At 37.1% G+C, this 72,089-nt stretch overlaps 2 protein-coding genes across 5 annotated transcripts; both read left to right on the top strand.

Moving 5' to 3' along the window:
- Positions 1-27,418: 27,418 nt before the first annotated feature.
- On the top strand, positions 27,419-36,489 carry LOC128864540 (protein dimmed). Its single transcript, XM_054104246.1, has 3 exons — positions 27,419-27,607; positions 30,781-31,029; positions 35,683-36,489. Exons 1-3 carry the CDS (start codon positions 27,419-27,421, stop codon positions 36,259-36,261), a joined length of 1,017 nt encoding a protein of 338 aa, XP_053960221.1. The 3' UTR covers positions 36,262-36,489.
- Positions 36,490-57,675: 21,186 nt separating this feature from the next.
- LOC128863073 (CD63 antigen) lies at positions 57,676-71,444 on the top strand. Of its 4 annotated transcripts, none has more exons than XM_054101988.1 (5): positions 57,676-57,783; positions 67,608-67,712; positions 67,801-68,160; positions 70,645-70,863; positions 70,924-71,444. In XM_054101988.1, exons 2-5 carry the CDS (start codon positions 67,650-67,652, stop codon positions 70,987-70,989), a joined length of 708 nt encoding a protein of 235 aa, XP_053957963.1. In that variant the 5' UTR covers positions 57,676-57,783; positions 67,608-67,649; the 3' UTR covers positions 70,990-71,444. The 4 variants fall into 4 exon arrangements, with proteins under 4 accessions (XP_053957963.1, XP_053957966.1, XP_053957965.1 ...); XM_054101991.1 differs by lacking the exon at positions 57,676-57,783 and adding an exon at positions 57,838-58,034; XM_054101990.1 differs by lacking the exon at positions 57,676-57,783 and adding an exon at positions 58,652-58,797.
- The last annotated feature ends 645 nt before the right edge of the window (positions 71,445-72,089 follow it).

The raw sequence follows: 72,089 nt of genomic DNA, 5'->3' as shown, positions 1-72,089 counted from the left end.
GCTTTTAGTAACTTTATTTTTTTAATGATGTGTATAATTTAAGGTGTTTTCAGTGGTGCAAGTTATGAATTTTCATCAAAATTGAATGCTATCGAACAACGTGCATGGAAAGGCACAGTTGCCGTTATTGAGCAGTTTCTTGGCAACAAACGAGCTGACAATTATAAAAATATTGTTGCAGAAATGATTTCGGCATATGGCGAAATGGGCATATTAATGTCGCTAAAGATCCATTTCCTTCACAATCATTTAGATTATTTCCCTGGTGATTTAGGAGCTTGTAGCGATGAACATGGCGAAAGGTTCCATCAGGACATTGCGGCTATTGAAAAGCGCTTTAAAGGACAAGACATTACGCATATGCTTGGCAAATACTGTTGGTCTATTTGTCCCGATATTGACACAAATGCTTACAAACGCAAAAATAAAAGGCCTAAGTTTCTTTAAAAGCATTAAAATTTTTAATGTACCAATTTTTAATTTTAATATAATAAAATTAATAAAAAAATCGGGGTTTTATATCTCTATTGTAATACGGAGTGCAATGCAATTTTTTTTTTTAATTTCGAACAGATGGCAACCCTGTGAAACATTGTCAGTGGCAACACCTAGGTGAAAAGTCTAGAAATGTGATACACTATCTGTGTGCCCAATTTCATTTAAATCCGTTAAGCTAATCCTGAGATCGTGTGGCTATACAGATATGCATACAAGAATTGCTCGCTTAAAGTTATAAAATACAAAAAAAAAATTGTGACGTATGCATGAAAATCGCCGATACACGTGTATTTTTATTTTTTATCCCCTTTCCGAAAAAGTATATTTGGTTCATAGGACAGAATATGTGTAACGCGGTGTAATCGTAGTATGGAACTCTCAGCTTTTTAGCATGGATACCTATTAGACAATCACAGGGCAATACACCCATCAAAGTTCTTATATCCTCTTTGTTGAGTTTTAGCAGTCAATTTGAAAGACCACTGTTGAGTGGCTTTATCCAATTGAATAGTATGGGCTGTACCCCTTTCTGGCAATCTCATCTGCTTTACAGTTTCCTGCTATATTCCTATGAACTGGCACTCAAATAAGGTTTTCATCATAGTTAGGAGTTTATAACATTCTATGAATGCTTTCCACGAGAGTATTTTGGATTATAGTGCTGAATAAATTACGGTGTTTCTGGTGGATAATACTCTTGTATTTATCGCTGAAACCATTCCTTAATAGCAGTGACTTCCGCTTGAAATACACTACAGTGATCGGGTAGGTGGAATGATTGCTTTGTCTCCAGTTTTTCGGAGTAGACCCCTCCACCTACTTTGTTATCAAATTTTGAGCCATCTGTATAGATAGTTATTTAATTTTTATTTTCAATAAGACCATTATTGCAATCTTCTTTCGAACGAAACTTTGTGATAAAGGATTTATTCAAATGAACGCCCTTAATATTACAATACGGTCGAATGACCCTTTTGGATCATTCTGAATGAGTTTATTTCCCTTAATCTAAGAACTGGCAGCTACTTGCTTACCGAATAGCTCGATTGGTTTAGCATAATATTTAATGCATCTATAGGTGTAGTTCTAAGGGCTCAACAATTAGAAAGACTGGCCACACTTTGTACATGATCCATGGTATTTTTGATGTACCCCTATCTAAGGCTGGCTACCGCACCTACCCACCGCACTATTGCTGTGTAAAGCCAATGAACGATGTAAAGGAAAAGTAGGGTGGGGACTACGATTCTTTAATAACAGAAACAATTTATCGCAAATTTCGCAAACGAATGATTAAATAATAAATAATCGCATTTAAGATTTAAAAAGCCACCATAGGCTTTAATTGCATTTAATTTTAATTCGGAAAAGCGTATTTTCGCATGGTAATTATGGAAATCTATTAAAAACGGTTTAAACTAAAGTAGTATATATATCAAATATTTGTTACAAAAACTGAATGTATTGTAAAACTGGTATACAACGAAAAAAAATAAAAATTTGTAAAAAGGCAAATTTTCTTTTAAAACTATGCTGGCAAGAAGTATTCTCCGACTTATGCTCTTTTCTAAGCAGAATTAAGATACATTAGTTACATATGTTAAATGTTATTATCAGTTTAGGAGTCGTGGCTACTGCTAATTATCCGAAAGGTAATCTGTTGGCGAATGGGTTGGTGTGTGACTACTATTCGAGTCTCCTGGCACGAAACTCCGAATGAAAGAAACACGTTTTCTAATAGCGGTCGGCCCTCGGCAGACAATGACAAACCTCCGTTTCCATTTCTGCCATGAAAAGGCTCCTCATAAAAACCATCAGCCCTTCAGAGGCGGCATAAAACAGTAGGTCCCTCCATTTTACTCCGCGGAGATAATGGATTTTCTCTTCACTGGCATGCCAGCCTTTTCAGATCCTTTCATAGATGCTCCTTTTGAAATGACAGTGATAGTTTGTCTATTTAAAAAGGGTGATCCCGATATAAAAATTGTTTACTGGGTTTCTGTTAACACGCATTAATGTTTGGATTGATTTGAACAAAATCATTACTGAATTTCAAGCTGGTTTTCGGTTTCTTTGTTGAATTTTCATGTCCTTTTCTATATGATACCAAAAATTATGCTTTTTTACAAATTATCATCTTATGGCCGCTCGACCCATATGAAGACACTTCAAACGATATTTGGCTCCATGACGAATTTTCTCCCGCTTTTAACGCACATCCAGGGCTAAGACAAGGTTAAGTCTAACTTTGCCCTCTGTACTTAAATGATTTAAACAATTTCCTATCTGGTGGAGTAGGAAAGTGGCTCATCTTCGTATTAAACTGTTAATATATGCCGACGACTTAGTGCTTTTTGTCGAATCTCTGAGGGAATCGCAGGGTTTGATCGATGCAATCAGCGATTATAGCATGCAATAGCGCCTTAAAGTAAATTTTGCCAAGTCGAAATATATGGAGTTTATAGAGTGTAGTAGAATTCCTTTGTCTTATAATAAGAAGTTTGGCGACGAGAATATCGAGATTGTTAACGAATATAAATATCTGGACGTGTTGTTTACATACAGCTCGCTCCTCTCTTATATGATACACTCAACTTACTAAAAATGTATGATGCGTGCTCAAGGTCGACCATGTTTTATGGGGCGCATGTTTTCGGTGTCGATGAATACGATTCAGTTGAGAGACTTCTACGTTTATTAAAAAAAAAAGAATTTTTTTGCCACCAAATACTTCGAATTATATGATTCACATCGAAACAGATTTGCTTCCGCAATACCTACATATACTCCGAGCACACATATACTTTGTCTTGCGTTGTTTTATCACAGGCTTCCGCGCATCCTGGTCGAGGAGACTATACGCCTCGGCGCTCATTGGCCGAAAAATCGAAAAAATATCTCGTTAATGTTAAATATGGAGCCTCTTAATGCTTTTACTTTTGAGTCCTTGACTGTATTCATACCTTCGTTTATAGACAATCTTAAGAAGAAAAAACTTTCGACTTTTCTGGGCTCTGCTATTAAATCAGAATTGCACGAATTGTATGCTAACTTAGCACTTAGAGATATTAAATATTTCAGTTATGATTTTAAGAATGTAATTTATACCGCTTGTTAAGTTTGTAACTTGGGTGTCTCTGACAACTCCAATACGTCATAGGCATTTGCACAATTTATAAAAAATTTCGTTTGGTGTTTTTTTGTGAAAAGGCTATAGATTTATCTAATATTATAAATACCTTAAAGGACTTCGATTATAGAGCTTTGTATAACTATTTATCCTGCTGTCTCAAATATTTGGAAATGATTTTAAATGAATTTTCAGAAGCACTCTTTTGAGTTTAAATAATAATACTTTATACGTACTGAAGTTTTATTTATTTCTGCATTTTACAATATAATACAAGTTTTGAACCTGAGTCCTTTGAATTGAATATAAGGAAATATGTACCATCGTATTTTAAATTATTCCGACTGACAACATATCAATGTTATATTCGTACATTCTACTCGTTATAAGCACTCAATGTATACAAAGGGTGATTTTTTAAGAACTATAGGAAAGTTTTTGAAAAAAACCAACGTAAGATTCAGAAAAATGCATGCAATTTTTATTTAAATCTATAGTACGGTCCATATAATTTAATGTTTGAAGATTATTTCATGCAAATGTTGACCGCGACTGCGCTTCAAATGGTCCATCCGCTTAGTCCAATTTTGGCATACTTTTTCCAATGTTTAGGCCGGTATTTCACACATAAATGCTTTAATGTTGTCCTCCAATGCGTTAATCGAAGCAGGCTTGCATGAATAGGCATGAGCTGTAACATAGCCCCCACAAAAAATAATCTAAAGGCGTTATATCGCACGATCTGGTCCCGAACGTGAAATAAAATGTTCACCGAACTCGCCTCTCAACAGGTCCATTGTTACGCGTGCTGTGTGGCATGTGGCAACGTCAAGCTCTTGTATTTTGGCAAAAAAAAGTTGGATATCATTTCACGGTAGCGCTCATCATTCACAGTTACGTTACGAACGGCGACGAATCGATAATTGATGGTCATCATTAACACTGGCCGATACAGCTGCGTTATTTTCTTCAGTTCGCACTCTACGTAAGCGTGCACTCTACAATAGCTCGTATAGCCGCTTCGGTGGGTCGATTAAACTGACCATAAAATGGAAGAAGCGAGCGATATACTTTCTTAACAGAACACGCATTTTTATAATAAAATTTAATGATTTGCAAGCGTTGTTCGTTTATAAGACGATTCATGGTTAAATTTTAGACCAAACTGAAGATGTTTGACAGTGAAACCACGAAACGTGCGTCAGCTGTTTAAACCAACTATTTAAAAAGGTAATAGCTAAAAAATCACCCGTTATATAACTATCTTTTTTAAATAAAGAACATAAGAAATAACTGAATTGCATGTAAAATTTTATTTCAAGTCTCTAATGACAGGAATTATATTTCATATTAATTCACATTGCATAGCAGAATCTTTGTTTTTGTAAAATCATTTGCGTTTCCAATGACAACTCGAATCAAACCAGTCAGTATTGACTGTACCCCACTACATATTATTAAATATATTTTGTTTATTGGGGTAGTTGAATTAAGAGTTTCCTTTTATCAAATGAGGTCCAGTCATCTGCTTGCGTCACCAAAAATATTCTTATCTAAAATATAATAGACAAGTAATATACAACTAAGTATTATACATATGCATATATTTACTTATGAATATACTGCATATGCATGTATTTGTGAATGTTTATCTATTCCATATCAGTTGGTTTTTGTGAGCAGAATTCCGATATTTTATCCGTACGAGTTCGATCCATTATCATTATCACTACTCGAGCAAATTTATTTGCGCATTTTTTCCATGCCTATGTACTTTTATAGGTATACACACAAGTATGAAAGTTTCCAAATATGCAAGTACACATACATTTCAGTTAGTACTGTGATAACAAGTTATGTGTGGTTATAAAAATAGATTACATTAAAATCAGGATGTGGTACTTGTTTGTGATAAAAATTGTTCCAGACAACTCTCATATTGTTTTTTTTTTTCAATTTTAGTTGTTTGTTTTTTTCTGTGTTTTAAGCAATGAGATGAGCTTTATGATGAAGTAGATTATGCACTAAGCACAGAGTAAAGATTACAGAGTAAAGGTACTCGAGCCTTGAAAATACATATTAGATCCGCTACCAGCTTGTGATGACAGCGGAAGGTCTAATCTGAGTTCGAAAGTTGACCACTGCATCAATTTGAAAGTGGAAGCATAAGAGGTTTGTTATACGATGCGATTAATGCAGAACTGTGAGTGGGCTTGTAACTGCGGTTTCCTGCTCACTATACGATTGTTCATACCCGATGAGGACACCATTATGTCTTCTAGAAACGTCATGTCAAGTAAGGTTGCAGACAGAGTGGAAGCGAAAACGAAGATGCAGACGCAAGCGGTCAGCTTGAAACTGTGACAACGAAACGCTTGCTTGCAACAGTGAAATATACGCCAGTTACTTTTAAAAATTTATTAATGACAATTTAATTAATTAAAATAAACGATTTTGATTAAAAAAATACTCTGCCTCATTTTCAAATGGATACCCAGGGGTGGCATAGACAGTGGGTGAATAAGTAAACATTTCACATTTGGATATCTATTAAAGATATTATTGAAAATTTTCCATTATTTTTTAATAAATTGTTCAATTTGTGGCAAAATGTTAAACGAAATAACTGACATTCTGGAATATTAACTGGCATTCTTGCCGCAATTCTTCATACAAGTGAAAAAATTCTCTAGACAAATTTATTTCGCAGATTGATTTTTACTTTTCATTTAGAAACAATTGCTCATCTGAAGACGAATCCTTTTTAACAGTTATTGCATCATGTTCGTCTTCTACTATGAACACTCGCCAGCTTGCCCGCAACGCAAACCATTTGTTGTTGTTGTAGCAGCAAAAACATTTCCCTTACATGTACGGGGAGTGCTGTTGGAGTGACAGTCCTTGACTGAATATATAGTAAATCCGAGTCGATCCGGTAACGTAGCACGGACTTGCCACCTTCGTTTCCACTGTGCCTGCAACCTAACTCTATTCTCCTATCTTTTGTAATAAAAGTGTGAGGAAACTAAGTTTTTACAGACTCTTTGAGGATATCAACCGAGGTCGGCGATGTCATTAACTATCATTCCCACGACAATCGGTTCTACGTTACCGGAATGACCCGGATTTATGTCTGGCCAAGGACTTGTCACTTCAGCATCCTTCCCTGTTAATGTATGGATAATGTTCATGCTGCTACAACAACCACATGTCGTTAATTATCCAAAAAGAAATATTTGAGCTCGACTTTAAATTAAATTGGATTTCTGTTGTGTAAGCATATATCGGAGAGCTCACATTGTCTTGTTGAAGGCTAATGCGTCTTCAGCAGTTGGTATTCCTTTGTGGTCCAAAAACTTCTGATAAACAAATGGTTATGTAAAGGGTTTTCCAATAACAGGTGTTATCTATCGCTGTTGAGAGATGATTAACGGCATACCTTCCTCTTTATAATGAAATAAACATCCGATCATTTATACTATATTAAAAAATAAAATTTTTCTTTGAATATCAAAATAACACCGCTTATTGGAAAACCCTTTACTACTAAGAATGGACTGTTAAGTTTCTCTAGTGCTACAGTTGAGAAATGACCAGAAAAATAGGCGACTATTTGACCATTTGACCATCGAGGAGCTTATTATACGAATAACTTTTGTTGAATTAAGTTAGTCTTGGAACGCCCACACCATTGGCTGCTATTTTATTTCCTACTCATATGCATAAATCCAAAATTCGTCCCCTATTATGATGTCTTAGACCTGCATTGAATCATCGTGGATGTATTTCTTCAACATTTCTTTACACCATTCGACACGAGTCCATTTTGGATAATTGTCAAATGATGCGGTATCCATCGAGAATAAATCTTCTTGACACCCAAATGTTCATGCAATATTGCATGTATGCTGGCCTTCTTTACGATCACCGATGCCTCTATCTCGTGATACTCGTATGTCACATGATGATCTTGCTTGCAATGCACAGAATTTCTGGTACAACAACCGTCTTTGGACGGCCTTCACGAATTTTATCCCCCAAGGATCGACGACTACATTGGAACTCGTTGTGCGCTTCACAGTGCCTAAGTGTGGTGATTTAGCGTCAGTCGAAGAATGTTATCAATGTGCTCATATACATATATATATATTATGTTTTCCCGAAGTTCCTAAGCGGAACATAGTGCCTCAGAATAATTCTTGTCAAAAGTCGTAATAAATCATTACACGGAAATTTTCACGAATTTTTCTTTTGGGTGAGATGAATTTTTCCACTCATTGGAAAAAGAACAAAAAAAGCTGGTAAGTGAGAACGATATATGGGAACTTCCATAGAAAAGTCTACCTTAACCGAAAACCTAGACTATGATTAAACAAAAAAAATTCCTTGATTTATTAAAGAAAACTATTTAAATATCATAAAAGTTATATTTTCAAAATTTTCCTTAATTGCGTTCTTGAGTAATCGGAACACAAATTTCATGTTCACTTGGTGATCAGTTTTTTATTTACAAGAGCGTTTTCTCTTTGCTGTTTAAATTTCTAAGAGTAACTCTGCAATTCAACTCTAATAGCTACAATTTGGCAATAACAACAACTAGGCGTAAAATCAATGTACGCAATACAATGGCAATACAGATGCTATTTAGCCTTATTATAACTGCGCTGGCGATTGTAGATGCAAATAATTTGGTATTTTAATAAAAGTTGATAAAGTTTACAAATCAAATTAAAAATTACGCCATTTAAGCAAGGAATTTCTTTCGTATTTAGCTTCAAAGTTTCTTAACGTCACGCCATATTGTAAGTAATTTTCTCGATAGGTGATGGCTTTTTCTGAATTATAATTCAATCATGTCTTATGTAGATGGATTCTTCGAGTAACTGTAAAAAATACTCAAAGTGCTATAGGGAAAAACTAAAAACTGACCCACTGAGGCTGGAGAGAAGCCGTTTAAAAGCAAAAGAGAGGGCATCAAAGTACAGAAAAAGGTTAGAATCCAGCAAGCATAAAAGTGATGCAATAAGAAAACAAAATTGTAAAAGACAACAAGCATTTCGCCTGAGAAAGAAAAATGAATGTGCCAAAGAATATAGCCCAGAAGCCAATCAGCCCTATAAATGCAGGCAAACAATAGGAAAGGCATTAAAAAAAGCCAAAACTGCTTTGCCGGCCGACCCACAGAAAAGAAGGTATATTGTTGATTTGTTATACAAAAGAGATGATATTAGTGTCCAAGCCGCAGGTAGAAAGGACACATTGATTGTCGATGGGGAAGTAGTGGCCAAGCGTTTTATGGTGCTATCTGTTGCTGAGTCGTACGAACTCTACAAATTGGAGAAAACTACTAACTTCGTTAGCAAGTCTGCATTTTACGAATTGCGACCAAAACATGTGCAACTATCATGCAAGAAACCACATAATATGTGTGTTTGTAAGCATCACGCCAATTTTGCATTTGTTTTGGAAAGCAGTGCAGATTTTATAAAATCTTTTTCATCCAACTTTGAAAAATTTCTCGAATCTGCTTGTTGCAACATTAAAAACGAAAAATGTATGATGAACAAGTACAAACATTGTGTTCAGGATGCAAGAAATGAATTAGTGCCCTTAAAATATTGGCCATTGATGGATGAATTAAATGGAAACATTGGCGCAAAGTTGAAGACCGCATTGCTTTGACATACACCGAAGGATCTTTGTCTGATCTTTTGTACGAACTATATGCCCAGTTACCTTTGTTTAAACGCCACTTTTTTATTAAACGTTCCCAACAAAACTATTTCGAAAGCAAAAAAAATGACATTAGCTCCGACGATCTAATTCTTCAAATTGACTTCGCAGAGAATTATAGGTTAACTTGTCAAAATGAGGTGCAAAGCGCACATTTTAGCTACCGTCAAGTTACCATTTTCACTTGCGTTGCTTGGCTGGTTGGCGAAGTAAAATCGTACTCTATAATAAGTGCTGTTTTTTAACAAAACTTGTAGACATAATCAAAAAAGACATGGGCAATTTCAAAATATTTATATTTTTTCGGATGGAAGTAGCTCTCAGTTTAAAAATAAGTATATTGCGCGAAGCCTGCCAGATTTTGTTTTTGAATTTGGTTGCAAAGTTTTAGAGTGGAATTATTTTGCAACTTCTCAAGGTAAAGGTGCGGTCGATGGCGTAGGAGCAACGATAAAACGAAAAGTTTGGCAGGTAACAAAAACGAAAAATATAATTTTGGATACTGCAGTTTCTTTTTACCAATGTGCTCGAAATCATATATTTGGAGTTAACTTAGTTTACATTCCCACACAGCAAATAGAAGAGTTTTCTGTTTTGCTAATAGAAAAGAGAATGAGTTGCCGAAAATTTCTGGAATACATAAAATTCATCATTTATCAAGCAGCGAAGACAGGCAAATAAAAGCAGCCGAGACTGCATTTTCACATAAAAGTGTTGTATAATAATGAAATTAACTTGGAATATTTAAATAAACAAAATCGTATTTTTGAAATAAAATTCATGTTTTATTTTTAAACGTCAAAAGTTATGTGCCTATTTATTTGGTGTATTTTCTCAAAACATCAAAATCACAGCGCTAACCCGAATTGAATATCTACATACACCCCTTCTATTTGAAATTTCTACAAAAAATGTAAAAATTGGTACATCAACAAAAAAAATAATTTATATAAATTTCAGTAACATAACGTCAGGTAACGTCACGCCAAAGGCTTTGTGTGGTAAAAAAAAAACCGAAACCATTTTTTTAACATAGGAAATTGGAATGTGAACCTTAAATATTTAAATATCCTAACAAAAAGTTTCACTCGAATAGTTCTACAAAATTCGAAGAATTATGCTTTTTCAAAATTCAAGATAAGGGGGACTTCCGTTTTTTGTAACGTCACGCCACCCTTATATTATTTAGTGTTGTTAATAAATTTCGGTAACTTGTTTACTAAAATAAAGTCCCCTTTATTACAATGCAACTATTCATATAAAATGTTTCGAAATGTGAAGTAAAGCATTTTTTTTTGACATTTAGTCATACAAATGTCACGTCACGCCAGTTTGGAAATACCCATATATAAGTTTATGTCAAAAAATATCAAACTTTCGATAAAAATATCGAATTACAGCTCATTGCAAGTAGTGTCGCAAAAGCGCAAAATATAAATATATATATATAAAAATATCCTCGTATTTGACAACTGAAAGTGTTTTGATTTTCTTTGTGAAAAAATTGGTATGACGAAAATGAAGAAAATGTAGAATGATATTTATTAATTTATAATAGATATATTGAACTACCCCAGTCAATACAATCTGGCTTTGTTCAGCAAAAGAAGAAGAATAACTTGCCAACTCTTCAAAATTTAAGGAGGCAGCAGCTATTGCTGGTTGCAAGATTAGAAAAAACTGCAACACAAAGGTCGTTGTGGAAGCTAGTAAATGAAATTAAAATAAATTTTGTTACTACCTATAAAGCCCAATTTATTATAGAATTTTTTAAAATTTGCTCGCCATCAATTTTGTCCACCATGGTTGTTATTTTTTGTTTTCTATTTGATTTTAATCTAATTTCGTTTGTTTGAAACTTCCAGTTCTCATTGAACAGCGTTGCTTAACCATTCAGTGGCTATTCAGTCCCTATTGATTTAAGACTTTAAACGTTTCTCCACTCCTCTGGCGCTTAGCCGTTTATTCCTCGCTGCATGGCCATAGCCTAATGGTTTGTAACTGGGAATGTCTCTATAGAATATCTAGATCACCTAAACAGCCATCAAACCGTCCAATTGAAATGATCTGCGCGCCTTCATGCTGATTTCTACTTTAGTAACTCTTTTTTCTATGTTCCTTGGCGCAATGTGCATAAAATGTATACATTCATATTTAACTCATCCTTGATCTTCCCCGGTTATCCTACTATTTTCCGAAAAATTCATGAAGAACATATACAGGGTGACAAAAAATGACTGTATAGAAACTTCTCTGAGCAATTAGATGAATGTAAATTTTTTTTAGCGAATGCTCTTATTTTGTCAGAGTTGTGTGTGTTCTGAAGTACAATAAAAAGTATTCGTTTCTGTTCCAGCTCTTTTTAAATACTTTGTGTAACGATGTCAAGTAGTCGCTCAGCTATTATAGCCCTGCATCAGCTAGGAGCACGCAACTGCGAGATAGCACGGAAGCTTGGAATTACACGTTCATTGGCTTCTCGTGTAATTAAACGATTTAAGGAGCTTGGTAATGAAGGTGACCGTCCTGGAAGAAGAAGAAAACGAACTGTTAACACTTCCAACAACCGAAAAATCATCAAAAAAGAGTGCAACGAAATTCTATGGTCTCGATGAGGAAAATTGCTTATAGCAAAAAAAGAATTTGGACTTAAGTCGTATAAACTACAAAAAATGCCAAATGCTCACGGATGAAAACAAGAAAATAAGACCCGAAAGATGTCGCTCGCTCCAACGTCGGGCCACAGGTACGGGCTGGGAAAGAATCGTCTTTACGGATGAGAAGCTGTTTACCGTTGAACAAGCTCACAATCATCAAAACGACAGAAATTGGTCTACAGAAGACCCTGGACCTTCAACAGGACTCGGCACCAGTCCACAGAGCAAAAACAACCCAAGAGTGGTGCAAAGCCAATTTCTCCTCTTTTATTATTTCTCAAGAATTGCCACCCTACTTATCGGATCTGAATCCGCTAGATTACAGCGTATGTCGATTTGGAAGCAAGGGCCTGTGCAAAACGCCACAAAACTTTGGAGTCCCTGAAGCAAGCGTTCCGTCGAGAGTGGGATCGCATAACGGTAGGTGAACTACGTCCTATAGTATAGCCCAAATTTTTTTTCCACATTTGAGCTTGTGTATCCGTGCTAAAGGTGGCCACTTCAAAACTGGCTGAATATAATGTTACTCAAACATTGTCTATTAAAATTTCACAGTTTGTTTTGAGCTACTATCAATGATAAATTTTTTTCATTAAAAAATGTTGTATACACTTATTTTTTGTCACCCTGTATAAGGGGGCGTCCATAAATTACGTGAGGTGTTTTTTTCAATTTTCTGACCCTCCCTCCCCCCCTGGTGAGATGTCGTGAGATTTTATTTAACCCCCTCCCCCATCCCCCAATCTCACGTGAGATTTTTCAAAATGTGGGTTTCTTATGTAAACGCGTTGGATTGTTATTGTAAAAAGAAAAAAAAATTGCTTCGTGCTTTTATTTACGACTAGTTAAGACTAGTAATCAATATTGCTGAGAGTTATAAGTGTAATAAAAATTTAACAATAGAAGACTTAAATCGTAACTACTGCGATTAAAAAAAGAATATCTACTCTAATTCAGTCCATGGAGAATCATGCGCGGTTTCAAGAGAGACTATTGGGACCAACATGTCCATATGATTTTCAGTAAAAACATGTGCTCCTTCAACTTCGTTCTAATCTAGCCACTCTAAGCCGTTGACGCTTGCGCACAGTAACTCATTAGCTCGTCTTATGACAATCCGTGAGGGTCGCACTTTGCGGAACATACGCGCTTGCTTAGCTGGTGCAATGTGAGCTGCTCTCCTGTGCTCTGCAGCTCTTGTGATAGATGCGAAGTAAATACCGCATGTACTGTAGCATATTTTCTCTAAATCATCACGTATACTTGGGCAATAGAGATCAATAGGCGTGCTGATGAAGGCATTCAGCGGTTGAATCGGTACGCGTATAAGAAATGGAGCAAATGATTTTCCGTCATGTTCTTTAAAGTCCGGAATTGTCAAACGTCAACCTGAGTGATAGGGCGTTCGGCTCATAGTTGCGCGAAAACAACCGACGGGCTACACTGTACCGCAAATTCAGATTAAATTGAGCTATTTGGTATATAACAAATATGGTGGTTTGACAGTAGTAATGTATAACGTCGAAGTATGAATGAAATTATTTTCTTTCGAACGAATTAGTGAATGATCTTAACCATACTACGATTACGCTTGAGATTAAATCTTAAGCATGTACAATTTTTTTGTTTCAATCAGAAAAAAAATTGGGTGATATTTGCCGAGACCCCCCCTCTCTCCAACGTAAGATTAGATGAGATTTGACTCGACCCCCTCCCCCCCCCTTAAACATCTCACGTAATTTATGGACGCCCCCTAAGTTATGAGTTCACTACGATTAGAAACAGCCTTCAGAAAGTTCAATGTATGGCGCTTATATGTATCATATCAGCGACACTCTTAGAAGCACACCCCCTGATACTCTGAATAGTTCGTTTTTTCTTTTTACCTCTCTTAAACTTGCTTGGTAATCCGAATGCAGATAAAACTGATGCTCGGCTTGTCGCAACGGCCTGGGTCCAGCTAATCTTGTTGACTATTAATTCGATAAACCATATTTTACTAGGTTATTTAGTACTAAAATTCAAGCTGGACTTGAGTGGGTTGGCAATATACCTGGTCGGAAATTCTACTTGCTGATCTTTGCTGATGACTCAAAGTTTGACAATAAAGTAGACTTTGGCATCTATTGCAGGAAACCAAAAGTAAGCGTTTCGGCTCGTCTTCCTGTAGCATATTTCAGGTTGAAATTCTAGCTATTAATCAGGTAGCTGTCGGGTTAGACAAAAATGTGACTACTTTTAGAGAAATCTGTATTTACGCTATTCTGATAGCCAATCGGCGATTAAATCTCTTGGTGGGACTGTTACTAATTCCATCATTGCTCGCAAATGCCGGGCATCTCTTAACGATATGGCGGAATGTTTCCGCATCCATTTGATATGGGTGCCAAGGCATAGTCACATACCAGGAAATTGTGAGACAGATAAATTAGTGAGAGAGCGCACTACTACTGACCTCCCTTTTGGCATCCCATCTACAAATTGCGTGGTACAAGTCACTTTAGCTAACAAGAGATGGGTTGGTAGTCTGACATCTAACGCTACAAAAAGAATTTGGTTAAAATGAGACGTTAGGCGCTCAAAGGCGCCACTTAATTAGTTAAGGAAAAACGTCTCTCTGCTAGTTGCTTTGAACACAGGCCATTATCTCCTAGGTCGACATGTTCAAAGATTCAACGGACCTCATTACGACTATTGCAGAAGCTGTGAGGAGGAGGAGGAAGAGGAGGAGGAGGAGGAGGAGGAGGAAGAGGAGGAGGAGGAGGAGGAGGAGGAGGAGGAGGAAGAGTCTGTCGGACGTCCTCTCTGTCACTATCCTGGGTGGTATGCCAGGAGGTTTCGCCGGACCACTGGGCTTGCACTTAAAAGAAAATGGTTTAACGAGGAGTAACAGGTAAACACTGCCGTGATATCGCAATGTATCGGAAACGGTTTAAGTGAGTTTGTTTAAAGACCGACTGCCACTTCTTCCTACTCTTAGTTATAAGTTCCGACATTATATAAAAAAGTGTAAGCCTGCCCCTAATTGCTAGAACAATCGCTATTTCGGTAATTTCGCTCTCAGGTGACTTTGTGAAATCATTGAATGGGCTGCTGCGACTTGGTCTTATTAGTATTCTTCGTGGAGTGCCCTGATAAGTTGAACTCATCGGGCAATCCAGAATTTATTGAAATCCATTCAGGCAATTATTTTGGAAACTTTGATTCACACGGCAAACTGTTGTATGAATGAAATTATGCTAAGCAAATAACAGAGGGCTATTTTGCTATTCTAAAATTTTCCTAATTTACAGAAAAAAGTGATTTTTGATCATTTCAGTATTAGCTTTTAAAAATAAAATTAAAGCAAGTACTTGCAAAAAAGGAAGTAAATAACAACATCCGCACATTTTTCATGGACGTATAAACTTTATTGTTAACGCTTTAATGGCGGTTTGAAATACTCGAATTCCATAAACGGATAAGGCCTTTTAAGAGCGTGCACTACTGAGTTAGTAAATAATTTTCTGATATGTTAACTGATTTTGAGCAACAAGCAAGTACATATGCGCTCCATTATGGTAATAATCAACATTTATTGAATCAGATATGTAATGGCATTAGTGTTACCAACATCATCGCAAACATACATACAAATACAGCGAAACTCATATGTACGTACGTCCGTAATCATCATCTGATGCGTTTTTACATTCGTTTTGAAAGCCATAAGAAAAAAAAGCATAAAGCAGCAGTAAGAACAAAGTCAAAAGAAAACACCCTTAATCAGCAGATACATAAATAAACACACAAACATTTTTGCATTCCAGTGGCATTGCACATACACAATGAAACAAGCGCTACGCTACAGCCACCAAAGCAGCTGGTAATGCACGCAACTCCCACCATTATTTTCCAGTGAATGGACGGAAATGAACGTGGCAGGCAGAAAAGGGTGGCTGATTTCTGCTTTGCCTTTTCTGCAAGTTGAATTACCATCACTCAAGCGTATTTGAGTACAATGTGTTTGTCACTCAACAGACGAAGCAACAAGTATCCACTCAGCGCTCGAATGCTCGATGATCCGCGTGCCTACCGCCAGAAAGCGAATGTATTTGAGTTCGACGGAAACGGGCATGCGCAATGCTACCAATTACCATCCGTATTTGTGTGGGTAGATGGTTGGTCCAGCCTTTGTTGACGTTGCGAGTTAGCGCATGTTGGCGCCGTCGTACTTGTTGCTCGTTTGTCTGTCTATTGGCATTAGTTGACTGCCTTTGCACTTCGACTTGGTGGCATTTCATTCGAATCCACAAGTGGCTATGTGGCGGCTTCAGTGCTTCCGGTTCAATCTGTCTGGTTAGTTGTGCATTTGCCGCAGCGGGAATCACTCGGCGCCGTCGTGGTTCGTCGTCGTTTGTCGTTCAAAATATTGTTCTAACATAGCGGCAGTGCAACAAGTGTAATTTAAGTGGAAAATATTCTTTAATAATTGAGATTTAAAAAAATATTGTGTTGTATATCGAATTAAATGTATACAGGAAGCATGTTATTAAATTTTACAAGAAAAAACATTACTTTCGTCAGAAAGAAACCTTAAATATTGGTGAATATTTTTTTTAAATGATCAAGTTTTTCGAAAACAAGAATTCTGAAAAAATCCATGTAAATTTATTTGCCACGGAGAAAAGCAAAACGGCACACACTCTTAACAAGGGAAAGCTTATTTAAAAAGTGAGTGCGTTTTCCTCATTCAATCTCTAAAAATCCAAAACCATAATTTGAAAATTTCATATGAGCCCAAAATTATCAAAGCGATTTTTACGTTATCATCCAAAAATAAATCACTAGGGGGTGGTTATAATTTCAGCATTATATGCAATTCATTCAGCATTAATTATGAAAGTGGTCTAAGTCAAAAATTTTAAGAAATTATAGAGACGTAACTTGAAAATAACCCGAGGTCGACCATCTTTGACGCCTTACTGAACTACATAATAAGCTGATAAATGGCAATCAAATAATAACAGAAACGGATGACTTGGATAAAAATTTCCTTGCCATCAAATAGAATATTGAAATAATAGACCACCAATTTTTGGTGTCGGGTCATTTCTTTCTACCGAATTACCATGATTTTGGATTGATAGAAATGATAATAAAAAAGCAAATCACTTATAAAACCCTGAGTTGTATTGTGGGTTGATAGAAGAGTGTAGAACAAGCAATACATTTTCGATAAAACGAATGTCGAGCCGGATATTATTTCAACGAAATCACAAGAAGAGTCAACACCAAGGGAGTAAAAATACCGCAGCCGAATCTGTATCTTGGCTGCAAATACAATAGAAGGGATTCTTGAAAGATTAACCCTATAAAATGGTCTAAAACATAAAACTTCTTTAGCTGATTCTAAATTTCGCGTTTTCGATTTTTCACCTAAAAAACGAGAACCAAAAATATACGGAAGTGTTAAGCTACTACTAAAAACATAAAAAATCCAGTTTTTCAGGAATATTTCAAGGATCTTAAAAACTCGATATGATATAAATGGATCAGTTTTTTTAAACAATAAATAAATGTTCATGAATTATTTCATGAATTTTATTGCTTCAAATACAACTCATAGTTCTTTATTGCTTTAAATTATTTATAGGACACTAAGTTAATTTTTAAAATCAATCCCTCGTATGAAATTCGCACAAAATTTCATATTCATAACAAATTCTGGTTAATTAAAACTAATAAAATTCAAAATCAAAAGATCGCACATTATAAAAATATTTTAATTTATTCAAATGCAGTTCATTAAATATCTCGCAACAAGAAATATATGACTTAGACCATTTTCATATGAATTTTATTCTAACAATAAAAAAAAAACACCAACAGATTAGAATTCACGAGAATAATTATGTGTAAGCCCTATGTGGCCACCGTAGGCGAGTGAATTTATGTGTCTACCAATCGGCTATCCGAATCTCCGTGCATGAAACAGCGAAAATTATACAATAGAAAAAGTTTTTCCTAATAGCGGTCACCCCTCGGCAGGAAAAGTCAAACTTCCGAGTGTATTCCTTAATAAAAAACCAATTTGCCGTTCGGAGTCGGCTTAAAACTGTGAGTCCCTCCATTTGTGGAACAACATCAAAACGCACGCCAAAAATAGGAGGATCTCGGTCAAACACCCAAAAAGGGTGTAAGCGCCAATTATATACATATATATATATTTCTACGATGAAAAGTTTCATAAAAACCAGCCCAACTGCAGTAAGAACTCGGCCTAAATCAAATTAAGGATGTGGGAAGTAATTATATATATTCTTTCAAAAGACGGGCTTAGATGTTATTTTAAAATAAAACATATGCAAATTTAGATGCCTTTAGGTTTAATTATTTTTATTCAAAAAACGGCTGTTAACAATTATATGAGAAAAATTACATCATTTAACCCTAATCCCATGTCGTTCCATTTGGACTCTAATCCCATGTCGATGGGTGGTTCGCGTCTGGCGTTTGTTTCTACTATATACCACCAATAAAAAATAAGAAAAAATTCATAAAATATCTTCTAAGCTTTAACTAAACATACACGAAGAGATTTTTTGAAAATTTTTTATTTTAATAATATTTTATCATAAACAAATGGTATGAAACATGCACCGTGCAGTGGTTTCATAAAAAATTCATGATTTCTCAACGAATTGGCGGGATAGGTACGACCTATCGACATGGTGGGCGTTTGAATGCCCAATTGTTGAGAAGATCGATGTTGAATGTTGTTCAGCAACATTTTGGGCTACAGCAGCAATATTCTTAACAGAACGTCTAGTTTTTGGTCTGTCAGTCCCTTATCTATGCTCAGAACCACTTCCTTGAAATTTTTTCACTAACCTTTGAACTGTTGACTAATTCGTAAAATTATTTCCACCAAAAAATCGTAATATGTTGTTCTTAAAGGTTGACCATTTTCATAATTAGAACTATCTGTTAGAAACAACGCCGAGAAAAATCATTCCATAATGTGCATGAAAGTATTCGATGAGGTACCAGCTGGTGGTAGCAGAGGAAAAGGAAGACCTCCTCTGCGTTGGAAAGATCAGGGGTATAAGGATTTGGTTTCACTTGGTGTGTCCAACAGGCGCCGGTTAGCACGCGAAAAAAACGACTGGCGCGCTTTGATAAAATCGGCCAAAATCGCGTAAGCGATTATCGGGCCACTTAAAAAAAGAAAAATCTGGAAATAAAAAATGGCTTTGCAAATTCTTATGGCAAATAGGCGGAGAAAACTATCCCCTTCTTACATTTTTGATATCCACGCATTCCCCACTTTGCGCGGTTGGACGTGAACCGACTGAGCCTGAGCATAAGATAATTCGCATTAAAAAATTGGCTTTATTAGCGAAATCGCTCTTTCTTTCTTAATTTAAAAAAATGCATGTACTTTTTCTATTTCATACCATTAAAAATCACTTTTATGCTGTTTGCTAGCACAGCGGAAAAACTCAAAAAAATTCTTTGCTGTAATAAAAGAGAGCATTGATCGTTTACATTGGGTTGGGGCAAATCTATTATTTTCTCGGTGATGGTTGTAGTGATCGATATCTCGAAAAGGATCTATGAAAAAATGTAAAGTTTATGCTGTTGTCAAGGTGACATTTCATACTAAAAAATTAATCGTTTGCTGGCCATTCAGTTGTGAGTTACAGAGTGTTCAGGAAATCAACAAAGAGAAAATTCAGTATATTTTAAGCTAATTACGTGCATGGCATTTTTGATGTTAAAGATGCATTTTGCACAGGCAGGCCCGTCGTCAAAAAAGTCGATAAAATCACAGAAGTAATCGAAGTTTGCCGGTCAACTAGTGGTCGTAGCATCGCCCAGAAGCTAAAGAGCGCGACCATTTCCGCAAAAATGATGGATATCTTTTCCATAAACTAATAAATGAATACTTCTTGAAGAACGGTGATACAAGTATTATGGACAATACGTCAATTTTCCTGAAAAAATGTTGATAAAAATTAATAATTTTCAGATTTATTCAGTGTTGGAAATATTGGTATAGAGGTTTTTAAAGTGCAATGTCCGCGGTTCTTTTTAATATTTTTTTTCAACTTTTTAGTGTAAAATGTACCTTTTAACTTTTATATTGTATTTTTGCTGCAACTGCTGCTTGCAACTTTGAAAAACGCCTATCAGATTTGTTTCTTATTTTTTCATAAACAGCTGAGACTATGCTCAGTAATCTCTGAAAATTTCGTAATGAGATTCTCATAATTTTTCTAATTATGTATATTCCTAGGCGCATTTATTGAAGGTGGTAGCATTAGACCAGCAACAATGTTTTGTACGTTTCATTGTCACGGCAAGGAATTGACGAAGTAGAAAAAAAAAATTAATTCGCCTTGTTTTATTCTGTACTGACAGCTACATGGACACAGTGAAAGAAAAAACAATTCAGCTGATTTACCAACCCCACCTTTAATATGATAGATTCGCCTTGATATACGAGGGGTGCCTTTTATATTTCGGGATTGGGCAACCCCGGTGTTGCAATCTGGCAACTGACAGCTGTATCGCAAAGTTTTACATTTTTTGGCTTTTACGTACTCAGAACGTTTTGAAATACCAGCGCTATTTGTGTTAAAAGATTCATCTCGGTCCAAAAATGGAATTAAATCGTGAACATTTTCGTGCGATTATTTTTTACAACTTTCGACGTGGATTAACTCAGCAACATTGCATTGATGAACTTAATTCATTTTTTTGGCGATGAAGCTCCATCAAGGACCAGTGTTTATCGATGGTATGGTGAATTCAATCGTGGTCGTAGCTCACTCCAAGACGAATTTCGTGAAGGTCGTCCAAAATCAGTTGTTGTTTCGAAAACCATTGATGCTGTGCGCGAACTGATATTGCAAGATCGTCATGTGACCTATCCTGAGATTGAGACAATCTAAGGCATTAGTGGGACCAGCATAATTCAATATTGCATAAACATTTGACTGTCAAAAAAATTTGTTCGCGTTGGATCCCACACAATTTGTCAATCGCTCAAAAAAAGGCTCGTGTCGATTGGTCGAAGGAAATGCTCAAAAAATACGATCGCGGGACTTCGAAACACGTCTATGACATCGTGACAGGTGATGAATCATGGATTTACACGTATGAGACCGAAAGTAAACAGCAGACAACTGTATGGTTGTTTCAAGATGAGCCAAATCCAACAAAAGTTGTTCGCGCACGAAGCACTTCCAAGCAAATGGTCGCCTGTTTTTTCGGAAAAACTGGACATGTCGCAACCGTACCACTAGAACAATGCAGAACAGTAAATTCTGAGTGGTAGACAACCATTTGTTTGCTAGTTGTCTTCCAAGAAATTAGGTAAACCAATCGCCAAAGACGGATCACTCTTCACCAGGACAATGCGAGCTCTCACACATCGGCTCAAACAACTGCATTTTTGAGCAGCCAAATCAGCGAATTAATGGGTCATCCGCCGTATAGTCCTGACTTGGCACCGAATGACTGCTTTTTATTCCCGTACGTAAAAAACAAACTGAGAGGTCAACGTTTTTCGACACCTGAAGAAGCGATTGCGGCATTCAGAATGCATGTTTTGGAGGTACCTCATTCAGAGTGGCAAAAGTGCTTCGACAATTGGTTCAAACGCATGCAAAAGTGCATAGATCTTCATGGAGAATATTTTGAAAAACAATAAAGTGATTTTCGATGATTAAAATTTGTTTTTGTTCTCTTATCCCGACATATAAAAGGCACCCCTCGTAATATAAAGATTAACTTTATTCTGTACTTACTCATTTATAGAGAGAAATTATTACCCGATATTCTACTTGATTTTCTTGTTGGTTTATATTCTCTTAGAATTATTTACATGAAGGTATACGGCTCAGTATTAAAGTCAATTTTTAGTAGAGCTTAAGTCTAACTTAAGTTTTTGCGTTTCACCAACATGTATTAAAATAAACCCTAAGCTCAACTTCAGTTGTGAATATCAGCGACTTATTATCAGCTGTTAATAAAATTGTGAGGAACGAAGAAGAAAAATAAATTCGCCTTCAAGAGCTGGATTTTCATGGGAGTAGTGAAGGTAGTTGTGATTCGTGGTATGATGATATGATAAACGTAATTGTATTGAGAAGACGGTAAACCCGTTCAACTACATGCGAGTATATGACGAATAAGAAAACGCAACCACTATCTCTTCTATTCCTTCACATTTTTGCAAATGTCCATTTGAAATACAAATTTCCTAACAATCTGAAGTTGTGCTTAGCGAAGATTTAACCAAAGTAGAACTTAGGTTAGGTTATGTCTGAATGGTTGCCCAAGGAATGGGCACACTTGGACGAAGATAAACGGATTTATCCTTTGTGATACCATTGTGAAGGAGGTAAGGTGAAAGAAAATACCGATGGGATGAAGGGAGAGGGCGGGTAGAGGTGGGAGGAGAATGGGTTTAGAGTGTGTGGATAATGAACGATGACTGTGCTACGTTTGCGTCAACCGCTTTGTGCTGCTGATGAAATGTCAACGCCAGCTATATCAGCTGGCGTAGCAAAAAAGTAAGAGCCCAGATGCCTAGATCTTAACCCCTGCCAGAGCAGGGCAGCTAAGGAGAAGCTACTGAGATGATTCCACTTCATCCGGCGCAAAAAGGGCTTGAGGTAGTTCCAAATCTCACAACATGCATTCCTCGCGAATAGTGTCCTGTGAGAAAACCCACGAGATTCGAGAGCTGAGATTTTGTCAACCTCATAAGCTCGCCCCCAGCAACCTCAAAAGTTTGTGCACTTGTCCAACGCTCGCTGAGTTGGCGCGAAGCCCATCTTTTCAGGAGCAGACTGTAGGTAGTCAGGGGATCCAAATTCTCTCCCTTCGCAGGGAAATCACCTCACATGTCCCTTGTCTGGCCAGCTCATCCATCTCACAGTTTCCCGCAATGTTGTTGTGACCAAGAACCCAGATGAAGCTTATGTCAAAGAATTCGGACGCAGTCCAAAGAGAGGCCAGGCATTCCCTGACCAGTTTCGAATGCACCGCCACTGATCCGAGGGCCTTTATTTCCGCTTGGCTGTTGAAGTAAATATTTACTTTCTTGACTGTTAGTGCGCATGTGAGCAACCAATCAGCTGCCTCCTTGATTGCGGCTACCTCTGCCTGGAACGCACTGCAGTGGTCCGGTAATAGACAAACACACTAGAAAACTCTTGTTGTATAATTTGGTGTTTCCCAACCAAGGTTTTGAACCTGGGCACTACCGAATGGACACGAGCCACCCCATTCGGATAAGGCAACCGCAAAATATAACTTGGCGTAATCTAACAACAATAACAACACCTAACGATTCTTTATGCGCCTCTACGCTGAACTCGAATCCAACAACTTACATTTTCCAAAGTATAAAAGGTCCTGGCCAGCGTTTTGGGCATTTTACTAATTTTGTTTGGAAATGCTTGTTTGTTTTTATCCAAAAACCGTGTCATGGATTTTAATTTTTAGATGCCACATTAAGAAACTCCACAAAAAAAACATTCACCTCAACTGGCAGTTCAAAGAAATTGATTGCTTGAGGAGCAGTGCAACTACTTGGCTTGCTTTTGTATTTATTATTTATTTATGTACAAGTAGCACACTGTGATTCTAAACATACTTCTTTTTTAATATTTGGCTTAAATATGTACTCTACCACAAGCATGAAAGTGTGGCGACGCTGGTCCTTTGGTACTGTTTTTATGCTTTGTATTGTTGCAAATCCGAAGGAAGGAAACATAAGAATGAAAAATAAGGTTATAGGGTTACAACTGCTGCGAAACAAACTAAATGGAATTGTCCAACTTGGCAGGGGCTCCAATGACAACACCTTTTAAAAATGCAGTCAGTATTACTAGTGGTAATGGCTTTTATATACTTTGAAAATTAAAAGAAAAAAAATAATTTAATTACAGCCATACAAACAAATATGAGCAACTGTATTAAAATCGATGGAATTTAAACTCTCGAATGCGTTACAAAAGTGGTTAGGATTGTAAGTGATATTTGAAAGTGATGCGAGTATAAGTGTCTCTCAAAATTTTCTGCTTGAACTAATTGAAAAATTTGGACAAACTTTAATCACTTCTAATGGTACTTTTAACATTCCATGCATTATAAAAAATAAAAAATAATAATTGGCGCGTACACTTCTGTTAGGTGTTTGACCGAGCTCCTCCTCCTATTTGTGGTGTGCGTCTTGATGTTGTTCCACAAATGGAGGGACCTACAGTTTCAAGCCGACTCCGAACGGCAGATATTTTTATGAGGAGCTTTTTCATGGTAGAAATACACTCGGAGGTTTGCCATTGCCATGCATTACACTTACAATATTAATAGGTGATTCAAATTAACTGCCGCCACCTTAAAACTACTCTACTTGCTAACTCGAACCGGTGCCAACTCTGTGTACTTGTTGTAAGTCGCCTAATGACATATAATATTGTCGCAAGCATTTATTTATGATTATACTCGTATTTATTCGGTCAATTAAACAAGAAATTCTTACTGACTATAAATATAAAGAACTTAAAACTAATTAGAACAAAATGTTATTTGGTAGGCTACGTAATGTTCCACAAGATAGAGCCGGGTGGAAACATCAAGCATAGTTTACTTCCGATAGAAATCCCATCAAGGGATCATACAAAAGAGTGCTTAATTTAAAGGTATCGGATTGTAAACTGAAATAAAATAAGGAAAATTCAAATGGATTGGGCAATCTTTATTATTTTTGTGTAGAACCATTCATGCCATTAATTTTTCGAAGATAATCACTTTCAAATGTTGGCCGCAACTATGTCGTAATTCGGTCGTCCGTAAACTTCAATTCTGAACGACTCGCTGTAGGACTTCGGTCGGTATCTCGTGAATAACTTTAGTAATGTTGTCTTTCAATGCCTCAATCGAAGCTGGTTTATCCACAAAGCATTAAAATTATACATACCGCCACAAATAAAAGTCCAAAGATGTGATATCACACGATCTTGGTGGCCAATCCACTGGTCCGAGACGAAAGATAAATTGCTTACTGAAGTGAAGACGCCGTAAATCCATTGTTTCACGAGCTGTATGACAAGTACAGCAGTCTTCTTGCAACCAAATGTTGTGGACCTTCAATTTCTGGTATCAAAAAGTTATTTATCATGGCGCGATAGTGTTCGTCATTCATTGTTACATTGGGGCCGGATTCGTCTTTGATGATTCCTCCAGCACATAGTCCGCACTAAACGGTTGTTTTCAATTAATGTAATGGCTGTTCTTGAATGGCGTTGGGTTGCTCTTCAGCTCAAATACGTCATTTTTACTTATTGACAATTGTATGATTTGTAAATGTTGTTGAGGCGTAAGTCTTTCCACGAGGAAATGTCAATGAATACTGAAAAAAGTATCAAAATAACCCCATTGGAAATAGTACCTCCAATCTGATCTCCCGTTATGTGTAATTATACTTTGAAAAGAAGTAACACTGAGACATACATATAAAGCTATTTTTTTTTCAGGAGGTTTGGATAGTCAACTGATCTACTCACGCGGTTGGTAAAAGAGCAAGCAAAAAATACTCCTCAATATCGAAATGCCAGAATGGTTTTAAACCACTAAAATCCACCTGCACCAAACTTACGTTAATTCCCAATAAAATTATCAATGCATTTGAAGACCAAGTCCACTTGATATTATTTATACAGATTTTGCAAAAGCCTTTAACAAGGTTGATCATAATATTCTTAAAATACATAAATTCTCTGCTTTCGGAATTAAAGGAACGCTCTCAAAAATTTCAGTCGTTTTTTAACTGGGAAGAAGCTTTTTTTAAAATGGGTGCCGCCGTGAAATTCTCCGTAATACTGAAAGCATGATCTGACATAATACCTCAGGCGATACACTACGGTCCAGTGTTGTTTCTCACTTTTGTTAATAATTTACCAAATAATTTTTATGAAGCGAAATGTTTAATGTTCGCAGATGCTGTGAAGTTTTTTATATATAAAATGGCGTGTACACCTTGGGTGTTTGGCCGAGCTTCTCCTCCTATTTCCGGCGTGCGTCTTGATGTTTTTCCGCAAATGGAGTTTCAAGCCGACTCCGAACGGCATATATTTTTTTTATGAAGAGCTTTTTCATGGCAGAAATACACTTGGAGGTTTGCCATTGCCTGCCGAGGGACGACCGCTATTAGAAAAAAATGTTTCTTCATTTTGGTGTTTCACCGAGATTCCAACCTAAGTTCTCTCCGAATTCCGATCGGTAGTCCCACACCAATCCGTTGCTGACTGCGCACTGATTGCCAGCATGGAAGGAAAAATGTTAAGAAAGATTTTTGGCCCAATAAGAATGGATAATGGTACCTATAGAATCCGGTGCAACTCCGAACTAAACGATCTCACTCAGAACGAGTCAGCTACATCTTTTGCTAAGGCCGTATGCCTGCTGACTGTGCCGTGAAGAAAGCCATGACAGGAAAGCTAATGGGCGTAAGGACCAAAGGCAGACCGAGAAACCGATGGATAGACGCAGTGGAATGCGATCTCAAGGATTTAGGAATGCGTAACTATGAAACAAAAACTCAAGACCGACCGCTTTGGAGGAGCATTGGCAGCTTTGACGCACCCCGCGTTGTAATGCTGTAAAAGAAGAAGAAGATTTCCAATCATCAACAAATCCAAATGATAAGGACATGTTAAAGATCACGGTTAAAGCAAGGTGTATTCAATTAGCGATGGGCACTTATTAAAAGGTATAGCCAAAAGAACATCGCATTTCATTTGTTTGCACACATAGGTACTCGTATATGGATATGTGCTCGAAAAGGCAACGCGAAAAATACTGGATTTGTGTGGCTCCTTAACTGCATTAGCTTCGTTAAACATTTTTCAAAGCAAACGATAGTAAAAAAATAGGACTAGGTTCACATAATAGAGGTTAACCTTTTCACTCTTAAAAGCCTCATTGCAACACACCCTAGACTTTTTTGCTCACTCTATTGGACGTGCATACAAGCGAGCGTCTATTTAAACGAAGGGGTACTGTATTCGAATTCCACTACTTTACTATACTGTTCTTTACAACAGCTACCTTTTCTTGGAAAGCAGCCCATATTTGGAATGTTGCACATGTGACCTTGCCCTTACTACGCTTCCTCTCACGTTTTCGTTTTTTACCACACAAATAATTCCTAAGGTTCAACAGCATATACACCTGAGCTACGCTTGGAAATTTATTGCGGTATTATATTATGTATACTCCTAGTTATATATAGTATGTTTGTATGTGCATGTAGCCACGTCAACGAGGATGTTGAAAATTTACGTAAACATGTACTTTTTTATTAGACTGCTGCTGTGAGGGGAATAAAACAAATATCGCAATGGGTACTAATCACATTTCTGATGTTCTGGTCTCTCATGAGTATATGACTTTGGAACAACAGCAGCAACATCAAATGCACCAACATCAACTAAATGTCAGCATTAACTCCGAAAGTCCCCGCTCCCCTATTGACCTGCAGGAGGGATCATCGAGACCAGTACGCAAAGTCAACCAGAGGACTACTCAGGTACTTTAGATATTTTGTATTATATGTATGTAAAAATAATTAATCGTACTGTATCAATACACTTATTTTGAAATTATCAGAAATCAAATATCCGCCATATCAGTCATATCATTACAGTTTGCGAAATTCATGAGAACGTCGTTAATTTTTTGAAGCATTTAAAAAAAAATTTTAAAATAATTTATTTAACATATAATCCCATGAATTTTTTTTCTACAATAAAGGTACAATAACAGAAACACGGAAAATATTGCACTGAAATTTAAAAAAAGAACAAAAACGCAAATTATCATTTTCACTATGAGCAAAGCTCATAGTAGTACGCATACATATGTATGTATGTTGCGGTGCTGTCTTTAAATATTTCGGACAAGTGTTGTATAAAGGATCCATAACCCCGTATCTAGAGCTGTGTGTTTTCGGTCACTATCTTTTTGAAAGAAGAACTGTTTTTTTGCAATTAAATTTTTTGAAACTTTTGTGGAGATTCTTCTTTAACATTTCACTACTTAGCTTATGACCGCCATCAATAAAATGCTCTTTTTTTACTCCACCGAACTCGAAACATCTCTATACCATCAACGTATGTACCTCCGTCGTGCCTGAAAGAAGGCTGCAGATAGCGTTTCCAAAGGCCTGTTTTAGCTTCAGTGCAGATTTGTATGCGTCCATCCCAAATTTTTATATTAAATTTACTATCGTTACAATGGATAACTTTTTTTTAAAATCGAATTCTTTATTTTACTCACATATGGTTTTGTTACTGCACTTCTGCTCCTGAATCCCAATTTTTTAACATAATTAAGCACTATTTGTAGTGTAACTTTGATAGTAAAATATTATCTAATTCTGAAGCAAGCTGAATAGCGCTGATGACGAGTTTTTCCGGAAAAGACGTTATAGGGTAGTTTTATGCCGTCACACATGCCGATATCTTCATATTTCATGGCTCTTTATCAATTCGCCCACTTCCTTTATAAATTTTAATTATCGGGTATCAATTTTTAGCTACTGTTTCAAATAAATATGAATAATAAATTTAAATGAGCCCAATCAGCAAAAATCAGACGTAAACTATTGCCATTTGGCTTCAATTCTTGCCAAGATTCTTACCTAATATTTTTCACTTAGTCCAAGGACAATATCGCAGGCGATGGAACTATGAGCTGTATGAGCTTTACGACGACATAGACATAGCGCAGCGAATAAAGATGCAGCGGCTTCATTGGCTGAATGGATACAAACGCTTAGGCTCTGAAATTGAGGCTCGATGAGGTACGAGACGGTGGTAGCAGAGGAAGAGGAATACCTCCTGGAGAAAGGCTTGGCTTCACTTGGTGTGCTCAACTGGCACCGGTTAGCACGAGAAAGAAACGACTGGCGCGCTTTGTTAAACTCGGTTATCAGGTTAACTATGAGGTTATCAGGCCAATTAAGAAGAAAAAGTCCAAGGACAAAGGTCAACAAATTCAGAACGACGGCGAACCGACATTTAGTCGTCTTCTTCAATACTTCGCTCTCAGAACTTTGCGAACAGATTTATTTTTTCCAAAGTAAACTTGTACAATTTGGAAGCTTTCCTCTTATGTTAAACGATTCAAGATGGCGTGCCAAGCCTTACTGAACAAAAATGTCAACACAGTTTGCCATTCTAAGCCGTCAAACCATAGTTATCGATGTCGATAAATTTCATTCAGCTAAAAAAAAACACCCTATATATTTTAAATTGATTTCACACTTCTCCGTGAGGTTCTGGCAATTTCCTTTAAAGATTTAATGCTCGTCCGATAATTCACTTGTTTTCGGTGACATTGTAAATTAACTCCGTAAACTGTACCAACTGCTTACTAAGCCTCAAGAATGATCGAATACAAGAGCCGTGACGTCAACTGGTGCCTTGAGAAAAATGTGAACAATAATGCAAGAATAAGAAATTGCACCAACAATACCAGAATAAATTGGTCAAGTGTCACGTCACAAAAAAGAGCAATTGTGTCGAATTCACTGCGAGCGAAATAGCTTGCCTCAGGAGATAGAATAATCGCTTAATCCTTACTGGGAATTTCTTCATTTGCTTATATGAAGGCGGATCTGAAAGCAGTTGTTGGAATGTAGAGGAAGATCATCATTACAAATTTCTACAGTTCCAGTGTGGAACATAGGACCAGAGGAGGAGAGGAAGATGATACCATAAAACTCCTTCTCTGCCACTAGCAAGCGGGATTAATAAAGCACTCGGTAGGTATTTCTATCAGAAGCTTGACAATCTCAGTTCAACCCAAGATGAATCAACCTAAGATGAAAATCATAGTGAGTAGCAATTAGATATATGTAGGTAAATAGAGACACTACTAAACCATCATTGATCAGATATACCTTCTGTATATGTATGTAGAGAATTGAGCCTTGTGAAGTGATGACTTTTTCTGCCGGCGATAATTTGTCCAAGCGCCTTATCTTTGAGCGGAATTTCAACGGATGCTTAAAAATTCAAGCAACAGTTTGCATTAATTCATGTGCGTTGATCCATTAATCGAAACCTATGATGATCTTAAAGACGATTTAAGAAGGTTAAAAAGGCTTTTTTGGCCTAATTGATAGGAGCTTTTTTCTAACTTTAGTTAAATTATGTGGGATGAAAAGAGAATAAGTCTTTAATATGTGTGGATATAAGAAAACTATAGCTGATCCTAAAGCCGTTAGTAAGCGGTACGGAGTCGGAATGTATCTTGGCCATTGGGAATTAGGGAAACGATATCGAGTTACAAAAGTTCTCCCAAGCCGTAGTTTCCTTCTGTTCTCCTGGGCATGGAGGATTAGGAACCTGATATCGAGTTGCAAAGTTCTCTAAGCCGCAGTTTTCCTCTGTTCCAACATCTTGCCTTATCTTATCTTATTATTAAAAATGTTTTAGTCAGTTGTACGTACTTCTTTTTATCTTTTTCTCAATTATGATGTTCTTGCTAGAAATGCTTGAAATAAATGTATCTCCTCAATTGTGTACATTCTGTATGGTAAACATTAAACTTATTCATTGTTGTGGTTATTATGTGTACACTCATATGCTCTATGCACACGCATGTGGGTTGAAATTGAAAACGAAATGTAGTTCATCCATATCTGGAAGCTGTCCAGTGGTATTCAAAGCGTTCTCCTGCTTCTTTTCATTTCAGTTAAGCAATAATAATTATGAGATGGAAATGACAGATTCAAGTTCACAAAGCGATGATACAAGCGGAGGCGGCGGCAGCAGTAATGGTGGCAGTGCACGGCCATCCAGCCGAGGTAGGAACTCCCTATCAAGCTCCACACAAAGTCGCCGGAGGAAAGGTGTCCTTAACGCAAAGGAGCGTAATCTGCGGCGATTGGAGTCAAATGAGCGCGAACGCATGAGAATGCACAGCTTAAATGATGCTTTTCAGGTATGTATGTGTGGTATTTAAATGTATATAAATATGTGTGCGCACAAAGCAAGATCTGAGTGCTTAAAATATGGAAAATCAATATAAGAACTTAAAATTAATACATTCCAATACAAATACACACATTTATTTATTCATAAAAACGGCAATCAGGAAAAAACAGTAATATAACAGTAAAGTGCGAAAAGGAGGTCAAATATGATGATTAAAATAGGTACGCCGCTTTTATTTATCGATTTCCTTGTGCCACTCGGAAAAATTTAAAGCTATTATTGAAATTTCGTCTTTTTTTACAAGTGGCATCACTGCTTCATTGTGAATTTAAAAGAACCGTTATGTTAAGTTGCATTATTGGTTACACAGATTCGGCTATTTTCATAAAGTGTAATTATGCGTGGCCATTAAAATAGATATTTTGTGCACCACCTTTTGCATTTTAACTAATTACGTGAAAAATATTGAACCTAACATATGTAGAGAATTAGATGGCTCATTTAATAACTAATAATTACTAGGAATTTTTCTCAAAGATGGGTCGTGCACAGCATTGCACAGTTGAAAAGCGGAGGCCTATTTTCAACAGTTAGTATTGACAGTTTTAAGCCGACTCAGCACGGCAAATGGTTTTTTATGAGGAGCTTTTCCATCGCAGAAATAAACCCTTAGGTTTGACATTACTTGCCGACGAACTACCGCTTTTATACTTTTTACGACTTACAGCACTGGCCATCGCGACATTGAGGGTAACTGCAGAGCCGATAAGCTAGCCAGACTCGGCACCAAGTTGACCGATGAGTACAAAGACAGTGACATAGGCACACCCTTACAAACATGTAAGCTACTTATCCTTGAAGAAATCGTAAGGAAAGCAAACGAAAGATGGCGTAATGAAGCCACCTGCAAAATCGCCCATCAACTGTGACCGACTCTCAATGCTAAACGCACAGAATCTTTGCTAAGCCAAAATAAGCACAGTCTTAGCACCCTGATTTCAGTCATAACGGGACATTGTCTAATAGGTAGGCACGCCCAAAGGATGGGTGTGCAAGCACATGACTTCTGTAGAAGTTGTCTTGATGAGGAAGAGCAATAGACAATCTTACACCTTCTGTGTCATTGTCCAGCTCTATCCAGACGGAGATTTGCTATTCTAGGCAGACAATTTTTAACGAATTGGAAGGTCTCAGTTCCGTAGAAATAGGAGGTATTCAAAAATTTTTGAAACGCACGCACCGGTTCCAGGAGAAATAGGGAAAGCTCCCCACGCGGCATCCCAATGGGCTATGAAGCTGAGTGTGTTCCACAGGACAACCGCTTCAACCTAACCTAACCTACATCACTGATAATTTAATTGTTACTCTTGCCAAGAGGGATTGTTTTAAGTCATCAAAAGCCATTGCAGCTGAAGACAGCAACACAGTATCAGCGAGAAATGTACGGCGTCAATTGTACAACATGAACCTACCAGGCAGAAAAACTCGTAAAGTTCTCCTCTTGAAGCAAGCAAATTTAAGGAAGAGGAAAAGTTTTGCTCAAAACGACAAGTCATGGTGTGGAACCGAGGATGTGAAAAAATGGTATCGTATAACATACTTTAGAGTGATGAAACAAAAATAAATTTATTTTGAAATGATGATGGGGGAAATGTCAGACGTCTTAAAGGACAAAAGTTCTCAAGGTGGTTCACAAACAAAACAGTCAAGCACCGTGATGTTGCCGCCCCAATGATTTTAGATTTAAAAAAATAAATAAATAATTGGCGCGTACACTTCTGTTAGGTGTTTGGTCGAGCTCCTCCTCCTATTTGTGGTGTGCGTCTTGATGTTGTTCCACAAATGGAGGGACCTACAGTTTCAAGCCGACTCCGAACGGCAGATATTTTTATGAGGAGCTTTTTCATGGTAGAAATACACTCGGAGGTTTGCCATTGCCTGCCGAGGGGCGACCGCTATTAGAAAAATGTTTTTATTAATTTTGCTTTCACCGAGATTCGAACCAACGACCTCTCTGTGAATTCCGAATGGTAATCACGCACCAACCCTTTCGGCTACGGCGGCCGCCCGATTTAGATTCAGATTTATTTGAAGTTTGCACATTGACATGGTCTTTTGTGCCGTTAACTCATCACAGTACCTCATTCAGACCCAGTTCCCTTATTACACTTAAGATAGAGGCGAGTTGGACCCAGCGAACGTAATGATTTGGGGATGCTTCTCTTGGTATAGAGTAGTACCTATTCACCTCATAACCAACAAAATGGACAGATTTATTTATAAGAACATATTTCAAGAAGTGATACTACCACTTGCTCAGGAGAATATGCCACTTCGGCGGCTTTTTATGCAATGTTAGTACGGGAATGATTTTTCCAAAATAATGTTTAAGTTATGGTTTGGCCAAGCCAGTCAACCGACCTGAAAGTATTTATAACAAAAATCAAAGAACTATGGTATTCCACTTCCACAGAAACCTGCCGTAGGATAATCAATCCTGCGCCAAATCGAATACAAAAAATCATTGACAATCATAGTGGAGACAGTGGTTATTGATTATGGGGTCCCGGTAGTCTAGAGCTCGATGTTTACATTTTTCAGGGTTTTTATTTAACTTCTTTTACATACAAAAATTAAAAAAAAAATACTTTTTTTTAATAAATAATTTTTTTCTAATTTTTAATTTTAATAATTTGGCCCATTTGAAACACAAAAACTAAAAAAAAATATTAATCAGTATGACTCTAGCTATACCCCGTACTAGAATAAAAAAGAAAATTTCACAAAATGGCGCGGTTTTGAACTTGGCACTCTAAAAATCGGGTTTTTTTCAGTTTTTTAATAAAAAAAACGAAATAATTGAAATAATAATATGATTCTAGTACGGGCGATAGCCGTTGATATTGTGAACAACATATTAAAATTTCAGACGATTCGTTTGAATAGTTTTGGTTTTTTTTTTTTGACAACACCAGGCCGAAAAACGTAGTTTTGAGATAATTGCGTTTAAAGTTTTGAGAGTGGCCGCGTGACAAATGTGACTCTACCTGCTAAAACGGCTGTAGAATCGAAAATAATTTGAATATCCTTCCAAAAAGTTTGCGGTATATTCTTAAAAGCCTATACTTGCGAAATATCAAAAACAAAAAATTTAGATTGTGAAAATTGTAGACCACCTTACACTTCGATCATTAAACAGTGTTTTTAATAAAATCACTAAGTTATTTTCTTATCGTATCTATTTCAATTCCATACCTATTTTAATGGTCACATGAATATTTCCTTTTTGTTTCTATTGTCACTAGTTTCAGTTTTAAAAGATACGTGAATTATTATTTATATTTTTTATATTCACATTCAGAATTACTCGTATTTGCAGTTTTTAAACAAGAAATAATTTGAAATTTGAAAGCTTGACCGTGAATGGAATATTATGTTATCTTTAATCTACTTGATAATTTTACGTTCATGTTAAGATGTATAAAAAGACCCAGCTGGTCTGGTTTAGAAAGGCGGCAAATCCTCCTCCTCCTTTGAGTCCTCAGAGGGTAACCTGAACTTTGTCTCCTGTGGGACACGCCTTAACCTCTCCAATCTCCAATTTTTTGGCGGAACGTGTTGTTTACTTATGGTTCCGACATGGAACTCCAATCCATGCACTAATAGAGACCAACTTCACCGAAAGCCAAAACGATCGAGAGTGGTTATTCATGGAATTGTGCACTTTCATTGGGTTCGTGAAGATCGATCAATTAGGTAACATTGCTACCTTAATATTCTCGTCAAACTTACTTACTTACTTTTATGGCCTGATCAAGGATTATAACCCGTTACCGGATTCGGGCCGACTGCAACAAGTCTCGCCAGGCGTCTCTGCTTTGTGCGCACCTTCTGAAATTATTACACCAAGCGATGTTAGGGTTCCCGCGACTTGATCCTTTCATTGGAGGCCTGGTCTTCCCCTATGTCGTTGCCCTCTAACTTGCCATCTGAGCACCTTCTTTGCTGGAGCTTCTGCATCCCTACGCACGACGGGGCCCAGCTAGTGCAAGCGCTGAATATTAATACGTTAAACTATCGTGGTTCAATCGACGGTAGTAGTTATTGCCAACACGAATAGGACCGAAGATTTTCCCAAGTATCTTTCTCTCGAATACTCCGAGAGCGACTGTATCAGTCTGCGACACAAGCTATGCGGCACAGAGTAACAGAGGGAAGAGGAGTGCCTTGTGGAGTATTTGGTTTGTCTTATTTTTCGAATCTCGCGCCCTACGATATCCATCTGTTTCCTGAGATGAATTCTGCATTAAAAAAACAAGGTTTGAGTGCGTTTAAGCTGTAACAGAGAAAGCGACGTCCGTCCTGAAGAAGATACAGAAGAAGGTTTCAGGCAGGGAGAGAAGATTCGCAAGATGCATTGTACCTAAAGCTCTGTGGTGTATATAATATTTAAGTTTGTTTATTGAAAGTGATAAAACAATGTTTTACAGCGTTAGCTTCGTTACTGAATAGCCATACTTCATATATTTATACGTGAATGCATACATACATACAAGTACATATATACTTAGTAAGAAAATATGAAAATTTCTAGTACAAAATAATTAAGTTGAAAATAATTCTGATGCAAACATATCTACATATTCATTTCATTTTTCAGTCCTTGCGTGAAGTCATTCCTCATGTGGAAATGGAGCGGCGTCTCTCTAAAATTGAGACTTTAACACTGGCAAAAAACTATATTATCAATTTGACGCATATAATTCTCACAAAACGTAATGAGGAACCATCCTTGGATTTGAATGGAGTAATTTTAAATGGAGCTACTACCAGCGATATGAGCAGTAATGGTGGGCTCAGTGTAGGTGATGTTGGACTCGGTGTTGGCGTTGGTGTTGGTATCTTGAGTCTAAATGGCGCGAGCGGTGGCAGCAGCGCTGGCGGCGGACCCTGCTACGATGAGGTCCTTACAAATGGCACAAACACCTATGATTGTGCCTTAGCCGCTGCAGATGTGGTAAATCAGCCACCGCATCTAACGACCGCCACCACCACCATACAGATACAGAATCAAAGTCTCAGTCATTTGCAGCCACAATTGTCGCAACATCTTATGCAATCGAACCACAATCAATTGATGTTGCAACAATCGAACGCAGCCACAATACTACTCAACAATGGTTTTGACACGAATGACAACAACAATAATTATGATGAGCCATTTCGAGAATTTATATAAATTTGCAGACCGAAATTCAGAAATAAAAGTACTTATAATACTGTATGACACCAAAAAGTGGCTAATATGAGATTGTATGCATTGGATCGAAATAGGATCAAGGTAGAGAAATAGAATACCGTTTGGGAGAACCGAATCTCTTGGAAATAATACTCCATATAAGCATATTAGGTCGCTAGCGTCCCGCTTTTTGAATTTTTTTTAGAAATTTTCTTATAAAGCGGTCCATTTAACCCATTAATAATGCCTTTTGAGGGTTAATTTATTTTACAATTTTACTTGTGAGTTAAGATATTTGTTATAAATAGAAAACAAGTAATGTTTGTCAGCGAAAATTATTAGTGTTGTATAACGTAATTACCACCTTGATCAAAAAGTTCCCGGAATATATCCAGAAAATTCAAAATACAAGTTTATTCCTCAAGAATGATATTATCGTCTTCAAAGTACTCTCCATAAACTGCAAAGCACTTATGCCAGCGTTGATCCAGCTCGAAAAACATTTCTGGAACTCTATTTTCGGTATAGCCATCAGAGCCATCTCCGATTTTTCCACGTCGAAGTGGTTTTCCGTAGTGTTTTTTTGATCCGACCAAACCGGGAAAAATCCCAGAGAGCCATGTCTGGTAAATTCAATGGTTTTTGGTAAAAAAAAGTTAATGATGGCGTCTTATAATGCCCAATGTCCTTATTATTTCTCTTTTCTAAGTTTACTTCTGAGGCTACGAAAGTTTTATTATTTTTATTTAGCAACCCCGTTGCTGTCTGTATTAAATTTCCAACGGATTGTGCGTCGAACTTTTGCGAATAACTCTGCTGCATAAATTATTATTATTCATCGCTTTCTTACTGAGTATCCACAATAAGTTTTACAGTTATCAGATCTGCCAAAAAGGCGAGGTAACCATTTACAGATTTTTATACGCATGAAAACTTAGAATTTTAGTATAAAATAACACATTAACTGAAGAGTCCCGGGTTTAACAAAAAAAAAAAAAACATTCATTCCGGCGCCGCTCTAACTTTTCAATACCACTTTTGTAGAACTATTTATTTTTTGCCTCAAAATAACTTAGGCGTCAATTCCAGCAATAATCTCTTTATTCGTTTTTGTTAGATCTGCGAAAAGCCAGTAGTCGCTGGAAGCCAAATCTGGCCAAATCTTCGAGGTTTAGTTCATGTACTTTTGCCATTGTTTTGACGGACTTGTGATATGGGGCGTTGTCTTGATGCAACAAAACAGTGAAGAAACGCGGCATATAATTTGAGCAGAGCTTTCTTACAGTCAAATACTCATGCAATATAAAGCCAACTCGTTCTTTTGATATCTTTGCGATGTCAGCTAACTCACGCAACTTCTCTTTTCGATCATTCAACTGGTTTTTGTAGGTTTTTTTTTTATTTTTCTGGTGTTACCGCCTCATTTGGACGTCCGCTGTGTTGTGCCTCTACGACTACGATTGAAGCCAGCAAACCATCTCTTAGCACAATAACTCACGAACTAATGAACAGAATATCATGAAATTTTAACAGCTGACATTTTAAGGTTAGTATGGACCGAACTGAAAAAGAGTTGAATGCAATAAAACTAGTGCCATCTATGTGCCATCTTTTCAGTCCATGTGTTAACTCGCCTCATCTCAGCTTAGCTCAGATTTTTACGAGAATTGCTAGTTATACAGTCTGTGTCAGAAAAAAGGAACGGCGATAATTATAATTATTGATCGCAAATTTTAAAATCTCCAAATAATGATTAAACATAGATTTTTTTCAAAAATCTCATAATAAATACGGTCCCTGGTAAGATGGAAGGTTGTGGATTCAATCCGAAACTCGCGGACATGAAACATCATCATCGTCGTCGTCAATATTATCAGAGATGTCGGTTATCATTTAAAAGATTTTCACAAAAATAATTTGCAAGCGCCACAGTGACGTGATTATTATAAGGCTCTTGCAGTAAATTCTAAACGTTAGCGCCCTCATAGAAAAAACTTATATTTTAAAACCAAAATATATTTCTTAGACGGTATTCTATTTAATTTCCAATATCCAATGAGTGCACTTTTATCTGGAGTAACTTCAATTTATCGTCCGGTATGTATAATTATTTTTAAAATTAATGCATAATATATGTATATGTATGCCTACAATTTGGAAAAAGAAATTAGAATGCTGGTGGATAGTGTTATGGTTGAGTACTGCATGGATATTAGGATTTTTTATAGCTAATTAAAATCTGAATTGTAAGGATGTCCTTACTTAAAATATCTCCACTTTTAGTTTGACGATCGTAAAACATTACCAAATCATAAAAAATCAAATAAATAATACGTAGAGCCACGCATATTTATGTACACCTGCGTGTGTACGAATATACAAGGTGGCACAAAATTAATGACCCAATCGGAAGGTGTATACTTTTTGCGAATGGCGTCGTACGTCAATCATAGTTGACACTTGTGAAAATCAAAATAAATGTCATTCAAAATCTTTTTTTTTTCATTTAGTAACAAAGCTTTTCCGATAAAAAAAAATTGAATGATTAATTTTGCGCCATCTGCACAAGGCTACTATGCATTTGATTGTAAATTAGGACAGGCATTTCTAATACCATACGTTAAAGTCATTCTTCATGCATACAAAATATAAATATTACCTAAATTAATAGTTGGTTGTTTTTAAAAATAAATACTTGTTACACAAATATTACTTAATGAAAATAAATATGTACATACTATATATACATAGCTATGCGTGCTAAGATGCTGATAAATAAAAAGTAGTGAGAATTTGTATGCGTAGACATTTGTAAATAAATACATAAATAACTATAAATCTATTAAAATTAAACAAAAAATATAAATCATAAAAAATTAAACTCAATTAGTCTAATTCTAAGTAGAACTATTAAAGCTTAAACATCGAAATTGAACGAAAAAGCAACTTCAAAGTAATTTTTATTTTTATTTTTACTTTTAGATAAGAATATTGTGTGTATTAAGAGTCTGAAGCTTCATTTTTATTTGTATTTGTTGTTGTAATTTTCTAAAAATTATTTTTCTAATCCAAAGAGTATTTATTAGCTCTGCTTGGAACCACCAGCCAACACGAATTGAGAACTGAAAGTGGCGCCTTCCAAAAAGAGTTACTTTTGTTAAGAAATGCAAAACAAACAAAAGTAGCAGCAAGTACATGCTTGTAAAACTTAAGTCAATGGCTTGTTAGTATTGTGATTTGTCAGATTTAAACTAAACAAACTAATGCAAACGAAATGCCGCGTGTTAAATTGTGAAAGCACTAATTAATATAAAACCTCCGAATGCAGTTTATTTGCGTTTCTATGCGGAAGGCGCTGTTGCAAGAAAGGGTGTCTGTGTGCGTATAACTTCTTGTGTTTGGTTGTTTCCGTTGCTTTCACCTACTCTTCCTCTTCATTACTCATTCATACTTGCCACGCGATTGCCACCGCGATTTATTTGAACAAATCGAGTAATTGGAACTCATCTCCGATGCTCGCCAGGCTTACAAAAGTGCAAAGGCTCTTAAAAATATCGGAACATTTTTATCTCCATCAGTGCTGGCTAAAAGATCTAGTTAATTAGACTTTGGTCGAATTGAAATTGTATCCTAAACTAATTTCGAGAAACACTTTGTTGGCACGATTCGGAGATCAAAAATGGTCTTGTTTTTGGGAAAATGTCATTATTCGCTCAGGGTTCGGGAAACTAAAACTCGATTCATATATATATAATATATAATTGGCGTGTACACCCTTTTTTTTTTGGGTGTTTGGCCGAGCTCCTCCTCATATTTGTGGTGTGCGTCTTGATGTTATTCCACAAATGGAGGGACCTACAGTGTCAAGCCGATTCCGAACGGCAGTATTTTTATGAGGAGCTCTTTCATGGCAGAAATACACTCGGAGGTTTGCCATTGCCTGCCGAGGGGCGATCGCTATCAGAAAAATGTTTTTCTTAATTTTGGTGTTTCACCGAGATTCGAACCTACGTTCTCTCTGCAATGTTACGAATAGTAGCCACGCACCAACCCATTCGGCTACGGCGGCCGCCTTGATTCACGAGAGAATAATTCACAAAGTCAGAGTAAAAAGTCATTTTCAATAAATACATAACCAGATTTTTCATTTTTATTTTTGTACTAAAAAATTACTATTAAATGTAAAAGTTGATCGATTTAGAGGTATCAGATTTTAAATTAAAATAAAACAACGAAACTTTAAATTGACTGAGAAATATTTATTATTTGCGTGTCGATTTTTTAATAGATAATTTTTTTAAAGATAATTCCTTTAAAATTTCGGCCGCAACTGCATCGTAATTTGGCCACCTGTAAGAGCCTTCTTGCAATGCCTCAATCGAAGCTGGTTTATCCACAAAACAATTAGACTTAACATACCCCCACAAATAAAAGACCAAAGGCGTGATATCACACACTCTTGGTGGCCAATCCACTGGTCCGCGACGAGAGACAAACTGCTCACCGAAACGACGACGCAGTAAATCCATTGTTTCACGGGCTGTATGGCAAGTAGCGTCGTTTTGTTGGAACCAAATGGTGTGGAGATAAATTTTGCTTATTGACATAGCCATTAAGAGAAAAATGGGCCTCATCGCTGTACACCATAAGTTGGCCTGTGTTGTCCGATTTGAGATGTAAGTCTTTCTGCGATGAAATGTGAATGAATACTGCAAAAAATGATGTATTTAGTTTGCCAGTAGTTACGTGTGATCTGTCAAAAAATACTATTGGAAAAAGTACCTCCAATCTGGTCACCCCTTATGTTACATATTTAGGTATCTACCCATTAAAATATATTAATATTTTTATGTGCATACATAGGTATAAGTGGCTCAAAATTAATCACACTATGGAAATATGAATATGAAGTGTACAAACAGACAAGCAATGGAGCACTATGCGGACCAAGTAAAGTTTTCCATCACTCAAGTTATGTATTGTATATAAAAAAGTTATATAAAAAAAATTTTAAGTTTATAAAAAGTTATTCAAAAAGAAAATTGGGTGATTAATTTTCCGCCTCCTTGTACTTATACAACTCATCATATTGTGTTACCATTATTATTGCAAAGGCGAACCTTAACCCTTAGCTCAAAGGGGGCACATGAGCGCCAGCTCCCAATAGTAGTCGGTAGTGATTTAAAAACTAATTAAGTTTGACTTTTCATTACTAAGAGTTTTGACGAACATTAAGCTTTCAGCCCTTTTAATTTTAAGTCTGCTTTAGTAATTATTTTTAATGATATTCACCTCTGAAACCTTTTTTCTGCTGAAGCGTAATGTTAGCATGCTCGTATACTCTGCCAGATGTCGAAATATAATACATAGGTTTGTAGGGAACTAAATGGAAGTGGCAGTCGGTCTTTAAACCAACTCACTTAGATCGTTGCCGATCCATTATGAATATCACAATAGAAGTTTACCTACTGCTCGGTAAACCATTTTCTTTTAAGTGCAAGCCCATTGATCCGGCTGCCACTTATATCCCTAAGGTCATCGGTATCTTTCAAGAACGATGAGATAACGTACTCGTATCTAAGCCTCCTTTTATACCACCCAGGATAGTGACCGAGAAGATGTCCGAATGACGGGCTTCCCACCACTATAAACGCAGCTGACCATCATTATTATATTTTCATATGTGTCCAAAATTATTTAAAAAAATTTCAATCGGCATAACGTATATTAGTTTTACTTTTTAATTTATTTTACAAGTTCGCCTGTTCAGCTGACGTATTTTCCCCCGCTACGCTGACTACTTTTTTTCATTCTACTAAATATCAACAATACACAAAAAAATTTCAGCCGGTATTAAATGAGTTGTTAAAAAATTTTTGCGACACGTTTCGCAGCATCCCACGCACGTACCCACCACTACTGGACCAGCTGACGATTGGTTTCGTCATCTATTGGATGGCGTCTGTCTTCAGTATTAAAACCAGTCGGCATGAAATGATGAGGTCAAAATGACCCCTGGCTCCGGACTAAAAATTATGTAAAAAAATTTCAAGTAGTTTTACTTTTCAATTTTTCTTACAAGTGCACCTGTTCAGCTGACTTGTTTTCCGCCCTCTACCGCGCAGCTGACTATTTCTTTTTTTATTCTACTAAATGTCAACGATACATGAAGAAAATTTGAAAACGAAAATTTCCGCCGGTATAAAATGAGTTGGTAGAATTTTTTTTCGACACGTTTCGTACCGTCCGGCAATCACACCCACAGCGGGTGCGCCAGCTGACGTTCACTTTCGTTATTCATGAAAGCTAAATCACAAGTATAGTCAAGAATTTAACGGTATAAAAACGCAGTCCAAAATCGACCCCTGGCTCCCGGACTATTATCAGTTTTAAGACTAAGCCTAAATGTAGGCACTAACTGTTTTTCGATTTACAGATTTTTGCTTGCTTTAAATCTTTTCACTCACATTTTTTATTTCACTTCAATTTGAATTATTTTTTTATAAGAGTAAAAAATTAATAATAAGAATAAAATGTAATAAAAGCGAAAACTTATTCAATCTTATAACAAATTATGGAGTTGCTTTTAGCCTAAGACGCATGCAAAAAATTACATTACAAAAATGCTTAGCTTCGCCTTGTTTCAATGTGTGTACAATCCTATTTAGTTCTTAAGGCTATCGTAAAGGAATTAAGAAAATTGCAAGTAGTAGACATGAAAACAAATTGTTCTGTAATTTAAACTGTAACTTAGTCTTAAGAGTCATTCGCTGGAATCGGCGGTAGCAATACATAGCTACATAGTTGCAATTACAAAAGATTAGATAAATGCTTTTTCGAAGTGATTTAATAAAACAAAAACATCGTTACTTACTTCAAAATGGTATTTTAAATTAACGAAAAGTGTCACTTAATTGGAAATATGTATGTATAGTTATATGCTGATAAGCCACTAGAACACCGCTGCGCTTAATCTGTACAATCAATATTAGGACACTCCGGTATTGGCACAATTTCGCAACAATAATTTTATTTTCGTTAAGCCAATGCCTATTATCATACTTCGTGTTTGATGCGGGAATAACATAACGATGTGTGTGGTATACCCTGCAGGTAAATCCTACCATCTTCAAATTTTACAAAGCAGGAATTTTCGATTTCTCCCACGACTGCTTACTATTCCGATTGCTACACTTCACACTTGATTGCTCAAAATACTTTATTAATATTTAAAATATATATGTGCCCATAATTATGAGAGTTGTCTAAGTTAAAATTAAAAAGAATGAGTATGTCAGTTATTTCACACCACATTAGTTTAAACTCGATTTATTCAATGTAATTTTCAAAATGGACCATTAGACGATGGTTGTAATTTCAACATTACATGGAATTCATTTAGTGCTGATTATGAAAGTGAGCTAAGTCTAAACAACTCTTAAACAACTTATATGAGCATAACCTGGGGAAAAAGGTAAAAATCGGGGCATGCAATAAGGAGGAAGAGAAATCACATCTTAGAGAAAGTTATGATGCCAGCAACTGTCTTGCCGAAAGCAAAAGAAAATTCCAAGATATATTAGTTTAGAGAAAAATGAATCCACTATTTTCTGGGTAGATGGCTGTAGTGATCCAAATCTCGTAAATTATCGATGAAGCAATTTAAAGTTTACAGTGAGTAAAAAAAGTATTGGCACACTCGAAAAAGCAAAGTTCTCAGTGCTATAACTTTTCTTCTAATGAAAGTTTAAAAAAATAGAAAACGGTATTTTCCAAATGTATTTGTTTATTGAATATCTAAACAAAAAAAATTAATATCGACTTAGGTTTACAAGCTCAACCTTGGTCAAAATAAGTATTGGCACATTCTTTATGCTAGCTTATCCTTTTGGCGTTGTAACGGTAAACTCCCGTTATTTTCACTCTCGCTTTTTACTTATTCGTACGTTTTAGGAATTGCATACGGTCGCAATCACTTTTGATCGCGATTTCAACGGACATAAACCAAAATGGGCTGTGGTGTTGAAATTTCCCTAGAACTACGTCAATTAATGATAAAACTGTATTTAGAAAAAAAAAATCCTATCGCGAAATTGACAAACTTGTCGATAAATCATGGCCCAGCGTTCGAAACATCGTTATGAATTAATGCAATACTGGCAAAATAGCTCCGGAGAGCAGATCTGGCCGCCCAAAAGAATTACCCGAACGGCAGGAGTGAATTGTGGTGTCCACGGTGGCACAAAATCCAAAAACTTCAGCTGTCAAAGCCAAATAAAGAGCTTCAAGAGAACAACCTGCTCAAAACAGTTAAACACGATGAAGGAAATGTGATGGTTTGGGGGTGTTTCGGGGCATCTGATGTCGGAAAGCTTGTGTTCATAGATGAGACAACGGTTAAGCATTTGTATGGTGACATTCTTAAAGAAAATTTAAGTCCAAGTCTCGAAAAACTGGGCCCTTAATGGGACAACTTGGCAATTTCAACAAGAAAATGACCCATTCATTCGTCTTATCTTGAGCAGTAGTGGTTGATATACCATTGCAAACAGCTTAAAACACCCTGTGCCAATACTTTTTTGATGTGAATTTGTGCCTTATTTTACCTTTCAAGGTTGAGCTAGTAAACCTAAGTCGAAATTAATTTTTTTTGTTCAGATACGTTATAAGTAAATACATTTGGAAAATACCGTTTTCTATTTTTCATACTTTCACTAGAAGAAAAGTTATCGCACTGAGAACTTTGATTTTTCAAGTATGCCGATACTTCTTTAACTCACTGTATGCTCGTTGTCAAGGTGACATTTTACACTACGTTTGCAGGTTTTTGTTTGTACCATTCAGTTGTGAGTTACAGGGTGTTATCAATGAAAGTTAACAAAGAGAAAACTTGAAACATTTTACAGTTTTCTTTGATAAAAGCGAAAATGTAAATCAGGCCGCTGAAATTGTGAATGGTGTTTATGGTGCCGATATTGTGACTGCTAATTGCGTGCAATTTTAGTCGTCGATTCCATTTAAGCATTTTTGATGTTAAAGATGCACCTTGCACATGCAGGCCCGCCGTCAAAAATTTCGATAAAATCACAGAAATAATCGAAGATAACCGGCATGTTAGTAGTCGTAATATCGCCCAGGATCTAAAGATTGACCATAAAACAGCTTTAAACCATTTGCGCAAAGCTGGATTCAAAAAGAAGATCGATTTTTGGGTGCCACACCAATTAACACAAAAAAACATGAAGCCAAAACATAAAACCAAAAATGAAGCCAAAACATAGAAAATACCAAGCTTTGCCCAAACGAAATGAAATCGAGCCATTTCTCAAATGGATGGTGACTGGGGATGAGAAATGGGTCGCATACGACAATATTGTCCGCAAACGATCGTGCGTGATGAAGTAGCTCAAACGGTGGCCAAACCAGGACTAACGGCCAGGAAGGTTCTACTGTGTATTTGGTGGGACTTGATAGGAATTATTTATTATGAGTTGCTTCCTTATGGCCAAACACTAAATTCAGATCTCTACTGTCGACAACCGGACCGAATAAAGCTAGCGATTGACCAGAAACGGCGAGAATTGGCCAACAGAAGAGGTGTTCCATCAGGAAAACACAAGGTCACACACGTCTGTAGTCACTCGCCAAAAACTCCGGAATCGTGGTTAGGAAGTTTTAACGCATCCGCCATATAGTCCGAACCTGGCACCAAGCGATTGCCACCTTTTTCTTTCATTGCTAAACTTCCTGAGTGATAAGGGATTGGTATTAAAGGAAGATTGTGTAAATCGATTTCTAGAGTTTTTCGCCAATAAAGACCAAGACTGCTACGAGAGCGAGGCATTATGAAGCTATCTTTAAAATGGCAAATTATACAATAAACCGTGCATATTTGACCCAAATCGGACAATCCGAAACATCATAAATAAAATTTTGAGTATTACGCAAAAATTATGGCTGTCTTTTTCCCCCATAATAAAAAAAATTTAATTACTTATACAACCCTGAGTAATATTATGGATTCATGGAAAAATTTAGAAGAAGAAATACATTTTTCTTTCAACGAAATCACTAGAAGAGTCAACAACAAGAAGAGTAAAAAATACCGCAGGCGAATCTGTAACTTGGCTGCAAATACAATAGAAGAGATTCTTGAAAGATTAACCTTATAAAATGGTCTATAATATAAAACTTCTTTAGCTGATTCTAAATTTCACGTTTTGGATTTTTCACCTAAAATACGAATGCCAAAAATATATGTAGGTAAATGTTTAGCTGCTTCCATTATACACCACAAAACATAAAATATCCGGTTTTTCAGGAATATTTTAAAAATCTTAAAATCTCGACATGATAAAAATGGTTCTCTTTTTTTTTAATTTAATAAATAGTCATAAATTATTTAATTAAAGTTATTATTTCAAATAAAACTCATAGTTCTTTATCGTTTTAAGTTATTTATAGGATATTCAGTTAATTTTGAAATTGTGCCATGTCTAAACAAATTATACCGCTACATAATCATTATTGTTAAGTGAAGATATGAAAGCTTTTATTTTTTCAATTTCAAAATTATTTTAACAAACACTAAATTAAGATAAATTACTAACAATACAATATTATAGTACTTATGTATGGAAATTCTTAAGAACTTTCATTTTGTTTAAAGCCACTTTTTTAATTTCATTTCAAGTGTTAAAAATCTATTCACTACAAGGCTGGATTGCATTTGCTGATTGCTGGCAATTGCGGGCTTGATTATGGTTTTCCAGCAGGGTAATCACATACATATGTATGTCCATATACATATAATTCTCTGTGCATACATATGTACATGTATATGTTTTTGCGTTTGTTCCATCATCGTCACTAAGAGCAATAATTATTTTACGCCAAAATGGCGAAGCTAACTAGCGAAGCTGAAGAGAGCGACTGAACCTCCCGTTGTTGCGCTTATTGCACTTGAATTTTAGCGGGAGCTCGTTAGAATACCGACAGCGCTTGCAAGAAAGGCCTAATTAAAGCATCAAAAGGCGGCGTAAACACAAATCCATACACTTAAAAAAATACCCATCTCCCCAGCGTAGAAAAAGTATCAGTGAAATTCATACACAATTTTTAAAATTATCTACTATTAAATATTATATATACTTATCAGCTATAGTGAACTCATTCGCTGACAATTTACAACAATATTAACTATAGAAAAACAAACAACAAAAATTAATTTTTGCAAATGAAAAATAAAAATATATAAAATGGTATCACTAGAAACATAGTATTTTTCAAAAGTGCTTTTTACTTGTGAATGCAGCCTACATGAGATGTACTCTATAAAAAAGGCAAAATCGACGCATTGCTAATATATTTCAGTACCGAATAATTTAAGAATGGTTGTTGTATCACGTTAAAAAAGTACTGCCGCATATTCATTAACCCATTAAGCGCCTGTAAGAGTACATGGAGACAGTACAATAGATAAAAATGTTGTTAAGGTGCTTTTTAGGACATATGCGGGAATACACCGCTCGATGTTATAAAAATTTCAGTACATTCTACGGCAAGCCGTGGTAGACGCCAAGGGTGGCCACACAAAGTACTATTTCTTGTAAAGAGTCTTTCAAAAATGACGCCTAGTTGTCAGCATGGAATAATTCCTAGACGGTACATTTTTATATCATCTTTGACATTTTTCAAGTAGACAGATGTACAATTTTACACGATAGAACAACGCTTTAAAATTATTGAAACTTGTTATGAAAATGGTCGACCTTTAAGAACAGCCTATCGCAATCTACGTGATTTTTTAGTGGAAACAATCGTTGGAATGTGTCGATAATTCAAAGGGCGGTGGAAAAATTTCAAGAAACTAGTTCAGTCGAGTATAGAAAAAGCTGGTTGACCAAAATCTGGATGATCTCTTGAGAATATTGCTACTGTAGCGCAAAATATTGTTGAGCGACCTTAAATATTGCTATATCGACGTTCTCAAAAATTGGGATGTCCACCTGTCATGGTAGACATTTAAATGATATAATTTTTCACATATAAGTGTTAAGAGTCTAAATTTTTACATATTTTATATCAAAACAACATCTAGGCGCGTCGTTTGAAAGACTCTTTGGGAATGGGCCTATGGGGATATGCTAATTGTATTAACTTTTTTATACAGGTAACTTTCCAGGCATTGATAAACACACTCATTTCCAAAGATTTATTAAAAAGTGGAGTGGATAAGTAAAGGTGAAACCATTTTTAAAAAGGAAGGATGATAAACCGTCAACATCGGTTTGCGTAGTCGACTTAATGTGCAGAATACCATCGAGTACGTTATTAAGCGACGAAGAAAGCGATCCAAAATAGTTGTAGAAGTGACAGCAGGGATAACATTTTCATGACGTGCAGACGTCGGAACGAAGATAGAAGTGAAAAATTTAGCAAAAAGATTGGCAGCCTCCTGTGAGGAAGAAGTTTGGTATTCATTGTAATAGAGTGCAGAGGAAATATTTGAGCATATTTTTGTTTGATTAAAAAAAACGTCAAAAAGCCTCAAGATTTAATATAATTTCGGATTCAAATTCTCAGACATATTCACGCTGTATACGTCTACGCAAAGATTCAAGCTCCGAAGAAAGATATTGAAGTTAAGTAAAATTATGAGAGTATCACTATGAAAGTTTTAGGGATTACTGAGCTATTAATGGCAAAAATTCGAAGTCAGGATGGACTTCAAATATAACAACAAGAAAATAATAAAGTAATTTTCCGAAAATTTTTAACAAAAAACTTGTTTTGAAATATTAAATGTTATCGTAAAAATTAAACAAAAATGTATTTTAAGTGTTATAAATAACCGAAGATATTTCATTTTGAAAAACTATATTCTAGAATTTTCAAAATTTAATAAAATTTTAAATTATTTATTTTCCCCAGCATTTTTTCATTTAACCAAACCTCAAAAATTGTTCATGAATGTAAGAATGTTCGATTCTGATGTAAGACGGAATAATCTTGTACTTATATGTGTTCCAGGACGGTGTTTAAAGAAATGAAATTGCCGATGAATTGGCCAATGGCGGGTCAGCGGTTACCCCACATGGACCAGAGCCAATAATCGGAATCAGTTCTATCGGGATCATGAATTTACATAAAGAGTGTTGGTCCAATCTAGAACACTGCAGGACTGTAAAGTGTTTCGTGACAAACCCGAACAGAAAGCTGTCGAACTTTCTTCTAAAACTTGATAGAAAGACGTTCGGTTGATGGTCGGTTTTATTACAGGATTGCCTGCCTTGCTTAGTGGAGGCGGATAGCACTGAGCATTTTCTCTGTGAGTGTCCTGCCTTTGCTAAAGTAACGCTACGAATTTTGGGTTCCGATATCGTGAGAATGACTAATATTCATTCTCTCGCACTGGAGGATATTTTCATACTTGCCAAAAATCTGGAAAATTCTCACTGGACTAGATAACTCTGCCTTTGTCTCTATCCTATCCTATCTCTTTATCTCTGTCACTTCTCTCATTTCCTCCTTGACTATCTAATCTTTTACTTTTTAGAGCTTTGAATACAATGGGCTTTTTAGTCTGAGTGTTTTAATAGTTACCAATCTCTCGGTGCTTCTTGGCTCGCCTTTTTCAAATTTCATTTTAGAGCGCCTTTTTTACAACAAATTGCTTCCACTTCTATTTTGAGAGTTATTTTTCATCAACGCAGCCACTTTTTCTTAGTGTACCTAACCACACATATATTTGCATACATACATACCTACACATGATTACCATCCATTCACACAATGTTTAAGTAGGGGTTGGCGGTACCCATATCTTTATTTTTTTGGGTAGATTAATATGTTGTTGTTTGTTTTTATTTTTAATGAAACTTCCCGTAGTTGTCTGTACATTTGTTTACTCACCGCCTAGTCAGGGTTTGCTTACAACTAAATAAGTATGAATGCACGTACATTCATACATATTTAAGATTATTATACTCACATAGATATGTACACATGTATGTACGTACAACTAAGTAGGATATCAATATATTCGTTCATTGGTATGTCGTTTATTGGTGCATCGGTTGTCGCCAAAGGCAAAGGAGGGGAACCCTTAGCCAAGTTAAATAAAGCTTTTGTTTGCTAGGAAGCAGAGTGGAGCGACAACTCAACGGGAGACGTTATCGAAATGAATGCCGAAGTGACTAGACGAGGATGAGGGGATGGTAATCTGATCAGCGGGCGGTAGGTGCGAGGTTGGATATCGAAGAAGTGGCAACGGTGGAAGTAAATAATTAACAAGAGCGTCAATAAAAATAACAACAAGTACAACAATGGCCAGAATTTCGAAACTCTGGCTGATAGTTTGATTAGCTCCGTTGCATCCACATATGCATGTATGTATGTATGAGCAAAAGTATGTACATATGTTTATATTCCGTTTGCTGCGTTTTCAATGCTTTTGCTCTTCCTTTATTCTATAGCTTTTTAAGCTGATTTTGTTGCACTTAGAGTTAAGGATGTAATCGCTGTCATACAATGGATCATCAGACCAGTTGGCTCAGCTGAAAAGTGCACACAACAATAAGGATTAATGAAAACCGATTGTTTTATAATACATACATACATACACATGTATGTTTGTGAGTGTGCGTATAATAACTGATATGATTTTGCGGATATCTACTTCACCTTCAAAGATAAATGGATAACATTTCACAAACACTTTTCCGATTGTCTTGGTATTGGTGTATAACTCATACTAACTCATACTCAAACATATTATATGTACGTAAGTAGTTTAAGTAGGTAAGTACATAAATTTTAGTTTTGCAGCAATATAAAAAACATAAAAAATAACTACAATAAATTAAAAATGCATATGGTTTGTCATTTCCACTTCTTAAACTAAAATCATCGTTTCTTATTGAATTTGGAGAGACATTCAAAATTATTTCATTAACTTACATACATATGTATTTATGTAAATACATAGTTAACAGTACGTCGTAACGGTAAACTTTTTGAATTCATCAAAGCAAGCTAAACAAGAATACAAAAACAAAACAAATGCTTCTATTCGCTTTCAAGAAAGTGTTTTTTTTTTTATATGCATTTTCTGCATAATTTCCAAAGATGATTTGATATACCGTTATTTCACTCAGTTGTCACACATGCGTTAGTCATCAATCAGTCATAAAATGATCGTAAGAGTTATTTGTTTATCAAAATATCAAATCGTACGTTAATTATAAAGAATGCAAAATTGCCTGGAAAGCGGATATCGTTTGAGGAGACTCAGTCGGTTTAGTACAATTAGGAAATATTATAAGAAAAGGTGTGCAACAGTTATCAGAAATTCATTCATATCAAATTCAGGGGTTATGTTGTGCGTCGGGTGGAATCAGAAGGGTGTCATCTATAATGAACTCTTCAAACCATCTGAAACCATCACTGGCGATCGGTAATAAACACAAATGATTTTGAAGTTTTTTTTTTTGTCGGTACAGACTAGCAAGTAAAGCACTCAGACACAACTAAGTCCATTGTACTGCACTCGAATTCCCTTTTTAATTTTCTTTAAATCTACTCGACCTCCGAAGAAATCTGAATAGATCTTGCGGTGCCAAGGAGCCAAGGAGGTCGCTTCTTAACGCATCAGTGCCAAACACCTCAAGCCTGATTCGAGCGAAGGCGGGGCAGACGCACAGAAAGTGGTCCGCCGTCTCATCCTTTTCTCCGCATGCTGGGCAAAGTGCACTGTCTGAGATGCCCACCTTTTCCATGTGATTCGCCCATAGAAAGTGGCCCGTCATCAGTCCAACCAGCCTCCTACAGTCCCAATTTGCTTAGTGACAGGAGGAACTGCGATAGTCGGTTGGACATGACAGGCAATATCAGTTTTGTCCATTTTCAGACTTTCTCAGCCCGCCAAGCTCGCTTGTGGGCCAAGGAAGTTGGCCTCAGCTAAAGAGCATCAGGCTATTATGTCTACCGACATACATAGTCCAGCCTGGATTTACAGGACTCGACTACCCTTAAAGTGGTTGGGGGGCTGTCTAAGGTCATGAGCGCAGCTTGGCTGTCGCTGCAGGCACATATAGATCTATCTCTCCATCTGTTTTCCACAACAAAGTTCATCGCTTATTGAACAGCACACACCTCCGCTTGAAACACAAATGCATGCATTCCAAGAGCAAAGTGCAGTTTTGTCCCGCTGGATTCCACACAGACCCTAGAGCCGAAGCCGTGCTCGGTCCTGGAGCCTTCCCACCATTACAGACTATTGTCATCATTGACATTTGTGTGGGCAAGGTGCGGTATGCAAAAACAAAGTTCTAGCCGAACTCTAAAGTAGACTGGCAGGGTTTGTCTCTTCCCTTCTTTAAAGGTTGCTCTGTTAATTTACGCTACCCTCTGACACATGTTCAAAATTATTTTGCTTTTTATTTTTGAATAAAAACCTTTTGTGTTACTGTGATTTATTTTCCGTTAAGGTCAATATTTGGTTAACAATTTTACTACATCAATTTGGCTGTGAGTCACTGTATATAAATCTGGCACCCAATATTGTAGACACCTTATAAACAAAATTTAATCAATATTTTATTCCAATTAATCGGCAATTTCAGACACTATTTTTGAAAGTTCATTTTTATCACTATTTTTGTTATTGAAATATTGAACTACGTTTAGCAAAAGGTCTTGCTGAAAATATTAAGAATGCCGTGCAATTAGTGTTCAAGTTATGTAACACGAAAATTTGGTACATTACTCGATTAGTAATACTGAATATTAATACTGGAACCAAAGGAGGCGTCGACAAAATTTGCCCAATTTTGGCAACCGGATTGTAAACTATAGGGATAGCAATTGAGAATGGCAAACAGTGTTGGCATTTCTGTTCAGTAAGGTTTGGAAAGTCATCATAAATCTGTTAACGCCAGCACAACGCTTCCAAATTGTAGAAATTTACGTTGCAAAAAAAATCTGTTTGCGAAGTTCATAGAGCACTTCGTCCATTTTACGTACGGGTTACACGCTGGTGGTATCATCGTCTTTATTTCTTTCGAAATGAGGAAGGGACTGCCGTTACGGTGAGTGACAAGCGTTATCCAGCTATGCTGACTATATTCTTCAAAACTAATTTTCCTAAAATATCATATTCAAAAAATAATTGCCCCGAAATTATGCACCAGATTATAATACAATAAAAAAATCATTCCAACAATATTTCTACTTATATTATCATTATGAATAATTACAAAAGTCCTTAGCAAGCTACTCATTTTTGTTGCAGTTTCGGAAGAAAACTGTACTTTACCCTTTCAATATTATCTCTACATTCCCATGGCAGCCGGTTCTACGTTACCGGAATGACTCGGGTTTTTCTTCCCCACCAAGGGCTGCCGCCCCAGTACACTAGCCCTGTCTAGTGTATCGTATATCACCCCACCCCTTACGTCACAGGAGCAAACTCTCGCAGCAATCCTGCTCCAAATACTTCTCCTCAGGGCTGGAGTCGAATCCAACCCTGGGCCAGAAGTATTCTACTGCTGCGTCTGCCATTAATGGCTTCACCCGAACTCCACTTCGGTTAGGTGCAATAAGTGCAACGGGTGGAGCCACCTTAAGACCTGTTCAGGCCTTAAGTCGCACAGGGAGTGGTCCACACGGTATGTGGCCACGTGTTGCTCCCGCCAACAGGCGTCTGATGCCTCCACGGCTACTACACCCCCTGATAGGCCGGCACTACCAACCGCCACCACAACCCATACCTCCACGATGAGGAGCCTATCGGAGCAACACAACTCCCCTTCAACCCCTCCCATCCCTTCCTGCTCCAACCCCAGTGCGGGGACAAACCAGCAGCTCCTGGTCCCCCGTACCGTCTGTTCCGTGTGTCAGACCGTAATACCTCGGAATTTGGTATCAGTCCAATGCAATTCCTGCAATGGCTAGTGCCATTTTCGGAGATGTTCCGGCCTGCGCACCACCCGTGAGTGGACAACTGCCTACGTTGCCCCCTGCTGCAGAGCTCTGCACCCACTACCGCCCCCGGAGGCGCGGCCGCTCACCACCATTAGGCCGCAACAACCACAGTGGATTGCGCAGCAGGTCCAACGTAGACAACCCCACGCGTCCCTCACCCCCCGGATTACACAGACCTCAACGAGAAGCTTCAAGCTTCTCCAGTTTAACTGCAACGGACTTACGAGTAAGGTCGACGAGATAGTTGACTTTATGAGCCGGCACAGTATTAAAATAGCTGCGGTCCAAGAAACAAAGTTGCCCGCCAGGTCATCTCTTATCACCAGGGATGGCTACAACGTGCACAGACGCGATCGCGAGCGAGACAATGGTGGTGGCCTAGCGTTTATAGTCTACCACACAGTGCAGTATCGTCTCATCGATGAAGGAATCGACCGCAGGGACAGCACCTTAGAATGTCAAGGCATAGCTGTCCGGTCAGGCGATTCCGAGCTCGAAATATTTAACGTGTATATACCCCCTGTCACCTGCTGCCCGGCAGGATATCACCCTGATATATATTAGGTGCGCTCATCAGAGGTGAAAACCGATTGGTTGTAGGTGACTTTAATGCGCATCACGATCTTTGGCATTCAAGCCTGCCAAATGATCGTAGGGGACAGCAATTGGCAGAGCAGATAGACGACTCGACATTCAGCACTGTGAACGACGACGCCCCCACCAGGGTAGTGGGCAATTGTAGCAGCTCGCCTGACCTAACAATAGCTAGCGCGGGTCTGATAAATAGCATAACGTGGCGACCTATGCTATCGCTTGCATCAGACCACCTGCCCATTATCGTCTCGATTGAGAGACCTGCTGACTTCGTTTCCGCGAATCACCGGTCCTATTTTAACTTTAAAAAAGCTAATTGGGCCGGCTTCACGGAATTCACCGAGGACACCTTCGCCGCTCTTCCCATTCCCACTGATGTGCGCGTGGGCGAACGCGCATTCCGCAAGGTGCTCACAGCTGCTGCGGCTCGCTTCATCCCAGCTGGAAGTTATAAGGACATCCGTCCTCATTTCCCAGCAGAAGCAGCCAGTTTAGCGAACGAGCGTGACCACCTACGCCAGGCCGATCCCGGGGATCCCCGCATAAGGGATCTCAATTTGGAGATCCGGCAACTGGTAAATCAACATAAGCGGACTAAATGGGTTGAGCACCTGAAGACTTGTAACCTCACCTCCGGTGTGAGTAAGCTCTGGTCCACCGTTAGGTCCCTGTCGAAGCCGACGAAACACAACGACAAGGTGGCTATCACCTTCAACGGTTGTACTTCGTCGGACCCGAAGAGATGCGCGAGCTATTTTAGCCGGCTGTTTATACTGCATCCTTCGGGCGACAGAACCAAACGTCGTGTTACCAGAAGGCTGCACAAACTGACGAACGACAGTGCGCCACTTACTTTCTCCGGTGATGAGGCTCAGGGGGCCATCAACAAGTCGAAATCATCGAAAGCCATTGGCCCTGACGGATTAAACGCGCTGATGCAGAAGCATCTGGGACCCCTGGGAGTAGGATACCTCACAAGGGTCTTCAATTTGTCCCTGGCCACTCTCATCATCCCTGACAAGTGGAAAGCAGGGAGAGTGGTCCCACTACTGAAACCTGGAAAACCCGCCAACCAAGGGGAGTCTTATCGGCCTATAACTCTCCTTTCCCCAGTAGTGAAGACACTTGAAGCCCTCCTACTCCCTCTCTACACGACACACCTGGCCCCAGCCCCACACCAGCACGGATTCCGACGAGTGCACAGCACCACCACTGCACTCACCGCCATAAACGCCCAGATAAATCGCGGGTTTAACCAAAACCGCCCCTGCGAGTGGACTGTCTTAGTAGCGTTTGACCTAAAGAAGGCTTTCGATACAGTCAGCCAATCCACGCTACTAGATGATATTTATCAGTCGACACTCCCGCCAGGGCTGAAGAGGTGGTCCGCGAACTACCTGAGCGGTCGGCACTCGTCAGTGATTTTTCGAGATCAAATATCAAAGCAGAGGAAGATTAAGCAAGGCGTACCGCAGGGTGGTGTCCTTTCACCCTTGCTTTTTAACTTCTACATCTCGAAGCTCCCCCAACCACCAGCGGGAGTTTCCCTGATCTCATACGCTGACGATTGCACGATAATGGCGTCGGGCAATGACATCGATGGCCTGTGTTCCAAAATGAACAACTACCTCACCGACCTTTCTCGCTTTTTCACTGCGAGGAATCTCCAACTTTCCCCCACCAAGTCCACGGCGACCCTTTTCACCACCTGGACAAAGGAGGTCAAGCTGTCCCTTAAGGTAAAAGACGACGACACACCAATTCCGACTGTAAATAACCACAAAATTTTGGGTGTAACCTTTGACAGCTTGCTCTCCTTCTCTGCGCATACAACCGCAATTGCCACTAAAGTCCAAAATCGTAACAAGGTCCTCAAATCGCTGGCCGGCAGCACTTGGGGCAAAGACAAAGAACTGTTGCTTTCGACATTTAAGGCAATTGACCGGCCGGTTCTAAACTATGCTGCGCCTGTCTGGTCGCCTGGAACTACGGCAACTTTCCTTATCCTTCCAATCCCTACTGCCGCTCAAAAATCAGCGCATTACTTGCATTGTGGCTGCTAAAACAAGTAAAAAAACAAAAAAAAAGACACAGTTACACATTGCATCAGTGGCGCCGGCAAGAGGAAGCGGATAATCGCGGTAATAGCGCAGGCACACCAAAATTTAGCGAAGTCCTCAACCATCTATGTGATCCTTCTGACAGAAAAATTTGAAACACAGATAGTAAGCGTTGTTCCTAAACAACGACAGGTGGGCATTCCCACTATTTAGGACTGGTAGCGGCAGGCTAATCACCTACCCTGCCAGAAAGCAAAATAGATTAACGAAACCAACGCAAGACTGAGTCTTGTCGAGGACGTGTGGAGTGAACAAGGGGGAAAAAAATGAAATTGTTATAGGTAAAAGACAAATATGATATCATACCGACAAGGGGAGATTATCAGTTTTTTCCCACGGTTTGGACAAAAATAGGTGGTTTACTGAGCACTTTCGTATTGAGTGATAATGATAATATGAGTACTTATACGATAGCTAGCTGTCTGGTGAGATTTTTTTTATTTCTCTCATAACAATTACGTGAATTGCATTGCCCAAAAACCCAAATCAACTAATTATTTGTATGCTTACAATGTACTTTACTGGTGACTATCATTCTTGCAGTTATAAGTGATTTTGTTTTTGCTTTTTCTTTACTTTTATTCACAGTTTTCCTTTACGTTTTTTCATTATAAAGCAGCATAAAATCAACATTGGGTAGTAACAACCCTGACATTCTTAACCAATTAGTTGAACATTACCATTCGTTTTTGGAGAGTGTTCGCATTTCTTTGTGTTTCGGCATTTCTCACTTTATGTTGTGTTCATTCTCAACAACGAAAGCTTTATTTTGCTGTGCAGCAATTTTATTGTTATTATCAGTGCACTGTTGTTTGGTTGATAAGTGAGTACATATTACATACATAAACATACATACATACTTGTGTTGAAGAAATTTAAAAAATAGGGGATTGCCCCTTTAATCAAGTTTCTATTTTTCACGTTGTGTTAAATCGAAGTGTAGTTAGATGTTCACTGCTTAAGTTGTTAAGGGATGTCACGCACCGGTAATCGGTTTATAATCGCTAACCTGAAGAATACTGGGCTGTTTATTTTTATAAGACCCGTCTACATAAAAATTTAGCGAATTCAGCGGTAAAGTCCAAGGATGATAAGCTTGTATTTGATTTCTAGGGATGCAACATTGCTCATAAAACATCGATGTTTTTGTCTTGTAAAACATCGATATAGAAAACATCGTCGTTGTCCTAACACGTTTCAGCTTTTAAAAGCTAGTTTTTCGTATTCCAACAATACTGCTATACCGCAAATGTCATGCAGATGGTGCTTTCATAATCTGACTATGGCCACCCATTTGTGATTGGGTGAAATATAAAGGCTGATGGAACCATATGGCCTCTGGTGACGGTCAAGCATTGTTTGACAAGAACTTTATATGTGTGCGTGTCGGCTGATTGACGCTAATATCTAAAATTTTTGATTTTCATCATTCAAAAGCCGACAACAAGTATGTGTGACACGACGACACCCGACTGCACTAACACACACAAAGCTCAGTCAAGCATGCTGTATCGTCTCCAGAGGCCAATACAAGCTTCATTAACGTACATATGTGTGCTTCGATTTACCAAAAACATCGGTACAAAACATCGTTCATTCATCGAGTCTCAACATCGATTTTTATGAGCGGTACATCGATGTTTGTAAACATTGAATTTGTATCCCTTTTTCTGCTCCTTCAGTCGCTTGAGAAAAGGCAAAAGTGGTGGAGGTTTTTTTTTACTTTCGGAATTTATCAGCGGAAAGTGTTGGAATTGTAAAGTGATATCTTAAGGCGTTGAAAAGTGAAATAAACATCTACTTATTTCTTTATTCCTATAATTTATTTAACTCAAAGGTATTGAAACTGCAGTCTTTGCTATTTTAAGTGACAAAAGGTACAATATGTAAGTGTTTGGAGGATTTATTTTGCTGTGTACACACATATCCATACGATTGTACATATGTATGTATGTGCATGTACATATGTATGTATGTGCATGCATACCACGGTGTAGAGAACACATCCTGTCATTGTTGGTGTTGTTGTTGTAATAGCATAAACATTCCCATAAATGTTTGGGGAATGCTGGTGAAGTGACAGTCGTTGGCCGTATAAATCCAGGTGGTTCTGGTAAGGTGGAATCGACAAATAACACGAAATCACGTATGAACGAGCAAATGAAAATAGTTGATTTTTTGAGCGGCTTCTACGCCATCTTGTTTTACCTGACGAACGAGCGGAAAGTAAACAAAACAAAGTAAACAGCGAACCAATTTGATTTTAAGGCGCCTGATTTTCAAAATTTCTATAAAATGCTTGCATTCTAAGAAATATTGGAAAATTTATTGAGTTGATTAAGTCTTCTTGCGATAATTGAAAGTGAAAAATAGTAGTGTCATTATCTTAATTTGGTGTAGGTGAAACTCCAGCGAGTACTTGCACTTGTACACTATTCTGTAGCATAAAAGGGAAAACTAAGTTTCACAAAACTGATGTCCGCATCCTGGCTTATTTTAATGAAGTATATTTTTGTGCTGTCTTATTCATGCGTGATCTTGTACTATTGGTTCATAGTTTACTTGGGTACTTTTGTGATGAAGTGTTTAGAAATAGAGGAAACAAAAACAGAGGTGATAAGCACGAACCAAGGCGAATTCATACAAGGTGACATCGGTATGGCAAAGTTGACATGCAAGAATGATAGAGAAGAAGACTATGCCTTCCGAATTCGCCGTGTCGTAAGACTCCATCAATAAACAAACAAAAGGAAGGGGAATTACTTGTTTGTGAAGAAGAAGAGTAGGCGAAAATAATAGAAACAACCAAACTCAAGGAATTATACGCACACACACATACTTTCTTTTCCGCAAAAAAAACGCAAAAAACTGCATTCGGAGATTTTATATTAATTGGTGCTTTCACAATTTAAAACGCGGCACTTCGTTTGTATTAGTTTGTTTAGTTTTAATCTCACAAATCACAATATTACCAAGCCATTCACTGAATTTAATTTCTCCTACTTTTGTTTGTTTTGTATTGTGAAGGGAGTTGACGTCAGACTTGTCAAAATCGCGAGAAGTAAAGTAACTGTTTTTTAATGGCACCAACTTAGGTACTCAATTCGCTTTGGTTGACTTGGGTACATCAACAACAACTTTTACAAGTATTTTTTGTTTTTGCAATTTGGTGGTGTGAATGTAAAAATGTCAATGAGAATATAAACAAACAAACAAGGCAATAATAAAGAAGAAAGGTGCTGTGTCATTCAAACCACCAACTCGCAAGAAACAAAATCAGCTGTAGTATTGAAGTCACCTTGTGTAGATTCGCATTGGTTTTTGGTATTTGCGTATGGACCAAGAATGAAAATACAAGCTATTCACTAAATATTTACAAATAAGTAAATTTTTCTTCCGTTGTAAAAAGCTCGAAAAATAAAGTCGCGGTTTTTGGAAGGCGACCCCTTCTGTATTCTACCCGTCTTGCGTGTAGACTGTCAAAGCCAGCTGTTGCTATGCAAAAAGTGGAAGAATGCGAATAATAGCAAAGTTTGGCAGTCGGCTGGGAACTTGATGAAACCAAGTTTTTCTGAAAGTTGTATATGGAAAAGTTTTCTCAGACTGGCCATTTTAATAACTTTTTTTAACTTAAAGTTGGTGGTCCCGAATGAGAATTTTAGAATATTTTTACCTCGCTTTTTTTTTTTTACTGAAAACTGGGTTTTTTTTTTGCTCTTGGTTCATTCGGAACTCTCCACTCAGTCACCTGATGTTTGGCTGTTTTCTCTTAGAATATCATTACCGAAACATTTTCCCAACATTTCTTAGGTTTTCGCACCACTGAATCAATTTTTAACACAATCTTTAATTCAGACTCGTTGCAAATTCAAATCCATTTTTAAAACTGTAAAAAATCGAAAAGACGTGCAACGGTAGATTTATCAAGACGGCGTTACTTTTATGTCAAGCAAATGTGGTAGTTTTTTCAGGAATCGGCATAAGGCGATTCTTTGCCCAGCCAATGAATATTTTAGCATTTTTGCATAAATACGTGCATATACAAATACATATATGTACATATGTAAGTACAACACATCTACATATGTCCATTGTACTATGTATAACATTGGAATTAACTCAGTTGACCTATCATAATTCCGTTCAATTGGAATCGCTTATGCCTGTCCCAATGTGCTGTCCAAATTCGATACAACTCGTTAATTAAGAAAGGTCAGTGTACAGAATTGCCTACGAATGACGTGCTTCATATAATTGGAACTAAACCACAAATAGCCAAAAGCATGTATGTATGTATATGTGCATATGTGTGAACATTTCTATACATAAATAGGTATACAAAAAATACCTGTCGCTTAGGAAAGGTAGCTCACCTAAAGCTTTTAACTGATTGTTTGGACTTACGAAAGGTCTGTGCACGTTTCATGCCGCACAAGTTAACTGAGGACCAAAAATTGCTCACCATTCGAAACACCTCATTAAAGAGGCGAGAAAAGACGAGAACTTCCTTTAGAACATTGTAACTGGTGATGTCAAAGTGTCGAATGGAAGCCCCCAGATGAGCCACCACCCAAAAAATCGCGTTTTGAGAAGTCAAAAGTCAAGTCGATGCTCATTTGTTTTTACGATTCCAAGGGAATTGTACACAAGGAGTTCGTACCAACGGGTCAAATCGTCAATGCAATTTTCTATCTTGGCGTTTCGAAGCGATTGTTGCATCACAATCGTCTAATTCGCCCTTATTGCATGATAATGCATCATCTCATCGATCCACTCTTGTGACTGATTTTTTGACTACAAATCGCATTTTAACCATCAATCACTCACCGCATTCGGCCGATATGGCTCCCTGTGGCTTCTACCTATTCCGAAAATTGCATTTGGTCATGAAAGGAAAAAGTTTTGCGCCCGTGGAGGCCATCTAAAAGCCTTGTACCGACATCCGGAAAGACATTCCGGTCAATGGCCTGAAACACTCTATCGAAAACTTGTAGATCGCGCAAAACAGTGTATCGAGACTAGAGGGGACTATTTTGAATAAATAAACTCGAAGTTATCAGAACAAAGCTCCTGTCGTTTCTACTTTAGCTCAGTCTTGTTGATTTTGGGCTCCACCTTGTATGTTGACTTGACTTTGAAGTGGACGTTTGTTACGACCGAAAATTTGAACAATATGAAGTACAGGCGTCCCTCGTATAACACGGTACAAGAATTGATATTAATATAACACGATTTTGAAAAATATGCATTTTAAGTTTGAACTTTTTTCCGGTTCAATAAGGGGAATATCCCCTATGTAATTATTATTATTAGTCTTTGAATATATTTTTGTTGTATTTTTTAATTTTTGTAATATATTTCATCATAAAAATGAATTTATTTTATTTTTCTTAATAAAAACTTCAAGATAACTTCCTTTTTCATTTATGTAGTATTTGGAACGAAATTTCAGCTATCATAAAATTTTACACCTTAAGATTTGGTTTCGATATAACACGGTACGAATTAACCGTGTTACACGAGGGGCGCCTGTAATAAAATTAGCTGGCAATATGTATGAAGATTACATGTGGTCTTTAGTGATGCAGAAAGGTAGTTTCGACTTCGAGAAGTTAATCTCTTTGTAGTCACTAGTATAACCATTAACTGTTAAATGAACCCAGTAAAATACTTGTGTTGTACTATTTTTTAATTTAAATTTAAATTTTAAAATAAAGTAGGTTTAAATCCTTTAAATTAGATCGATAAAATCTAGTTTTTCGCCATTGATACATTTTTCCTGCGGGGTATCTATTCTCTAATTCAACCGACTATTTAGTAGGTCAAGAAACAACTTGTGAACTGCTAACCTGTTAAGTTTCTAGAATTATTCGATAATCTTTCGGTTGGTTACTTCATTTTTTTGGTAATCTATTGCACTTTAGTTTGTAGTAGTAGACAAATGGTTATTTATGCAGCAAAAGCATGAAACATAAATTTATTGAACTCTTACATACATACATTCATAAACACACGGATTTAAAAATCTTATTCACACATACATGTAAAAAGATACATGTACGATTATATAAGACAACTTTGGTGTCTCTTTCTTCAAGCGGATATTTATTGTATTATACTAGAATTGGGTCAAGCAATTTGCCAATAATTGCCTGCAATAAGTAATAAGTGAGGTCCAAAAGCGCCTGCTCGGCTAACACATTTCTCGTTTCTAGAAATCTAAAATAGCTGTAAAATTGAATAATTAAACTCTCGGGGCGAAAAGCAACAAAAACTAGAGCAGGGCAGTTAGAATAGAAAAACGATTCACCTGCTAATTCTCAGCTAGAAACTAGATTTACTTGAAACCACAGTTTATCATCCCCTATTTGTCCTTCAACAACGCAGTCGTAAATTGAAGGAAAATGTGGAAAGAATGAATTGCAATACTCGTAATAGTAGTTATTATGCTTCGAATACTTTGATTTTCCTACCAATCGATAATCAAATTTTAATTTAGAAATATTTCAAATCAGTAATAATTTTAAAATCAAAGCTTTATTTATCGTTTTATTAAATTTTGGAAGAGTAGTTCGTGTGTAGTATTACGGGCGATGTTGTAGGTATCTTTTCACAATCTGGTCATTCTTACTGCATGAATTAAAAAAAATGGAACATAGCTTTATTTAATTATCAAAAAGACATATTAAAAGAAAAACAATGAAAAAGTTTTATATTTGAGGGTTTTTACGGCACCAAATATTTATAAAAATTATTATCCGTCGAGAAAGATGAGTAGGTATATTGACTCCATGAAAATATTTTGGTTTTTGTCAAAAAGTACGTACATTTTACTCTGTTATCGTTTTTTGAAAATTACACACTCGCACCTCAATTCTGCTTTTTCACCCACTTGCACAGAAGTGAGGTTATTTCGAAATGTCATAGAATCATAGAAAATTTGTTTAGTTTTATTATTGCTAAATATATCAAATATTTGATGGTTTAAAATAGTAGTTTGAATTAATTTATAATATTTAATTTGGAAATAAAATTGAATCAAACTACAATACCATATATGGGTCCATATGCGGTAAAGGGTTAGGGTATGCGAAGGTTCCCGATGTATCCTAGGAACAAAATAAGGATATTTTTCTTGACAAGGAGCATGCACCAGTGATGCTTTAAACAGATGGTTTCACATTGGCTCAGACATTTTATTGGTATATGCATTCTGGCATTTTTATTACTAATATCGGGCCAAAATGCCACTGATGTGGTCTATTTTGGAGTTTAGATGTTATTGTATGAAAGGGCGGTGCAAATAAGACTGCTTCCACTAGTCTTAAGGTTCCAGAAAGCTTTGTGCGCAATGGGTGTTACATTCGCTAGCATTGGAACAAAAACATATTCCAATGCAACTGTCTCAGCTTCATCTAGAGCGTTTTCGATAGGATAAAGTGGGGTTTTCTACCATTCGAGAGTGCGTAGGTTCGAATCTCCGTGCATGAAACACCAAAAATGATAGAAAAAGTTTTTTTCCAAAAGCGGTCGCCCCTCGGCAGGCAATGGTAAACCACCAGGTGTATTTCTGCCATGAGAAAGCTCCTCATAAAATATATCTGCCGCTCGGAGTCGACGTAAAACTGTAGGTTCCTCGATATGTGGAACAACATCAAGACGCACGCCCCATATTGATCCGATTAACTATGTCCACATCGTCATAGAGCTCACACAGTTCGCGGTTCAGCAGTCGGTAGTAGTTATCGCCAACACGAAGAGGACGGATGATTTTCAGAAGTGCTTTTCTTTCAACCCATACCTCAGCGCCACAGAGTATACCACATTTGAGACCATAGTAACAGAATGTATATATGTACTTCGTCTTACCAGACCCACTCTAGCAGACTCTATTTCGATAGCAGAAAATACTGCGGTAACATCTCGCTTGCAGTGCCCTATGATGTCAATGTCATCAGTATATGCAAGGACCTGTACACTTTTGGTGAAAATATTGCCATTGCTATGAGGAAGTTGAAGAGGTCGCAAGATAGTGGATCGCCTTGCCTGAAACCTCGGTCGGTATTGAAAGGTTCGGAGAGGTCTTTTTTCTACCTTGACGGGGTTTGACGTGTTGCTCAATGCCATTTTGCACAGCTGAATCAGTTTTGCAGGAATACCGAACTCAGACATTGGGGCGTATAAGTGATTTCTTAGCGAGCTATTAAAAGCTGGGTTATGTCGTTATCTTTTTCATGGGTTTTTAGTCTAGTTCACAAGTGGCAAATATGATTGACGTTTGATGCTATATGCAAAACTTAGAAATCTTCCGATGGGGTGATTAATTTTGGGCCACCTTTTTTAATTTAGGGCCAGTCAGTGGTCGAATGAGGATATTGGGACTACTACCAGGACTTCATTTAGCATAAAATATTTATAATTTTAGTAAAATTGATTTTGTTAACCTAACAAATAAACATCTTTCTGCAAATCATTTAGATCGATTGTTTTCGCGTTTACAGCGATGGTACTCCGCCAATCAAATATGACTTTTTTGACCTCCTGCAAAATTGAGACTTGTAGTCTATTTGGCATTATACTGGCTCTATACTGATCGAGTTTTATCATACAATTTTAAAAACTTCAATCATATTATGTTCTAATTAAAAGGAAATTATATGAGTCAAAGAAAAGGCTTTATCAGAATAATTAATGCATTAATTATATTGTAATTAACAATAAATTTAATGCGCTCGTATTTATAAAGAATGAGCTCATGCATAAAAAACGGCGACTATAGAAAATTATTGTTATAGGTATATCTTCAACTTCTTGAGCCGGTTGTTAATTTTTTTATTTCCCTTTAATAAAATAAAGTTTGCGCATTGTTGATTTCTCGTTGTGCGAGAATATTTCAACTGCGAGTATAAAATAAAAAAAAACTTCTGCGTTTATGACAAAAGGGGAGTCTTGTGGCACTTTCACTTTGCGCTGAAGCGTCAGTGAAAACAATTTGTTAAAGGTGTAGGATTCAGGGTAGATAATGTCTATTACCGTCGCCACCGCTGATGCGTGCGTATCCATTATTGGTGTGGTAGTATTGATTTATTATTTGCCTTGGTTCAATGTGTTGCCATTGTATCGGTCGCCGCTACTACATTTGACCACCATACATGAAATTTTCTGTTGTACTCATGGTTCTCATATACAGTTGCGAGCAAAATAATAGCAGTTCGCTGTAGCGTATTTGATCTACCATTGTAGTTTTATTAGTTTGACGTTTTTTAATTTTTCATTTTGTTATTTGAATTTTTGTTTTGTTAGCGTTTATTAACGCTAGTATTTGTAACAATGCTCGAATAACGGTAGGTTGAAATTGAAATTCGGAAAAAATGTGAGCCAAGAAACACCGAGAGAATGGTAACTCCTAAAACACTCAGGTTAAAAGGCACATTGTATTCAAAGCTCTGGAAAGTGAAATGGTGGATGGTCAAGGCGGAAAGGAGAGAAGTGAAAGAGAGAAAGAAATAGGATGTAATAGAGACAGAGTTAGCTAGTCCTTTGTCATTCTCATGACATTAGAATCCAAAATTTCTAGCCTTGCTCTAGCAAAGAAAATACCCAGTCGAGTGATTTTCCTTTTCCATGACGACAACGCACCAGATCACGCTTCAGCATTGTGTTCACAAAATTAATGTAATTAGGGTTCCAACTCGTTTCAAATCCTTCATATTCTCAAGGCTTGGCTCCCTCGGATCCCTCGGACTACTACATGTTACCCAATTTGAAGAAATTAATGGCAGGAAAAAGAATTTTATTCAAACGAGGAGGTGATTGCAGAAACGATTGGCTATTTTTCAAACTTGGACAAATCCCTGTTATTCGGAATGGATCAACAAACGTGTAGAAGAAGAGAAATTACTTGCTTGTGAATTATTGTGATTTTAGGATTTGCGATTTTCATATTAAAGAAACTAATAAAAATGAAAGATGATGGCGCAGTGTCTGATGTGGCAACACGTCCTGCGTTCCATAATCTAAACCACAGTGGCGCTCTCGTATCCTGTCACTAAGAACAAAACTCAGAATTTCTAATACCAGCGTAAAACCAGTCCTCCTATATGGATCTGAGGCCTGGCTCATCGCTGAGCACATAAGCAGGCGCCTTCAAATGTTTATCAACATATGTCGCATTTTTTGGCCTAAAATAGTCTCTAATGCTGACCTTGTTTTGCATACGGGAATTATTAAATAATATAAAAATATTGACTTCCCAGAAAAAAGTGTTTATCAACACTTTAAGAAAAACATTTGAGAAACATTTTCACACAAAAACATATCAACATTTTTTAACAAAAACACTGCTATTAAAATGCTCGCAACTGTACATTAGTATGTAGTAGACACTTGTCTCACTAAAGTTGCCACTAACAGACGTGCTATTTGTTGCATGCATGGACAGTCAAAGAGTTAGATATTCGATCAACTGCTTTAGAGGGCAGATGTACAAAAAACATTAGCAGGGGCGGTCATTCGCGGAATATATAGCGGAATTTTTCGGTATTAAATATACATTTACGCGCTTGTTGTGCAAATGGGAATCTAATAACTCATTGAATATACTTATATGTATGTATGTATGTAAATATATTTCTTATTTGTTTTCAGTTGAAATCGAAAGCTTGTAAAGGAAGGTAGAAATATAGCAAAATGGCTTCTGGAGGCCTAACGTGTGTGAAGTTTATTACATTTTTTTGTAATTTACTTTTCGCTGTGAGTATCTCTTTCAATTTGTTCTTATGATTGTAATCTAGTTTCGAATAATACTAACTACTCTTTACGCATTCGAACACTTTTTCAGTTGACCGGCCTGCTCATCCTTATTGTGGGTGCTATGGTGCAGTTGAACTATGCGCATTATTCGAATTTCGTCAGCGATCACATCTGGACTGTACCCATAATTTTAATTATTGTGGGCGCTACAATAGCATTCATTTGCTTCCTCGGCTGCTGTGGCGCTTTGAAAGAGAACAGTTGCATGATTTTGTCGTTTGCCATTTTGGCTGTTATTATATTCCTCTTCGAAATCGGATTGGGCATAGCTGGGTATGTGAAACATGCGGCACTGAGCGACATAATGGAGGGACAATTCAATGCTACCATGAAGGAATACAACGAACGCCAAGAAAATCGGGATGCCTGGTCGCTTTTGCAAAGTGAGGTATGTTGTTGTTGATTATTATATACAATATTTATGCACTTAATCAAATACACTCTAAAATGTTCACTTTACGTAATAGTTACCCCAAATAACTATTTTCTGAAATCAGTGTTCTAAATAGATAAAGTTAAAATATTTTCAAAAAAACAGTTCCGTTTATTAAAATTAAAAATGTATACTCTAAAAAAAAAAAAACAAATGTGGTAAGACGTCCGCTTCATACGAAATATACCACCTTGATCAAAAAGTGCCCGGAATATATTCAGAAAATTCAAAATACAAGTTTCTTCCTCAAAAGTGATATTATCAATGTCTTTGGCGATATCAACCGGATCCCTATTTTCATGGAATTCAAGTCCTTTGGGACGCACTTTGCAGCGATTCGGCGCAAACCCAAATCATTACCTACAATATCCTGAATGGATCCATAAGCAATGTTCAAGTCCTCTGCCAACTCTCTCAGTTTTCGATGTCGACGGCCTGCCACTACGTTCTTCATCCTCGATGGACTCACGATCTCTTCTGAAGCGTTCATTCCAGTAGTAAAATACTGTTTTCTTTAGAGTATCATTACCGAAACAGTTTCCCAACATTTCTAAAGTTTTCACACCACTGAATCCATTTTTAACGCAAAATTTAATACAAACTCATTGCAAATTCAAATCCATTTTCAAACTGAAAAAAGTCGGAAACACGTGCAGAGGTAGATTTACTCAGGACAGCGCAACTTTTTCAAATGTCAAGCAAAGACGATACAATTTTGGTAGAAATGCTAGTCACAGATGTGGCGACCTAAGAAAAAAACATAACTGGAATCAGTCGACTTAGAGCGTCATCTGGCGGTTTTTCCGGGAACTAAAGGTGGTATGCACATTTTTGTTTTCAAACTCTCGTAGCAATTCATGAAAATTGATTTAAAATTTTAAGATTTCCGTTGATTCCTTTATCTTGTACTCACGATATGAGGTTTAAGTTTGTATGGGAGTTAACGCGCTCCCTTTTCCAATACCTTCCAATTTTCATCGTAAGGCAGTTATTAGCAATTTGTAAAACTGTTTCAAATTTCACTATCTAAGCTTTTGTGGTTCCGGAGAAAAGTGATTTGGAAATACCAGTTTGTATGGGAGGTGCCACGCCGCTTTTTCAACACCTAGCTCGCGTGACTGGCTTGGCCAATCCACAACTTCATAATTATTTTGTAGAAACCATTTGCTTACTAACATTGGTGAGTGTTTTGGGTAAAAAGCCATTATCTTGCATAAAAAGCCACCGAAGTGGCATATTCTCCTCAGCAAATGGTAGCATCACTTCTTGAAGTATGTCCTTGTAAATAAATCTGTCCATTTTATTGGTTATGAGGTGAATAGGTCCTACTCCATACTAAGAGAAGCCTCCCCAAATCATTATGTTGCCGCCACCGTGCTTGACTGTGGTTTTTTTTATGAACCGCGGTGGGAACTGTTGTTCTTTACGACGTCTGACATTTCGTCCAGCATCAGGTTAGGTATATCTGGCTGATCTGAATAAATTTCTCATAGGCCTTAAGGGTCCGTAGTTACCAGTGTTATTGAAGTCGTGTTAAATATATATAGTTCGTGATACAGGTCTTGATGAGTTTTAATAAACGGTTTAACCAATCATTTGAGATGCGTGGTACGGAGTGAGACAGTCAGTCCTACAACCAATATTTTGCATCCCTTCCTTGAGAGTGATAAAATAGAGTTGGTTGTTTTCGTGTTGCAAGTTCGTAGCATTATTTTGGCAATCCTGTGGGAGGTCGAGGCGTCCCATATAGACTGTGATTCCAGAGTTAGTTCCTCACCTAGTTAGGTCTTCAAAACTGAGAGTGAGGGATATAAGTATGTTCGACGTTCTCATCCTAGGCAAGCAGGTGCATGCCCCTTTGCCGTGGTACCCAGTAAATTGTGACCTGTCTATTCTCGCAGACCTCGTCCATTTTGGATCTACGTGTGGCACGCATTCCGAGCTAGTCATTACAACCATTATTGCTTTAATAGCAGCTTGACTATCATTCATATCGCTCAACATTATTTCCAGCTAGATTTATTTTTTGCTTCATCGCTCTAAAGCATTTTAATACCAAGGAACTTTACTAGCTATTCTGTCTGGTTTATATTGTACAATCGACCCGTACAGTTCTCGCTGATACTACGTTGTTGATTTCAATTGCAATGGCCTTTGATGATTTAAAAGGTCCCTCTTGGCAAGAGTCGCTATTAAATTATCAGTAGCGCAAGTCGTTTTCTCTTTGCCACCACGCCCTTCTGTGGATTTTTTGGGCTTAATGGAATTTACAACTAAATTTTGGACCGTCCAAGTGACTCAGCGATAAATTTGTGCGATTTGTTTTTTGTTTTCGAATATTGACCACCGATGGATATAGGCAGCGTACCTATTTTCATGACCATATGTGTATAGCAAGGTATTTATTTATTAATTTTTCGTTTTATTTTACACATTTAGATGGATTGTTGCGGCACTTTTGGGCCAAAGGATTGGGAACAAGTATTTCATAATACCTCCTTACCACCCGCATGCTGCACTGTTATCAATCTAAATGAAGCCCAGGACTGTACTGTGGTTCACGCCCACTCGGAAGGCTGTTTAAATAAGCTACTTAAACTGCTCGACTCCAAAACGTTGACCTTAGCCGGTGTGGTACTAGGTGTAGCGGGTATTCAGGTAAATCTTCATCAGCTTCATAAATTATTTCCTCTTACTACATTTGTGAAATGCTTGCAGCTGCTGACAATTCTTTTCGCTTGCTGTCTGTTTAGCTCGTTCAGACGCAGCTACCAAACGGTTTAAAAACTAAAAAATTACTAGCGACGCGTATAACTACACAACTATTAAATGGCGACATAAACGAACACAATATAAATTTTTTTCATTTGCCCATGAGCAGATTAAGGTGTGTGAGCTAAAGGATTAGCTTGGAATTAACTAAGAATCCTGAAAATATGGAATATTATTTAAGGCGACTGTACACCATCATACATTTCTTTTATGCCGAAGAAGACAGCACTGCTATGCAGATTTGTCCCAGCCCTTTGTAGCACCCATATCACACCAATGCAGATGCGTTGTTGTGAATTTTATGCTCAACTCTGCTGAAGAGCGCAGAGCTAATAAGAATAAGATGATATGAATTTACACCAATAAGCACATTTTTATACTAATTGTATATTCAAATACTAGCAATAATCATATAGTGGCATTGATCACCTGGTAGTTTAGCACCAATAAAACCATTTTGTACCAACGTTGATACGCATTTTATACGCAATCGGGCATTTATGCATATCGCTCATTTGCTGCAAGGGTGTCGGAAAAAAAAGAATCTCGAGAAAAAAGGCTACAAAAATTTTAATTTTGTACGATCAACGTAAAAGAAGGGTTTACATTTTTTTTTTATTATGATTCTTGCAGCAAATGCGCGAAATATACAGTGAGCGTCAAAAGAAATTGTGCGCCACTTATTGACAAGTTTTGACTATTTATTTCAATTATTTTTTTCTTTATAAAAAATATTGTTCACACTACAACAAAAAGCATACGCAAAGTTTTAAACTTTGTACAAAATAAAAAAAAAATCGAATATTCGTTACTAGCTTTAACCCGCGGCCCCGCTGAGGGATTTAGGATATGTATATAAAAGAATTACAAACAATAATTTCATAGAAAATAATTTTTTATTATTGTAATAACCATAATATTACAATACCCGGCATCCGTTGCTATGCCTCGTTGAATAAAATCAAAACAAGCAATCAGAAAAATATCAAGCAAAATTATTTTTATTAATTTTCTATCTCAAACCGTTTTTGAACTTTGCATTTGGATCATAGTTGAACAGCTTATGCGGATTATGAAGTCTGGAGTGTGCTATAAACAGTGGGAAATAGGAA

The sequence above is a fragment of the Anastrepha ludens genome, chromosome 5 (genome assembly GCF_028408465.1).
Source record: "Anastrepha ludens isolate Willacy chromosome 5, idAnaLude1.1, whole genome shotgun sequence".
Taxonomy (NCBI): Eukaryota; Metazoa; Arthropoda; class Insecta; order Diptera; family Tephritidae; genus Anastrepha; species Anastrepha ludens.
The sequence above is the reverse complement of the archived record's forward strand: the minus strand, read 5'-3'. Positions and strand labels throughout refer to the sequence as shown.

Coding starts and splice junctions, on each gene's coding strand:
- LOC128863073 (XM_054101988.1), top strand. CDS start 67,650: ATGGCTTCTGGAGGCCTAACGTGTGTGAAGTTTATTACATTTTTTTGT. Junction 67,713..67,800: donor TTTGTAATTTACTTTTCGCT/GTGAGTATCTCT, acceptor ACACTTTTTCAG/TTGACCGGCCTGCTCATCCT. Junction 70,864..70,923: donor TAGGTGTAGCGGGTATTCAG/GTAAATCTTCAT, acceptor AAATGCTTGCAG/CTGCTGACAATTCTTTTCGC.
- LOC128864540 (XM_054104246.1), top strand. CDS start 27,419: ATGGGTACTAATCACATTTCTGATGTTCTGGTCTCTCATGAGTATATG. Junction 27,608..30,780: donor TCAACCAGAGGACTACTCAG/GTACTTTAGATA, acceptor TTTTCATTTCAG/TTAAGCAATAATAATTATGA. Junction 31,030..35,682: donor GCTTAAATGATGCTTTTCAG/GTATGTATGTGT, acceptor TTCATTTTTCAG/TCCTTGCGTGAAGTCATTCC.